Below are 66,973 nucleotides of genomic sequence, written 5' to 3'. Positions count from 1 at the left end.
AGCTGTCCCCACAAGCAGCCAAGCATTCTGACATGGCCCCCGCTATAGTCACTAGGATACCCCCCAGCCTCCCAAGTCGTGGAGACAGGGACAGGCCCACTCTGACACCCCCCCCCCGCCCCGCTGCAGTCAGCGTGTGGAGAGCCAGGGGGCTAATGGACTCACAGCTGTAGGCAGTGGGTGCCAGCCCCCCCGCCTCATGAATATTCATCAGCTGGGGCGCTCTTGAACCTGTGGGGAGTCGGAGGTCCCAGGCAGCTGGGCACCCCCTTCTGTGCCAGGAGGCCCTCAGGTGAGGGGGGGCTCAGCCAAGCCCCAGCAGTCCTCAGAGCCCACCCCCAGTTCCACACATAAACACATGAATCTGTGAACATGGACCCCCAGACACACAAACAACAGTCCTACAAAATCAAAACCACACCCAACAACACAGCCATCCACCACACACACACACCCCAGACATGCAAATACAGGCACACACACAATCACATGAACTCACAACCACACACAATCACACCCAAACCACAGACACAAAACACACACACACACACACACAACATGCAAACACAGAGGTACACACTCAGTCACACGACCACAAACACACAGATACACCATCACACCCAAACTACATAGACACTATCACGCACAGGCATGAAAACACACACGCATACACATGGGCGTACAGTCACCTCCAAACCTCAAGCTACTTCTCATGAAACACCCACATAAGTGTGCAAACATGGACCCACACGTTCATACATGCCGTTCCACTGACTCTCAGATGCAAACTCACACACAACCACCCCCAAAAAGCAACTTCATGGACTATCTCTGTGTCTCCCTCACTTTCTCTTGCTCTCTCTCTCTCACACACGCACACACACACACGCACGCACGCACCCACCACAATCTCACTCTGCCCACCCCTGCCGTTTTAGAGAACGGGAAACTGAGGCACTGAGTCCCTGAAGGCCCGGTGAAGGACGGTCCCTCTTAACTCCAGGCAGAGGCTGCGGCCGGGCGCCCCCTGCTGGTCCGGCCCCTTCAAGAGCGCGCGGGGCGGCGGCGCGCGGGGCGGGCACGCGCCTGACGTAACCATGGCATCCTCTTGGCACGCGCGGCCCGCGCGCGGGGAGGGCGGGGCGGGCGCGTTGCCATGGCGCCGACGGGCCGCGTGAATGGGGCATTGTTCGTCGCGGCGCCCGGGCCAGGCTGTCCAGGACCCACCCGGACCCACCCGGGCCGGCAGAGACCGGGAGACCGGGTGGAGAAAGACAGAGATGGGGAGAGATGGAAAGGCAGGGAGAGACAAGAGGTAGGAAGAGACAGACAGAGCCGTAGATGGGAAAAGAAAAACGCTTAGAAGACAAGGGGGAGAGACAGCTGCGGAGAGACAGAGATAGGAGAGACCTGCGAGATGGAGAGAAATGCACAAACGAGGAAAGCCGGACAGAGTCGAGGAGGGCCAAGGAGAGGCAGAGCAGGGGATGGAGATGGAAGACGAAGGCTGGGTGGGAAACAGAGGCCCGCTGTGCCCGGCGGCGCAGCGCCTGGCAACGGGAGGAGGCAGAAGACCAGGACCCCCAGACAAAGTCGGAGAGGCTGAGAGGTGGGAGGAGACCCAGCCAGATGGAGGGTCAGGGGGACCCAGGAAGGAAATGAAGGGAAAGCTCCGAGGGTCTCTGGTCCCACCCACCTCAGTCCCTTCTCCACTCCCCTTATTTTTCTTTCCACTCCCGTTTCCATGACTCGCCTCCCCCTGCTTGACACTCTCAGAAAGCAAACCTCTGTCCTACACATCTTCGCACACCCACTACAAGACACCATCAACACAGAGATCCAGTCCTTGGGGACACTGCCCAGATGCTCTGAGACAACTTCACAGACACAGCGACGCTTACGGATCCATCCACAGACACCCAGAGACACTCACAGTCACGGTTACAGTCAGGCACACCCACGACAGGGACTACTTCCCCACACCAGAGCCCCATAGATGCATCATCACACAAGGACCCTGCCAGACATGTGGTCGTGGTCACACACAGCCACACATCACCACACAGGCTCACACTCATGGGAACACTGTCATACGTACCCATCCCAGACACAGAGTGCTCTCTCTCATCTGCCCATGTCTCCCTACATTCAGTGACACCTCCTTGGACGCACATGCCCTCCCCCTGGTCTGACCCACGGACTGGCTTCCTGTCCCCTGGTCCAGATTGGGGGTCTGTGGGGCTGCAGGGTCCAGTTCTCCATGTTTCACATCAGACACCTGTCGGCGGTGGAGATTGGGAAGGGAACAGAAGGAAGTGAAGCCCCACCTCACTCTGCCTCAAAGGGCTGGGTCAAGCCAGGCCAGGGTGTTTCCCTAACTTCTGCCTGTCTGGGTCAACTTGGCCCAAACCTGGACCAAGGGTGTCCCCTGGTGGCCATATGTGGTCCCTGCACCCATCACGTGGGGAGATGGTGGGCGGCCCAGTGGCCCAGCCTGAATAGAAGGGCAGAGAGGACAGGCCCAGGCTTAGCACAGAGCCTGGAGACCGAAAGCCAGGGTCAGAAGCGAGAACCCAGACCCAGAATTCAGAGTTTGAAATCCAGATCCCAGAATTCAGAATCAGAGCTCAGAATCCAGAATCTGAATCTAGACTCCCAGATACCAAGATCTAGATTCCAGATCCCAGAACTCGGGTCCCAGAATTTAAAATCCAGGTCCAAATGCCCAGGATCTAGAATCCAAACATCTACATCCCATCTGCCAGAATCTAAAACTAAGGACCCAGAATCCAGATCCAAGAACCCAGAGCCCAAAACCCTCCTCAGAGCCAGCCCCTTACCTTCCCCAAGCCTCCCACGTTAGACCCTGGGCAGCAGGGGTTGGTCCCAGCGGCCGCCCCTGTGTGTTTACACATACACACTTCAATAGGATATTGCAGACCCACACCCCAAAACATACAGCCTGTGACCATCACACGTACAACACCACACACTGCAGATACACATGGACAATCACACACACACACACACACACACACACTTACAGCCTGGCAACACAGCATCACCTTAAGAAACCCGGAACTGCCATACGCCCCTCTCCCAGCACACGGACCTATGTCCGTCTGTGCACCCACGCAGTCTCAGAGCTCCCCCACCCCGCCCGCACCCAGCCCACCAAGCTCACACACACAGCCACCATACCCGGAGATACACAAAAACCCAGGACACCCTGGGTTCTGTGCCCTGCATCCAGACACACTCACAGGACTGTGGGAGCTGGCACAGGCCTACACACATGCGCGCACACGCGCGCACACACACACGCGCACACACACACACACGCACTCCCCCAAGCATGGAGAAGCCCCGTGCCTTGGCAGCTATGCAGCCCCTGGGAACGGGACCCCCGGGACAGGGCTTGCCGTGCACCCCCGTGCCCACCCCAGCCCTCCCCTGCCTGGCCGGCTGGCGGGCTTTAATACAGATGCCAAACTCATAATTGTAACTGAGGGTGACAGGGTCACCTTGAGCCCCAGATGCTCGCGCGGTGACAGATGGCGTTGGCAAACCTGATTAGCGGCCCCCGTGCCAGCTCCTGTAGCACCTGCATCCCTTGCCCCTCCCCCGCTCCCCCAGCACTCATTACCCACCCATTACTGGGCCTGGGGGGCGGGGGTGGGGGCCGGCTGGCACTGCCCAGGAGGGGGCAGGGACTCCGGGGGCCCCCTGGCACCAAGGTTCCCAGCTGGCTCCCCGGCTGGCAGGAGGTGGGCACAGCTGAGGGGGGGGAGCAGGGGCCTCGTGCCTGCCAGAGAGAGAGGTGCCCATGGTGCCAGGGCTGAGCTGCCCACTCGGACTCGGCCTGGGGTTTGGCACAGAACCCTGGAGGGAGGAGGGAGAGTGGCGCCCCCTGTGGGCCCCTCGTGGCCCTCCCCCACCCAGGGCCCTTGGAGCAGGGCCTTGGGAGCTGGCAGCCTGGCCTGTTCCCACCCCTCTGTGCAGGCCTGTAGGGTCAGAGGTCACAGGCTCCCACGCCCTGCTGGCCCATCTGTTTCCTCGGGTCCCCTCCTTCTGCTCCCCTCACCTGGGGCCTTCCTTCCTGAGGCAGGAAGAGGGCTGAGAGGGGCCTGGCCGCCCCCCCCCGGCCCACGCTCCGGGGGGCATTTGGAGGCAACCCCAACAGCACCACATGTCCCCGCGTCTGTGCCAGACGGGCCCATCTGCTAGGGCCCCGGTTCCAGCCGCCCAAAGCCAGGCCGCCCTCCTGCGCTGCAGACCCTGTGCCCAGCTAAGGAGGGAGCACCCCTGATGCCCACACCCCAGCACAGGGCCACCCGCTCCCAGGGAACCTCAGTTGGAGGAACACACACACGCACATGCACACGCACAACTGGGCTCGGCCAACCGTTATGGTTCCTGTTTAATGCCACGCTATGCGTGGGGCTGGGTGGAGACGAGGGGGTGGGGCAAGAGGGGCAACTGGGATCACACAGGTCCTGCCCCTGATTTGGGGAGCCCACGTTTCCCCCACCCTGCAGCTTCATGGGCCTCCCTGCCTTCGTTTCTTGGGGTCCCGAGGATGGGGGTCATCCCTGTGTCTCCTGGTCTGTGTGAGACCATCTGTCCTCCCTGTAGCTGGGAGTGTGTCTTTCATTCTGCGAGGCGGGGGGGTCCAGCCTGGTGGTTAAAATTGGTTGCCACACTGCCTAGGATTCCAATGCCAGATCTGTCACTTATTGCCATGTGACCTGGAGCGGGAGACTTTGCCTCTTAGAGCCTCAGTTTCCTTCTCTGTGAATTGGGATGATACCAGCCCCTATCTCATTGGGCTGTTCTGAGGATGACATGAGGTAGTGCGTGTCAAACGCTTAGTGTGGGGCCGGGCAAACGGAGTGCTCCGTAAGTGTGTGCTATGATCCCCGTTGGGGATGCGTCTGGTGTCCCCGGGAACGGGGCAAGGACTCCGGAGCCCTGTCTGGTTGTCCCTGTGTCCCCGGTCTCTTGACCCAGTGCTTATGATCCAGGTCGGCGTCTTTCTGGGCACATCTCCCCCCAGCTCTCCAAGCTGTGTGCGTCTGTGTGTCTGTCCACCAAGCTCAGATCATGCCCTCGGGCTGCACTGACATCCTTCAACCAGCACAGTAGACATCTTCATCCGTCGACGGGAGGCTGGGCTGCTCGCCCGACACCACAGGACCACACGTGTCCGGCGCTTGCGAGTGGGCACACAGCCGTTGCAGAGGACGAGTGGGGTGGGGTCCGAGCTGGGAATGTAGAGGGAGGAACAGTAGCCAAAGCAGAGTTGATTGCGGAGGTGAACGGCCGTGCAGCCGGGCTGGGAGAGCACCTGGGGCAGGGAGATGGGTCAAGGGCAGTGGAATCTGGGGCCCGAATGGGGAGAATCATCTCCCATCCACTTCCACCCCCACTCGAGAGGCCCGGGTTCCGATCCTGAGCGCCATCTGCTGGCTGTGTGACTCGGAGCAAGCTACTCAACCTCTCTGGTCCTGTTTCCTCACCTGTGAAATCGTGGAAGTTCAGCCAGGAAAAAGAGAAATCAATCTAGCCCTTTCAACAAAGAGGACTGATATAGGGAAGGGCTGCTTCTCCCAAGCAGGAGACGAAGATGAGGTAGCCTGGGGATTGGCATCAGGGAATCTGCCGCCACCTCTAGGACTGAGGGTTGGCAGGAAGGGGTGGTTTACAGGAGCCGGGGAGGGGGGGGCGGTTAAACAGAAAGCCCTTAGCCCCTTGCCTAGCACACAGCGTCCAATAAAAGTTCCTCCTATGATCCCCTCCAACTAAGTGGCTCTACCAACTCACCCCCAGATCATGGCCCTTCTCTATTTAACCCCTGCATACCTGCCGCCCTGCCACGCCCACCCTCGTCAACCCCCTCCCCTCACTCTGCCCCAGCCACCCCAGCCTCTTCACTGCTCCTCCAATATGCCAGATGCAAGCCCACCTCTGGCCTGTTGCCTCTGCTGAGCCCGGCACCTGAGCTCCTCCCTCCCCCCACCCCTGAGCTCATCCCAACTCATTCCTTCCTCAGAAGCCCCCCAAAGGGAAATATCACCACCTGGTGGTCTCTATCCCAACGAGCCAATCTCTTTCTTCATGGGCTCCCAGTAATTTATAGTCTTGTCTCTTTGGATGTTCTTCTAGAATATAAGCTACCTGGAGACAGGGACGTTTTCTGCTTTGTTTATGGCCATAGGCTCAGCAGGCACATCATAACAAAAACTAATGCTTGCTGAGCCCTAACACCAGGCCGGGGCCCACACTGCTCACCTCCGACGAACTCACTCCTCCCACAGTGCTCCAAGCTGGAACATTATGATCCTCATTTACAGATGAGGAGACGGAGGCTCGGAGCAGTCCCTCACCTAAAGCCACACAGCTGCTGAAGGGGCTTCGAACCCTTAGAACGTCTTTGTGTCATCCCGGGGCAGCTGGGAGAGGGTACACAGCTGGATCCCAGGCCAGGGGTTCCCTCGGCTGGGTGCAGTGTGCATGGCAGCATGGAACAACTGGGGCAGGATTCAGGGCAAGGTAGCTGGTCCAAGGCCATGCAGTCACCCCAGTGTTACCTGGATTCAGCCAAAATTTGCTGAATGAATAACAAGTCAGGGGGTCTTGGGAACGGACACCTTGTAGGGCATGGCTCCAAACACGGTGCACGAATTTATGTCTATTGTTAAGTCTGTTTTTGCAAACATAGGAAATGAGGCTCAGAGAAGGGAAGCCACTTCCCCCGGGTCACACAGAAATCATCAGTTAAGGCATTAACTTGAAGCCAGGTACACCGAGCACCAAAGCTGGGGCTCTAGGCACATGCTCTGAGTTCCCACAGCTCTTATGGAGCACGGACTGAATGCCCATTACCCATACCTGTCTCATTCAACCACCCAATAGCCCTTAGGAGGCAAATACTATTATTCATTTATTCATTCAACAAACACTGAGGGCCTATCATGTTCCTGGTTCTGCTCACAGGCCTGGAGATCAGGATACAGAAGTGAACAAAGCATAATATAATCCCTGTCCTGGTGGAGCAGACATCCTAGTGAGGGAGACATGATAAATGTAATTACAAAATCAGTTATATATGTTAGGTGATGTGTTCTACAGCGAGAAATAAAGCAGGAAACGGGCAACAGGGTGGAAGGTCCTGCACTTTTAAGTGATGTTTAAGTAAAAACCTGAAGCAGGTGAGAGAAGGAGCCACAGAATGCTCGGGGAGTTGGGGGGAATGGTAGAGGCAAAAGGGAATAGCCAGTGCAAAGGCCCTGAGGTAGCTGTGACATTGGGTGTGTCCAGATAAAAAACCATGTGGCTGGTGTGGCAGGACTGAAGTGGGTGAGGGGGAGAGTGGGAAGAGGTGAGGTCGGGGAGGTGACAGGCAGAGAGTGCAGGGCCTTGTGGGCCTTGGGAAAGACATGGCTTTTGCTCCGAGTGAAGTGGGAGCCATGGAGGGTTCTGAGTGGAGGAGGGAGGGAATGGGACTCCGGTATTCACAGGTGCCCTCTGGCCATTAAATGGAAAAATAGACTTGGGTGAGAGACAGGATGGAGGTAAACTGCATGGTCGGGTAGGAGAGGCTTAAGCCCCATTTTATAAGACAGGAAACTGAGGCTAGGACACATTTAGATGGAGGATGCGAGGTTTGACCCCAGATCTGTGCAGGACCACAGTCTGTGCTCTCTGCCCATGCCAAAACTCCGCCCTCCCCTTCCCCCACCCATCCTCACCTGAGTGTATGGCACAGCCTTGCACATCTCCTGGGCCACTTCCTGCGGGTCCAATGGCAGAGACATGGTGGGGGCCACCTCCTGCCCATGGTGCAGGCTACCTCTCCCCAGCCGCCCAGTTTTCTGCAGACCCAAGAAGGCCTTCCAGCTGCTGAGGGCAGAGGATTGTACTTGGGAGCCTAGGGTCCCTCGGCCCAGAGCCCGGGTCTGATTGGTGGCAGCCCAGAGCTGAGATGGGGGACCCAGGAATCCAGGCCTCCCAGAGCCTGTGTGCAGCTGGGCCCCACTGAGCAGGCTCAGGAGAGCGATCAACTGGCCGAGGAACATCTGTCCGTCTGTCAGTCAGTCTGGGACTGGGCTCAGGGTCCTGGGCAGTCAACCCTGCTGTCTGATGAGGGGAGTCTCAGCCCTTCGGACCCGCTTTTAACGGCTTGCCCCCAAGCTGGGCAGCTCAGGAGGCACCTCTGCAAACCCACAGTGGGGAGGAAAATAAACTGAGGCCTGCTGAGTTCCCACCCCTCCCCCCAGCCTGGCGGGGGGGGCTGGGGGCTGGGTCTGTGGGTGGGTGGGCTGTGGGGACCAGGAAAGGCGTGACTCGAGGAGCTCAGGGGCACAATGCCTGGAGGCTCTGAGGGGCTTCTTCCCAGGTCAGGGGCACCATCCATCCAGTTTGCAAAACTAGACAATGCAGCCAGGCTTCTTGGGTTTCAGCCTCAGCATTGCAACATTAGAGCTGTGCAACCTCTGTCAACCCCCTTAACCACTCTGGGCCTCAGCCTCCTCTTCTGTTACGGAGATCTATGTAACGTGTTATCAACACTCCCTAGCTGGGCGGGTTGCTCTGAGGACCCCCGAGATAATTCACGTAAGCAGCTTAGAACAGAGGCTGATACAGTAGAACCACGAGTAAACTATGATTAACATCATTTTAGTTATTTTTTCTTTAGCCCCTATTAGAGGCCAGGCATAATTCTGAGCCCTGGAGATTCCGGAGGGCAAGACAGAAATGGGTCCTCACTGTGGATTTGAAACTGTAGTGCAGAAAACAGGCAAGACAAGAGGATTCCAGAGCCTTCCGTGTGAAGTTATTTAAATAGGATGTGCCTTACAGGTGTCAGGGCGGGGGCTTCTGCCCCCAGGGTGGTCAGAGAAGGCCTCCCTGAGGAGGTGACATTCTTGCAGAGCCTTGAGGTGGCGTTCGAGGCGGTGGGAACAGCCTGGTCGGGTGTGGAGGCTGGAGTGTTGGAAACACATAAAGAGGGTGGGAGCCGCGTCCCAGGCTTTGGAGCCCCGGGGATGCCTGGGGGGGTCCGAGCCGCGCCCTGGCACCTCCGTGGCCCGCATTTCGCACCCAGGCGAGGAGCGGCCGGCCGCGGGGGCCGTGAGAAGCGGCAGGGCCCGTTCTTCCCGCGCCCCGCGGAGCTGCGGAGGGCGATGGGGCGCGCTCGCCCTCTGGCGGCGGCTCTCGGGACTGCGCGGCGGCCGCGCCCAGGACGCCTACCTTCTGGATGCCCCACCTGGAGGTGCCAAGGGTGCTGCCCACTCACCCCGCTACATCTGGGCTCCTGAGCGTCCCCCAACCCGCCCTCTCGCTGTCCTCTAGACCCACCTGATGGCAGCTCCTGCCAGGTGCTAAGGCCCCAAACTTTGGAGCACCGCTAATCCCTCTCTTTCTCTGCCTGCCTCCCCCGCACCCCCGCTCCCCGATCTGATATGACAGCAAGTCCCGTCCGCTTCAGAGTCTACCTAGAATCCATCCACTTCTCACTCCTCTCAGTCCCCCACCCGGACACGGCCATTATGTCCCACTTGAACCAATACGGTCCCTCCACTCTGGTGCTCCAGCTCCCGCCGCCTCTCCCCGAAGGCTGGTCCCTCCACAGCAGCCAGAAGGCGACGTGAGCACTCGTGTCCAGGCACTTCTCTCTTCTGCTCAGAATCTTCCAGGGCTCCCACCTCACCCGGGGTAACAGCCCAAGTCCTCACTGCAGCCCATAGACGTCGTTCTGTCCTCTCCTATCACCGCTATCCCACCCTCAGCTTTCCCGCCCTCTCCCGCTTTCTCACTCCCTCCAGCCACACGGGGCCTCCTGGCTGTTCTCCAGACTCACCAGGCATAATCCCATAATACTACACAGTGGTACAGGGCTAAGGAAGCTCCTTTTTACCTGGAAAGATAACCAAGACAAATTAAGTTTTAAAAAAAAAATCAGAACTGGATGTCTATTATGTGCTGACCTTTTGGGGGAGAAGGATAAGAAGGTACAGCTATGCTTTACTTGCGTTTGCATTTGTATTTCCATGTTGAAAAGAACTGCAGGTTTTCCTTTTGGGGAGGGGCTTCACTTTAGAGTTTAAACATTGTTTTGGGGCGCCTGGGTGGCTCAGTTGGTTAGGCTTCCCACTCTTGATCTCAGCTCAGGTCTTGATCTCAGGGTCTTGAGTTCAAGCCCCACAGTGGGCTACATGCTGGGTGTGGAGCCTACTTAAAAAAAAAATTCTTTTGGGACACCTGGGTGGCTCAGTTGGTTAAGCGTCTGCCTTTGGCTCAGGTCATGATCCCAGGGTCCTGGAATCGAGCCCCATAGCTGGCTCCCGGCTCCTGGTTCGGCGGGGAGCCTGCTTCTCCCTCTGCCTCTGCTTCCCCCCCTGCTCATGCTCTCTCTCTATCTCTCTGTCTCAAATGAATAAATAAAATCTTTAAAAATTTTTGTTTTAAGTATACAAAATGAAACATAAGAAAAGAAAAAAAGTACAAATGAAAGCAATCTATACCATTGGTCTGCCCCCTTGCTTTTTAAGTGAACTATTCCAGGCATTCAAATAAGTATAGACAAAAAATATATAAGAAACACCCCTGTATTCATTACCACAATTAAAAAATTACAAATATGAGAGAAACTGGCTCTATACTTGTCCCTAATTCCTGGATTGGCCAATTTTAATTCCCATGCCTGTATTCATAGTTTTACTATTTATGCAATCATTCAGATACGCAAAGTTGTTGTTTTAAATGTAATATACATGGCATCATAATGTATATATCTTTTTAACTTTCATCTGTCTTCCACTTCATATTCCTTCCTTTCCACTCTGAAGAGTCTTCCGCTGCACATGTATCTCCCAAATTTATTTCTCCATTACCCAGTTTTTAACCATCACAATCAATCCTGCAAGGAACAATCTGGAACATGACTCTGCCCGTTAGAGTCATTTCTAATTGGGTAATCCATTCCCAGACCCTGCTCCAGATCAGTTACAGTGGAATCTCTGGGGATGGGATCCAGGCATTGGTGTTTTTAAAAACCACCTCAGGGCTGCTGTGAACCCCTAGGGTGTACGGTCATATACAGCAGGGGGTCTGATACTTCAGCAATGCATCCGCGTCACCTGGAAGGCTCACTGTAGAGTATCTGATTCTGAGATGGAGCCTGAGAACCTGCATCTCTAACAAGTTCCCTGGTGATGGTGCTGCTGGGCTGAGGACCAAACTCTGAGAACCATGATCTATAGAACACCTTTCTTTCTTTCTTTCTTTCTTTCTTTCTTTCTTTCTTTCTTTCTTTCTTCTTTCTTTCTTTCTTTCTTTCTTTCTTTCTTTCTTTCTTTCTTTCTTTCTTTCTTTTTTTAGAGAGCACAAGCAGAGGGGGAAGGGCAGAGGGAGAGGGACAAGCAGGCTCCCCAGTGATCAGGGAGCCCGACGTGGGGCTCAATCCCAGGACCCTGAGATTATGACCTGAGCCGAAGGCAGATGTTTAACCGATTGAGCCACCCAGGCTCCCCAAGAGCACCTTTATCCGTTTTTAACATCTGCTTAGTATTCCATCCTGTGGATATTTACTGGTTTCCTTAACCAGCTCTCTATTCTTGGACATTTATGTTATTTTCCATCTTGTTACTACCAAAAAAAAAAAAAATCCCTGCAATGGAATATCATTCAGCTGTAAAGAGGAATGAAGTACATATTAATTTGCTTGGGCTGCCATAACAGAGGACCACAGACTAGGGGGCTTAATAAACAGAAATTTATTTTCTCACAGTTCTGGAGCCTAGGAATCTGAGATCAAGGGGTCACCCTAGTTAGTTTTTTTTTCCTGAGGCCTCTCTCTTTGGCTTGTGGAAGAAATCTCCCTGTGTCTTCACATGATCCTCCTCCCGTGTGAGTCTGTGTTCAGATTTCCTTTTTTATAAGGATACCAGCATAGGGGTGCCTGGGTGGCTCAGTCGGTTAAGCTTCTGCCTTCGGCTCAGGTCATGATCCCGGGTCCTGGGATCGAGCTCCACGTGGGGCTCCTTGCTCAGCGGGGAGCCTGCTTCTCCCTCTGCCTGCCACTCCCCCTGCTTGTGCTCGCTTGCTCTCTCTCTCTGTCAAATAAATAAATAAAATCTTAAAAAAAAAAAAAAAAAAAAGGATACCAGCGTAAGGGATTGGGGCCCACCGTACTGACCTCATTTTAGTTACTTTTTTAGAGACCGTATTTCTAGACATGATCACATTCTGAGGTGCTGAGAGTTAGCACTTTAACATATGAATTGTGGGGGGGACACGAGTCAGTCCAACAAGGATTGATACATGTTACAGTATGGGTGAACATCGAAAACATGCTAAGTAAAAGAATCCAGACACGGGCGCCTGGGTGGCTCAGTTGGTTAAGCGACTGCCTTCGGCTCAGGTCATGATCCTGGAGTCCCGGGATCAAGTCCCGCATCGGGCTCCCTGCTCAGCAGGGAGTCTGCTTCTCCCTCTGACCCTCCCCACTCTCATGTGCTCTCTCTCATTCTCTCTCTCTCAAATAAATAAATAAAATCTTAAAAAAAAAAAAAAAAGAATCCAGACACAAATGGTCACAAATTACTCTGTTTTTATGAAATATCCAGAATTAGGCAAATCTGTAGAGACAGAAAGTAGGTTACTGGTTGCCAGGAACTGAGGGGAGGGGGTAAGGGGGAGTGACTGTTAACGGGGATGGAATTCCCTTTTGGGGTGATGGAAATGCTCCAGAACTAGAGTGTTGCTAGTCGCACAACACTATGAATGTGTTAAATTCCATTGGATTGTTCACTTTATTTTTTTAATAGTTTTTATTTATTTATTTATTTGAGAGAAAGAGTGCATGTGGGAGGGGGAGGGAGAGGGAGAGAGAACCCCAAACAAACTCTCCGCTGAACTTAGAGCCCAGCACGGGGCTCCAACTCATGACCCCAAGATCATGAAACCAAGAATCAGACGCCTGGGGCACCTGGGTGGCTCAGTCGTTAAGCGTCTGCCTTCTGCTCAGGTCATGATCCCAGGGTCCTGGGAAGGAGCCCCGCGTCGGGCTCCCTGCTCAGCAGGAAGCCTGTTTCTCCCTCTCCCACTCCCCCTGCTTGTGGTCCCTCTCTCGCTGTCTCTCTCTCTGTCAAATAAATAAATGAAATCTTAAAAAAATAAATAAAATGATTAATTTTAGGGGTCATGGGATGGAGCCCCATGTTAGCTCCAAGCTCAGCAAGGCGTCTGCTAAACTTTCTCTCTCCCTCTCCCCCTGCCCCTCCCTGTGCTCGCTCTCTCTCTCTCAAATAAATAAAAACAAATCTTTAAAATGATTAAGTTTATGTTATGTAAATTTTAATTCTAATTTAAATAAAATTTCAATTTGAGACCTGCCCTCAGAAGCCTCTCCACTCTATGCCCCCCACCCCCACTCCCACCCTACCCCACCCCAGTGCCATTTGGGTCCTGCCATGTGCAGAGCCCTGGCCAGTGGCTGGAACTCAGCTGAGGCTACTTTGACATCAAAGTGTCTACTCTTAGCTTCTGAACTGGTGTTTCTCAGAATGGATCCCAAATTTCCTGGTCTGGTAGGAAACTGTTGCCCATCAGCCCCATTACGGGAACTTACTTCTTTCGCCTCCGTTATAATTATTTGTGTGTCTCACCCATAAGACTGTGAGCTGTTTGAGGTCAAGGGCCAGCTCTACTTCATTACCTATCTCTTCAAAGGTTCAAAAAGTAGAAGAGGTGACTGCAGAGTTAAACATGAATGACAAGAAAGAGCCCACCATATAAAGATTCTGGAAGACAGTTCTAGACATAATAACAGCAAAGATAATGCAAAGGCCCTGAGACCAGTGCAGGTCCGGGACCACATGGCCCCTTCTACCTCCTAATGGGTCTTCTTGCTTCTGCATGTCGCCCCACTCAATGTCTTTCCTTCTCAGCAGCCAGAGGAGAACCATAAATCATATCCATCTCTTCTCTGCTCAGAGACTTCCCATGGCTCCCCATTGCCCTTGGAATAAAACCGAACTCCTCACCATGGCCTATAATGCCTGCATGGCTGACCCCTGTTTATCACTGTGCAATGCACCTCCTTCCTCAATCCCCTCATTCACTTAGACCTCAACCACACTGGTCATGTGTCCCTCAGCAAACCCTGGGGAAAGACTTGTTGGGCACCCCAGGGAAACCTCCCAGTGGGCACAGGGGGACATGGATAGGGAGGCTCACTGCAGCATTATTTTTGCAATCAAGAAAAATTGGAACCAAATGTCCATCAAAACAGCCTGTTGGAATAGCTTATTCATAACACGAACAATATTGAGCAGAGATTTTTTTTGAAACTTTTTTTTTTAACTTTTATTTTTTACAACTAAGTGCAGTGAGAAATACAGTTTATACTGTGAACCAGAGGTGGCAGAATGTACTTTCCAAAGAGACCTCAACAGTATGCCCCATCCCACATACAATTCTTTGCATGTGACCTTGAAAATCCTTTGACTGGGGGCTCCTGGGTGGCTCAGTTGGTTAAGCGTCTGCCTTCGGCTCAGGTTATGATCTCAGGGTCCTGGGATGGCACCCAGCATCGGGCTCCCTGCTCAGCGGGGAGCCTGCTTCTCCCTCTCCCTCTGCTGCTCACTCTGCTTGTGCTCTCTCACTCTCTCTGTCAAATAAATAAATAAAATATAAAAAAATGTTTTTCTAAAAAAAGAAAGAAAATTCTCTGATTGCATGACAATCTTTGACCCCTTCCCTTGAACCTAGACAACCTTTATGACTGGCTCCACCAACAGCATAGAGCAGAAATGATGTCATGTGACTTCTGAGATTCAGTCATAAAAATGCCATGCACTTCAGCCTTGGGCACTAGGGACCCAGCTACCATGTTGTGAGGAAGCTCAAATTGGCTTACATGGAGAAACCACTTTGTAGAGGATATTCAGCCAATAGCCCAGCTGAGACTTCAGCCAGCATCAATGACGAGACCTGAATGAAGGGAGATGCCTTCTAATGATCCTGGTAGCCAGGCATCAATTCATTCAACTTCAAATTCTTCCCAGCTGAGGCCGCAGAAAGCAAGGAGCAGAGACAAGCCATCCCCACTGTGCTCTGCCCAAATTCCTTTTTTTGTGTGTGTGCAAAGTTGTATTTAAATTCTAGTTAGTTAACATACAGTGCAATATTGGCTCAGGAGTAGAACTCAGTGGTTCATCACTTACATACAACACCCAGTGCTCATCACAAGTGCCCTCCTTAATCCCCATCATCCATCTAGCCCATCCCCCTCACCTCCCTCCATCAACCCTCAATTTGTTCTCTATAGTTATGAGTTTCTTATGGTTTGTTTCCCGCTCTCTTTTCCTCCCCTCCCCAATGTTCATCTGTTTTGTTTCTTCAATTCCATGTATGAGTGAAATCATAGGTATTTGTCCTTCTCTGACTGACTTATTTTGCTTAGCATAATACCCTCTAGCTCCATCCACATCACTGCAAATGGCAAGATTTCGTTATTTTTGATGGCTGAGTAATATTCTATTGTATATATACACACCACATCTTTTTTTTTTTTAAGATTTTTATTTATTTATTTGAGGGACAGACAGAGATAGCGAGAGAGAGAGCACATGAGCGGGGAGCAGAGGGAGAAGCAGGCTCCCCACTGAGCAGGGAGCCCCATGTGGGGCTCCATCCCAGGACCCTGGGATCATGATCTGAGCCGAAGGCAGACGCTTAACCAACTGAGCCATCCAGGTGCCCCACCCCACATCTTCTTTATCCGGTCATCATTAGGTGGACATTTAGGCTCTTTCCATAGTTTGGCTACTGTTGATAACCAAATTCTTGAACTACGCACTCTATGAGCATAATCAAAATGGTTGTTTGGGGCAAGGTTTGTTAGCATCATCTGCAACTGGAACACTAGTATATACAAACATGTATACGTGACAGAAATAAAAGTTTTATCAAAGGATACTTAACCCTTACTACATGTGATACAATCTGATATTTTTATTCTGTTCTATTTTTTCTATTAAAAAATAACCTCTGTACACCTGTGTTCATGGAAGCATTACTCACAACAGCCAAAAGGTGGAAGGAGCCCAGGTGTCCATCAGTGGACGAATGAATTAACAAAATTTGGTAAATACGTATGAGGGAATGTCATTCAGCCTTAAAAACGAAGGAAATTCTAACACATGCTACAAGGGGGACGTTATTGAGGACATTATACTAAGTGAAATAAGCCAGTCACAAAAGGGTAAATGCTGTATGATTCTCCTGATATGAAGTCCCTAGAGTCATCAAATTCATAGAGACAGAAATAGAATGGTGGGTGCCAGGGGCTGAGGGAGGGAGGAATGAGGAGTTAGTGTTTAACAGGGACAGTTTCTGTTTTGCAAGATGACAAAGTTCTAGAGCTGGTTGGTGGTAATGATTGAGCAACAGTGTGGATGTGCTTACCGCCACTGAATAGCACACTTTAAAATGATGATGGTGGTAAATTTTATGTTTTGTGTTTTGTCACAATTTTTTAAACAAATAATTTTTGAAATAAAAAGTTTTCTATGAGCCATTCTCCCCTTAATTGTAAACCTAGAAATAAACAAATAAATGCTAGTTGTAACCCACCTCATTGATTTCCTGAGTTAATAATGGGCCCCCGGGGGCGCCTGGGTGGCTCAGTCATTAAGCGTCTGCCTTCGGCTCAAGTCATGATCCCAGGGTCCTGGGATCGAGCTCCGCATCGGGCTCTCTGCTCAGTGGAGAGCCTGCTTCTCCCTCTCCCACTCCCCCTGCTTGTGTTCCCTCTCTGGCTGTGTCTCTCTCTGTCAAATAAATGGATGGAATCTTTAAAAAAGAAAAAAGAAGTAACATTAGGAATGCCTGGGTGGCTCAGTTGGTTAAGCATCTGCCTTCAGCTCAGGTCATGATCCCAGAGTCCTGGGATCAAGTCCCACATCGGGCTCCCTGGTCAGTGCAGAGCCTGCTTCTCCCTCTGCCCCTCCCCCTACTCGTGCTCCCTTGCTCTCTCTGACAAATAAATAAAATCTTAAAAAAAAGAGATAACATTAAATACAGTCCACTTGGCGAAAAGCAAACAGAACAAGAATGTCCAGCTCAGTGACCTATTACCAAGTGACCCTCATCCCCCCCCACATGACCACTACCCAGATGCCCCCTCATCCCCACCAGAGGTGTCCCATCTTGATTTCCAGAATAATCTTTATCCTTTACTGCTAAAGGTGTGCATCCATAATGACACCAGGATTTTTCCACTTTACATAAAAAGGACAATTTGTGTAAACTTTACGCAGTGAAAAACATTCCCTTATGAAAAGGAATCTCTTGGGCCCTGCCTCCTTCGTTGCAGATGAGGTCCCTGGGAATCACCCACGCTGAGATTACACCCAGCTGTAATTTCTGCTCTTGCATTCCTGTGTAGTATTGGTGTTGGTTGAAACATCAAAACTGAGGTCTCCATTCTCCTGTGAATGGACTCGGTGCCGGCTGTTTCCAGCTTGGGATTGACATAAATGATGTATATGCCACGGTTCTAAATTACGAACATTCTTCTCCAGGCTTCCTAGTTCACCCAGCAAACCGCAATTCGTGTGTGTGTGTGTGTGCGTGTGTGTGTGATAAAATGTATATAACATAAATCATACCATTTTAATCATTTTCAAGTGTACTGTTCAGTGCTATTAAGCACATTCACATTGTTGTGCAACCATTATCACCATGTGTCTCCAGAACTTTTTCATCTTCTCAAACAGGAACTCTGTCCCCATTAAAAGCTAACTCCCATTCTTTGTCTCCTCTGTCCCTGCCAACCACCATTCTACTTTCTGTCTCTATGAATTTGGCTACTCCAAAGACCCCATATAAATGGAATCACATGATATATGTTCTTTTGTGACTGGCTTATTTCACTCAGCATAATGTCTTCCAGGTTCATCCATGTTGTAGCATGAGACAGAATTTCCTTCCTTTTTAAGGTTGAAACCCTGTTTTTTAAAAAATACTGTTTAATTGCTACACCTTGATCAAACATTTTAAACATTTTTAAATATGAAAAATTAAATGAAAAGGCATAAAGTAACAAAATGTTTACAATAAAATTTAAAATAAAATTTCTACATAAATACCTTAAATAATCATACAACTTTAAATATTGTAAGTAGAAATTTAAATATTTAAAATTGTCTAGGTAAGGTTTTTATATAATTCTTTAAAATAAAAATCTTGAGATATTAAAAATCTAATTTAAAAGCATAAAATAAAGCATAAAAAATATTTAATGTTATGAACAATACTCAAGTATTTAAAATGAAATTTAAATATTTTAACGAACGTCTGTAAAAGATTCTAAATATTTAAAATATAAAGTAATATGTAAAAATAAAATAAAATATAAAGTAATATGTAGATTAAACTTCAAACTGAAGTAATATTTAAATTTTTAAATAAATGGTTGTTTAAAATTTAGACATTTAAATTATGGAAATAAAAAATCAAATGCTACTTTAAATGTATAAAATTAAATTTTACTGAGATTTTAATAAATACCTGCTAAAATAAAATTTTAAATTATACTTGAAGATGTATAAAACATTTATTAGCCCCTTCTCTCCCCTGCCCGGAACTGCGGCAGCAGGGACGCCCCTCGCCCCGCCCAGGCTGCCATCGGACCTCGCGCGCAGGCAGTGCTGTGGCCAGCCCGGCCGGCCCGCGAGGACCCCGCACAGCCAAGATGGCGGTGCCCGTGCGGCGGGCGCGCAGCCTGCTCGAGCTGCCGGCGATCCTGGGCCGGGGCCCCCGTGACTACCGGGCGCCGCCGCCCCCACGCCGCTCGCCAGGGCCCTGGTGGCCGGACCCGGACGACCCGCTGACCCCGCGCTGGCAGCTGGGGCCGCGCTACGCGGCCAAGCAGTTCGCGCGGCACGGCGCCGCCTCCGGGGTGGCCGCCGGTTCGCTATGGCCGTCGCGGGAGCAGCTGCGCGAACTGGAGGCTGAGGAGCGCGAATGGTGCCCGAGCCTGGCGGCCATGCAGGAGTCGCTGCGGGTGCAGCAGCTGGCAGAGGAGCAGAAGCGTCAGGCCAGGTGTGTGCGGTCGGGTAGGCGCGGGGCTGTGGGCTGAGGACCTCCAGTGCGCGAGGCCTTGTCCCAGGTGCTGAGCACGTAGCAGAGAACAAGATAATCTCAGATGGCGGCAGTGGACCATTAGGAAGATAAAATTGGGTGGAAAATGTGTGTGCCAGAGAACGACTTTGGTTTGTGAGACTTCGAACCTAATGTGGGCAGACTAGGTGGTGGGCTGTGGGTGGAACCTAAGGACTTGATCCTTGAGAGACCTGAATGACCAGACATAGCCACGGGGAGATCTTAGGGAGTGTTCCTGGTAGAAGGAACCGCTGGTGCAAAGACCCTGAGGTAGGAATATGCTTTAAGGAACTACCAGGAGGTCAATGTGGCTGGGGAAGAGTGGGAGGTGATGGGGCCTGGAGTCAAGGGCAGAGGTCGGACTTGGAGACAGGTCTGAAGGATAGACTTGGGAGAATGCAAGACCAGGAACAGCAGGATGGTGCCACTTCCTGGAGGGCAGGCACGTTGGGGGAGGCCAAACGTTTTCCTGCTTTTCATTGTTCTGGTCCTCACAATAACTCTAGGAGGAAGAGGAGATCACCCTCATTTTAAAGAGACGAAAACCCGAAGCCTGAGAGTTTGTGGAGTCACTTGTCCAGTCACCCAGGCAGTAAACTGGAGCTAGAATGTGAACCCCAGTCTCTGTCCCATCCTAGCTGGATAACCCTGCCATGGGGTAGATCTTTCAGCTTGACGTTTCTAATCCTTAAAATGGGGCTGTGACTGGCACCTACAAACTTACAGGATTGGAGGGAAAGGTCCAATCCATTTCTTGCCTTTACAACTGGGCCTGGCATACAGTAGGTGCTCAGTGATGTCTGCAGGATGAAAGAGTGTGCTGTGGGAATGGCCATATGGTGTGCAGCTCTTGGATGGCTCAGTGAAATGCTGAGTTGACTTGGGGTCTCCTCCTAAGGGGGTTAGCTCTCTTGTGCTCAAGGTCACACACAAGTTAATTCATCTCTCCTGTTACTTCACTTGTCTGGGACTTTTCCTGACAGTTTTAATGACCACCCTAAGTCTTCCCAGTTTTTCATCTCCACTGGGGGAGTTGGGGGAGTTGTAATGTGGGCAGACTAGGTGCTGGGCTGTGGGTGGACGGGTGCTCCTCTTCTGGCTGCGTGTTGCTGTCTTCATCCCTCTACCCTCCCCTGCAGGGAGCAGCTCATTGCAGAGAGAATGGCCAAGATGCCACAGATGATTGAGAACTGGCGGCGGCAGCAGCAGGAGCGCAGGGAACAGGAGCAGGCAGACAAGGAGCGGCGGGCCCGGCTGCAGGCTGAGGCCCAGGAACGCCTGGGCTACCATGTGGACCCGAGGAGTGCCCGCTTCCAGGAGCTGCTGCAGGACCTGGAGAAGCAGCAGCGCAAACGCCTCAAGGAGGAGAAACAAAGACAGAAGAAGGAGGCCCGAGCTGCTGCACTGGCTGCTGCTGCAACCCCAGACTCGGCAGCCTCCGTGGCACCCAGGTCCTGAGCTAGCTTCTCCCAATAAAATCTGCTGCCCGACAGCCCTGGCCCTGCACAGTTGTGTGTGTCCGCGCTCATCACACCCCTTCCGGGGCCCCCCAACACCTGGGGCCAGGGAATCCCCCACCCATCCTTCCTGGCTCTGCTCACTCAGGGACTCTAGGCCACGCCGACTCACTGGGGCTTCAGGGGGAGGAAGGGGGATGCAATGGGGAAATAATGGAGGAGCAGATGGCAGAGGAGAAGAAGGCTTCTGTTTACCAACATTAATCTCCGGTAATTAGCCGATTACTAGGGGGGGAAATGTAGCCAAAACAGACTGTGGTGGTGATGGTGGGGGGCAGGGAGAAGCAGCCCTTCCAAAGCTAAGTTGGGGCTGGGGCCCACTGCCTGGGAATGAGATAGCCTCAAGGGGGGGTGTGGAGACACTGGGAGCCCCAATCTGCCGAGGCTGACAGACCACTCTGCCCCCTTCTCAGCACGGCCATGTCACCTGTGCCCAACTAGCCCCCAGACACAGACAAGCTGGAGCAGGAAGCCCCAGTAGGCACACACCACAGGACTGGCTTTTAAAACTTTATTCACTTCAAAACCTTTATCAGAGACACGGTTCTGTCCTTGGGGCGGGGGGTGGGGTGGGGTGGGGGGGTGGCCTTGACCTCCAGAGCAGCTCTGGTGTTACCCCCTCCCCAGGCAGGAGAAACCAGGCCTCCTCTCCAGCGAAGGGATGCAGGCCAGACTGGGGAGGGGGGCGGTCCTTGAGCCTCTGAGTGCTTACCCCAGATGGAAAGGTTGGGGCACTCCAATGGAGGATCAAGGTTTGGGGCTCCAGCTTCCCCTCACCCTGGAAGAAGGCGGGGGGAGGTCTCAGGGGCTCTTCGGGGGAGGGGGAAGCAAGCAGCCGCCTCTCCATCTGGCTGCAGGGAGCTGGGACAGAGGCCAAGAGGGGCCCATCTGTCGCCTCCAGTCCTGCCAGTTTCTTAGAGCAGGCAGGGCTGGGGCGGGGGATGGGGGACAGCTGTCTGGCCTAGGTCTTCTCAGGCCAAGATGGGAATGGGGGCCACTTGAGGAGGGTGGGAAATCGGGGTGGTTTTTTTTTTAAGGTTTTTTATTTTTTTCCACTTCTTAAATAAACATGAATATATATATATTTTTTTCTTTTATAAAACTTTTGTGGAGTTGGGGGGTGGGGAGGTTGGGGGGTCGCCTGGCCTCCCTGCATCACTCGTCATCAAAGTTCTGACTCAGAAGGAAGTTGGCAGCCAAGTTCTCGTTTTTTTCACAAGCGAAGTAGGCCTGGATCACCAAGCTCTCTGGGAAGCCCAAGGCTTTCAACTGCAGGAAGATGGATGGGTATCAGCAGGGCCTCAGGGCCCTGCCCATCAGGGAGGTCACCCCTCAGCCAGGCCTCTTACCCTCTCTATAGCTTCTTTCTCCTGTGGTGTCACCTGGATGTAGTTCATCTGCGGAGCCTCCTCACCTATGGCGCCCACCTCACCCTCCACATCAGAGATGTCTGCCAGCTCCCCGGGGGGCTCATTGAGCATCTGGATGAACTGCTCCTGGTGCCGACTAATTTGCTGTGGGAGACAGGAAGGGACTGTGACCCACAGCCCTTGATGCCCACCCACCCCACCCCCACCAGGTCCCTATCACAGCCTTGCTTTTTCATTCCCTCAGCACATAGTTAGAGGGTGCCCATTCTGGCCAAACAGCAACACAGTAGTGGATACAGGCCCTGTCCTGGTAGAGCTGATGTTCCAGGGCAGGGCGACAGGCTATAAACAAATAAATGGGTAATTATTTACAATAGAAATAGTGGGCCTCGCATACAGTAGGGCAAACACTGGACTAGAAAAAATCCTGCAGGCCAGGAAAGAGGGGCCTGTGATCTGCAGGATGGGAAGGGAAGTTCCCTCCAGATAGAACAGTAAGTGCAAAGGCCTGGAGATAAAAATGCACCTGACAAATCCCAGAAAACAGAAGATCCGTGTGGCAGGAACAAAGTAAACAACAGAAGGGGGACAAAACAAAGAGAGGAAGGCAAAGACCAGACCTGCTTTCTTCTATTGCCTTCTAGTATGAAAAGACACCACAGTGATAGTTAAATAAAGCAAGACGTGATCCAGTGTACATTTTAAAAAGACTAATTTATCTGGGTGTTGCACATCTGGGGTTCTACAACTCTCTACAACTCTACTTTTACGTACGTCTGACTTTAACTTCACCTCAAAAAGTGGTTTCTCAGGAACCTGGCTCCTGGTGGAGAATGGACAATGGGGGCTATGCAGAGGCCAAAGCCTGGGGGGGTGGCTGCCAGGGAACTGGGTGGGAGTTGAGGTGGCAGCCACAGGGGTTGAGTGCAGGGCTGGGCTGAGTGAGATGTTCTGGCAAGACAGGTGATGGACGACCCCAGCAGGTGCACAGGGCCTGAGGCTCAAGCAACCCCAGGCTGGTCTTTGCAGGGATGGGGAGGGCTGAGGAGGATCTGCTCGGAAGCCTTAAGACACCTACAAAGCATTTTCATGCTTGTGTCAAGTCAGCCATGGATAAGTGTGGCATTTGGAGGTTCAGGTTGGTTACATCAATCTGGGGGGGAACATCATCACTCAAGGTGATACAGAGGGAACACTAAACAGAGAAAAGGAGTGAAGGTGTGCAGCCTGAGCCCTGTAACACCAGAGAAGATAAGCAGGACGCAGCACAAGAGACTGAGAAGTGCAGCAGCAGTGGACGCCAGGCCCTAAACCAGGAGAGGCAGGCCTTTACAGAGGATCCAGAAAACCCTGTCACACCCAGGAGCCACTGCCCCTCTGCACAGGAACCTTCAAGGGCAGGATGGAGCCTTGCTGAGCACCGTGGTCCCAGAGCCAACTGGGACACACTGGTCCTGGGTGGTGCCATGCAACCCCGTGGACACTGAGGATGCACTAACTGTACGTGAGGCCAAGCCAGAGCCGAAAGACCCAGAAGGCAGAGCAAAGGACCCAGAGGCTAGAGGCAGACACACACAATACCAGCTGCCAAGACTACTCCAGACCTCTGGCATCTTCCTCTGTGGGACAATGACACCACCACCCACACCTCATGAGGTGTTTGAGAAAATGACATGAAACCAGGCAGAGCATTAGACTGTATAGAGCAGCAGGAGGTTGTCATTAGCCCTGCTTTCCAAATACAGAGGGACTCCCACATACCACACTGGGCCAGGCTAGCTTTCTGGGGCCCTGGCTCCCTCCATCCCCAGGGTCGCACCTGCAAAAGCTGAGGATTCTCTTGGCCCAGCTGCTGGAGCAGGGCAGGCAACAGTGCCGGGTTCTGCTGAATCACCTGCCGCATGTTCTGGAACTGGGGCTGGTCCCGCAGGAACTCCAGGGGGTTCTCTCCTGCTGGCAGGAGAAAGGTGTGTATTCAGACACCATGCTGGACTCCCAGAAGCTTGGGGTGGGGGAGTCCCAACACTTTGACAGCAGACACCCCACATGCACATCTCCCAATCCACTCACCTCCTTCTGTGGCTGGCTGCTCCGACACCTGGCTCTCCTGGACAGAACTATGTTCTGGCTCGGGGCTCCCAGGAATTCCCTGTCAGGGGTCCTATTTAGTTCTAATGCACAGACTGCCCGCTGCCTCCCTTTTGCATGCTCAGCCCTGGCAGAAGACGGGTGAGGCCTCGGCCCTGCCCTCCACAGACCCACCCCACCACTCATGTCCAGGCTCCTCCAGGAAGGCTTTCCTGGCTGGAACCACAACCCAAACACTCCTGAGGGCAGGTTTTGCCTCCCTGACCACCCATCAGGGCACGTAAGCCCATGTACTCCCTTGAGGCCTCCCCAGGAGGGAGCAGCCCCACCTCACCGTGAGTAGATACTCCACGGCTCGGTGGGGGTTGTTGTAGCTGGCTCTCAGGGCGGCCACGACCCGCTCCCGCTCATATCCCATGGACATAATCTCTGTCAGCATCGTCTCATACTCAGAACCAGTCACTGTGGAGGGAGCAGCAAGGCCTGGGTCACCAAGGAGGGGGAAGGGTAGCTCCCAGGCCCTCCCACACCCACACAAGGCCCAGCTGCTGGCTGGGGCACCCAACTGCTTCTGCCCTGGGGACCACCCACCCACCTAGCGTGGATGCCGCGTCTTCCTCTCGCCCGCTGCTACCTGAAGAGGGAACAGAGCTGCAAATTCAAGAGAGAGAAATCGGACCCTGGCTTCTGGCGGCTTGCCCTCCCCCAAGTATGCAGGAACATGTATGTGTTGGAAGGTGCTGGGAGGACAGGGCCCAAGCTGGGGCTTCTGCTCCCTGGCCTTACCCTGACACGGACTCCGGGGATGTCGTGGGGACTGATTCCTCCGATGGGCTCTTGTCCTCTCTGGCAGTAGGTGGGGGATGCGACATGCCTGAGGCAGGGGCCGGAGGAAAGGATGTGGAGGACTCCGGGGCAGCAGTGGGTGAGGCTTCTGGGGGTACTGAGGTGCCTGGGCTGGTTTTGGCCTGTGACACCCAGAAAAAGGAGCAGGCATCAATACCCCTATCTAGCCCCAACACCCCATCTCAGCCCCGCCCTATTCACAGCTAATCTCTCCTGGGCACACTGGCTCTTTGTCAGCTCCCCAGCTAATTCACCCACCCTCCCAACCAGCACCCTTCACCCACCTTGGTCACCATAACGACCACAAAGTTCTTCTCATCAATGCGATAGTCCCTGATGGGCACGTCATCACTCAGGATCTTGCCAGCATAAATAAGTTTCTGTCCAGCCACGGGGAAGGCATCACGACCCTTCTCAGCTTCTATCTTTTCCTTCAGCACCTTCACCTGGAAGGAGATGAACACTCATTGCAAACCTCAAGATTCTTTTTTTGGGGGGGGGGGGCGCTACAAGCTTCAATGGCAGAGAAGCTAAGCTTCATAATCAACCACGCCAGATTCAAATTTGTTTGCTCATCCTACCATTCAACAGAGTGTTTACTGAACACTTCACGCCAGGCGTTACTCTAGCTACTGAGCATATAACAAGGAACAAAACTCAACACAAGTCCCTGCTTCCGCGGAGGTAACACTAACGAAAAGAAAAGAGAAAACGAATATAACTTCAGATAATTAAAATATGATGAAAAATTAAACAGAATAAAAGGGAGATAAGATTCTTCATTCCACACTGCTGACAGTGCTTGGTTTTTGCCAAAGGCATCTTATACGGACAATACTAACCTAAGTGTATACGTATCACTTTTAAAGCCTCACCACTGCATAAAGTAGAGATCAATAGCCCTGTTTTATATTTGAGAAAACAGAAACACAGAGAGATTAAGTAGTTTGCCCAAATTCAAATATTTGGACTGACCGAAAAATATGAGTGCATCCTCTTCTACAACACATAAAGAGTTCAGTGTCTCCTTCATGAGATAGTTGTGCAAAGGGTGCCAAACACATAGACATTCAATATGTCTGTTACGTCATAAGCCTCTTTTCAGCTAAAAACGCAGCGCAATGTTTAGACTATGCGTTCTCACATGAGGCAAAACCAAATTTGAATCCCCGTTCTGCCATTACTTGCTTTCTGTGACTGTAGCAAAGTTCCCTAATTCCTAAATTTCCACATCTGTAAAATGGAGTACAAGAATCAAGAATGCTCAAGTGGTAAGTCTGTTTTGCATCTTTAGTAAGATAACAATCGCTCAGCATCTGGTAAAAAACAAACCGCCAGCACACACAGACCACTGAAACTCAGGTCGTTTATTATCATTATCACCGTCACTGCCGTCACCACTCGGCATCTCCTGGTCACTACTCCCAAATTCGGCCACCAACGTCCTGAGGAGACGCCTGCAAAGCTGGGAACTCGTAGTCCCCGTCCCGGAGAGCGTGGCCCGGCCGGGAATCTGAACCTGCGGCTCCCGCGACCCGCGAGGGCGCTGATATTGGAGCTGGGGCCTGATGGGTGCCCCGGGGGTGGGGCCTCGTCCGGACACCGGCCCATAAGCGCCATCAGCACGAGTCGCCGGGGGCTGAGCCGAGAACCGAACGGAGGTTCGGGAAAGTCAGGCAGGCTGGAAGGGGTGGGCAGAGCCCTGCCCGCGCCGTCCTCCCCGCCCCTCCTGTCGGGATCCCGTCCTCCCCGCCCCCACCCCCCCACCCCCCCCACCCCCGGCACCCGTCGTTCCCACCCCCGGGCTCCGGTCCAGCTCCCACCGTCTCGTCAGGCTCCATGCGGATTTTGAAGGTCTGCTGCTGCAGCGTTTTGAGCGTGATGGTGACGGCCATGGCGGGGCCGGAGCGACGCGGCGGCCCCGGGATCCTCACACAACATGCAACTCACGCCGCCGCCATCTTAGCGCCCAGCCGCGCCGCGAGGCGACCGCTTCCGGGGCAGGCGGTGCGCGCGCCGACCACCAGGCACGTGACCTGCGCGCGCCACCTTAGCCTTGGTGGGCATGCGCAAGAGGGAGGCCTTTGACCAGGCATGCGCAGACTAAACTAGTCGCCCGGAGGCAGCTTCTCCTTCAACACGTGTACACATCACGTGGCTTCCTGAGTGACGCCATGCCCGTTAGCGGTGACGTCGTACGGCCACAAAATGGCTCCGACATGCCCCCTTTCATGCCCTTAAGAGTTTCTGTTGATTACATTGAACAAAATTTTTCATGTACTTGTAGATATTTGTATTTTTTGGTTTCATTTTTTTTGTTTACCAAATGAGTTTTGTTCTGGTGTGGCCACTCTCATGGGAACCCTTACTCAAGATTGGAAAAGATACTCAAAAGGTCACCAACAATTAATTAAAAAAATGAAAATTCTAAAAACCACATTTGGCCGTGGAAGGAGGGCTAGGGGGCCAACTTGCGACCTCATTCATTCCTGAGGGAGAACTGGATTTCTGGAATGAACGTAGAGTAGTAGCTCCTGGGTGTCCCACCTCTCTGCTGCTCCTACCCCAACCACTGTGTTCACCCCACTATCCCCAGTCTGACCCCAGAAGTATTTAAGGAAACGGTCACCCTTCAAGGCCTCCCTACATTGAATACAGAATTCTCTCCATAAACTTCCCTGGATGCACCAATTCAATTGGAGGCTACCCAGAGGGGTGGAACTGGGCCACAGGACACAGGTGGGAAGCATGAAGGCCCATCCACAAAACAAGGAATTGAAGGATTAGTTGGCCAAAGATGAAGATGGTGCTTTGGGGGACTGGATGGAGGCAAGGCTGAGAGTATCTCCCAGTTACTGGGTGGTGGTCCTCCCATCCTGAACTGACCATTACCTGCCTCCAAACCTGCTCTTTAGTTTCCATTCAAGCACTCAACTCAAGCCCAGAACCAGGCAGTTACCTGACACCTCACCCATTGCCCAACTGTAACCAGGGTCCTGTTGTTTCCCTTCAGCGCAGGCAGAGCCTAGACGTTTCCACCACAGGCCAGGCTGTTGAGGGCTTCTTGCCTCTCTCCTGCAACAAGGGATATGAGCTCCAGACCACCTACTGAACTTCAGGGGCAGCCTCATGGACCCCAAGAGATGGGCTAAGCCTCAGGGGCCCTAGACCTTGTTGGTCTATCATCTCTGCACCCTCCTTGGGGCCATCTCTTTCCCTCTAAGAATTCAAAGACCACCAACAGTGCTATTTACCATCTCTGTGCCTATGTTATTATAGAAGGAATAGCTTCTAATACGGACTAGTATTAAAAAAAGTTTAGGGGCACCTGGGTGGCTCAGTCGTTAAATGTCTGCCTTTAGCTTGGGTCATGATCCCGGAGTTCTGGGATCGAGCCCCGCATCGGGCTCCCTGCTCGGCAGGAGGCCTGCTTCTCCCTCTCACATTCCCCCTGCTTGTGTTCCCTGCTCACAGTCTCTGTCAAATAATATCTTAAAAAAAAAAAATGGAAACGTTTAAAATGGTCCAATCGTTCTATGTAATCTTGCTCATTAACAGTTAAGAGGTAGATATGGTTGAGTGTAAAATGGATGGCATGAAATGGTGCCACCGTGTGGGTTCAGAGCCCTGCCCTACTCCTTAAATTCAGGAGCTCAACCTCCTCATCAAACTGAACAGGAACTAGAAACAAAACTCACCAGTTTGGTGCAAAGACTCAATGAGTTAATATAAAGAGTATTTGTAATGGCACTTAGAACCATCACTCTTCTCTCACTGGTTTGAGGTTGTGGGGGTAAACAACAGGCCCTGGAACCTTATGAGACATTCAACCAACACTTTAGCCGCTGGAAAATGAGCCTTACTCGAGAGTCACCTCCCCCAGAAGGAGACACAGGAGGAAGACACAAAACTTAATTTAATAGAAATTTCGTTTGTAGTTCTTACATTCTCAGTGTGAGCCAAGCTGGAACCCACTGCCCCACCCAGAAGTGGCCCAGTCCTGGGAGCAGGGGAAAAAGGGAGGTGGTGGGTGGGGGTCAGAGCTCAGGCCCTAGGAGCCCTCTTCTTCCTCAGTGCTGGGGGCTGGGGATGCCACCCTCTTCTCCGGCCCCCCTCTGGGATCCAGGAAGGAAAGCAGATGGAATCTTGGGCCTGGGGCTTCTCTTCCACACTCCCCTGCCCCCTCAGGTTGGAGGGGAACTAAGGGATCTGGGGAGAAAAAGGGACAGAGGAAGGCAAAGATGTCAATCAAGAAAGAGGTGGTCAGGAATAAGGACTAAAAGAGAATCAAAGACAAAACACCAGTTTAGAAAAAAAAAAAAAAAAAAGGAGGGGAGGAAACAAAACCAAAATCCACCCCAAATCAGAACCCGCCTGGAAAAAAATGAAAAGTTCTCCAGTCTCATAGAGACATTATTTGGCGCAGCCGGCTCTGCGGCGGGAGCGCTCAGGCCTCAGTCCAGCCCTAGAGGCAGTGGCATGGCCCCTACAGCTCATCCTTGGCCTGGCCAGCGGCAGCATCTTCCTCCTCCTCTTCCTCCTTGTCATCCTCGTCCTCCTCATCTTCGTCCTTGTCTTCCTCATCGTCCTTGTCTGCCTCCTCCTCTTCCTTGCGCTTCTTGTCCTCCTCCTCCTCCTTTAGCCTCTGCTCCTCGTCCTGCTTGTCCTTCATCTGCTTTTCGGCCGCCTGCACACAGACCACACACCTCAGGGACTGGCCCCCACCCACCACACCTGCCTACCCACCAAGCCCAGGACCAGACCCTGGTCCCACCTTTGTGACACCCCAGGTCTCGTTTCCAAACTCCTCTGCATATGCCTCATCGTTGGTGATGAGGAAGTTGTCAAAGATGGTGCCAGACTTGACCTGGGGGCAGGAGGATGGATGGAGAGGTGGTCAGAGTGGACATCAGATGTCCCTGGCCTTGGACAAGCCCCCCCCCCAATGTTCCCATGACAACTACACAATGCCCTTTGATTTCTTCATCTGTAAAATAGGGTCTCTCTCGGTCTCTTCAAATATTTTCCTAGTACCCACTACATGCGAGGCACCATTCTAGGCAGAAAATGTTTATCAGTGAATAAAACTAAAATTAGGTTCCTCCGAAATGGAATTTTTTTTTTTAATTTTTTCTAGTAGTTACATTATTTTTTTTTTTTTTCCAGTAGGCTCTACTCCCAATGTGGGGCTTGAACTCATGCCTGTGAGATCAAAATTTGCATACTCTACCGAGTCAAACAAGTACCCCTAAAACTAATTTTCTAACAAGGTTATCTAACCAACTTCTAGCTGTTAAGGGCAGTTAAATACGTTTGTTTGCATAAAGGAACTTATTAGAAAAGTATCTGGCACATAATAAGCAAAACCTCAAAGTGGGTGCTGGGAGAACTCCATGAACACAGACCAGGAAATTCTTCAGGAAAAGCACCAGTTTGGGCTCAGATCTGCCTGGGGTTGAATGCTACTACCCCTTTCTCTTCCTAGATGACCCTGAACATTTGAAGTACTCCAGGAATCCCCTCTATGTCTCACCTGCCAGAGATCTAAGCCCAGAACAGCAAAGTTTTCATAGGCATAGATGTTGCTATCAGGGGAGTACTCAGGGTTGTCAATCTCTGGGTGGATCCAAGTGCCCTTGTAATCTGGGTTGTCGATCTGCCGGGGCTTCCACTCGCCCTGCAGAAGGGGAAGGGAACCAGTAGTTGAGTGGAGGTCAGTGTGCTCCCCACTGTGCACCCCCCACCCTGCTCAGAGCCCCAGGCTCACCTTGTACTCAGGGTTCTGAATCACAGGTGGTTCCCACTCTCCATCCATCTCTTCATCCCAGTCCTCTGGCTTTTTGGCATCGGGGTCAGGGATGTGCTCAGGCTTGTCCCAGTCCTGAGGGTACACAAAAAGGTCAGGCAACCCAGCTGTCCTTCTGCACCCTCCATGTGGGGAGCCTCTGCCCAAGCACCAACCTCAGGCTTAGAGTCTGTGGGGTCATCAATCTTGGCCCGCTCATCCCAGTCTTCAGGCTTCGAAGCATCAGGATCCTTTATCTTCTTGGGAGGGAGGAAGTCCCAATCATCCTCCAAGGAGCCTGATTCCACCTGGCTGTTGTCAATCTTCACCTCATAGGTGTTATCCGGCCGGACAATCAGGGTATACAGATGTGTGAATTCATCATCCTGAAGAGGGTGGGAGATGAGTGGCCCCACCCACCAGGCTGGCCTCTGAGACTCCCCTATCAGCCATTTGTCACCACCCCCAGTCACACCTTGCAACGAATGTCCTTGTTGATCAGCACGTTCTTGCCCTTGTAGTTGAAGATGACGTGAACCTTCTTGGTGCCGGGGCCACAGATATCGGGGCCTAGGTGAAAAGCAGATTCAGTTAGAGCAAGAAGCTGCCTGCCATTGCAAAGCTCCCCTTCACAAAGGAAGACTTGGTTCTTTTTTTTTTTTTTTTTTTTTAAGATTTTATTTATTTATTTGAGAGAGAGAGAATGAGAGACAGACAGCATGAGAGGGAGGAGGGTCAGAGGGAGAAGCAGACTCCCCGCTGAGCAGGGAGCCCGATGCGGGACTCGATCCTGGGACTCCAGGATCATGACCTGAGCCGAAGGCAGTCGCTCAACCAACTGAGCCACCCAGGCGCCCAGGAAGACTTGGTTCTTAAATTCAAGTCTGTAAAGGGTCACAGGACAGGAATCAGACCCCAATTGGTTCTAAGGAGCTAAAGGTGGACCCTTTTAAAAAGGAAAAAAAAAACCAAAAAAACAAAAACCAGCTCTAGAATTTAATGCCCTCACTGGTAATATCAGGAAATAGCTACAGAAAATCCCATAAACTAACAGTTTCAGACCAACAATAACAATGCAACGTTCTCAGCCTTCCTTGCAAAGACAAGCCTTAACTACATAAGTACTTTTTGTGTTCTCAAAACTACCTGTCCGGGGTTTTAAGGAACCCCTGAGATTTCAGTCTCCCTCTAACGAATCAAAGGTCAGCACCAGGGCGGGGCCCCTCACCGAACATGATGTTGTATTCAGAGTCTCCATGCATGTCGGTCTGGTCCAGACCATCTGGAAAGAGCTTCACGTAGCCACCCCCACAGTCGATGTTTTGCTCGTGTTTCACGGTGAACTGCACCACCAGTGTCTGGCCCTTGTTGCTGAAGGGCTCAAATCTGGCCGACAAAGCGTAAAAGCGGGCATCCTGGCTTGTCTGCAGCCCTAGCAGGAGACCACAGTGAGGTCATGGCTCAGCCCCAACCTCCGGGGCTCCTAAGCATTGGAGACACAGAGGACTGCCCCTTCCTCCCCCCTGCCCTGCTGGTGGGGATACCCAGGCTGTGTATGTACAGGGCTTCCTCCAGGAAGTCCTCCTGAATCCGAACACCCACCCGCCTCAGGCCCTTACCTTTATCCTTCTCCTGGTCACCGTAGAACTTGCCGGAACTGAGGACAAATTTACCAAAATCTGACTTGTGTTTGGATTCGATCCAGCGGTCGGTCCACCCGTCTAGGGGATCAAAGGGGCAGGTCAGTGCGGCCGTACTGATCTCTCCCCACCGAATTATCTGCCAGTGGCCTCAAATTGCTGAGGACTGGGAAACAGATACCCCTTGACTGACCCCACCCCATCCTCTAGTTTGACACCTTCGATGGCTTAAGGGCTCCTCCAGCGAATCCTAACTCCTGCCGCAGGAGTCCGCTGCACCCTCGACGCTCCCCAGGGACATGGAAGGGAGGCTCGCCTGCGGCTCTCGTCCCCAGAGGCCATCATATTGGTCCTCTAAGCAGAAATTACAGGGGGACAACGCAGATCTAGGCTGAGGGGCCGCCCTCATCGTTGGGACGGCCTCGAGACGGGACCACGCCTTACCTCCGTCCAGAAACTGCTCCTTGAAGTAGATGGCGGGTTCGGCAGCGGCCAGGCCGAGAAGGCCGAGCAGCAGCGGCACGGGTAGCAGCATGGCGGGCCGAGGGGGCGGCGGCGCGCGGGCCCTTTAAACCTCTCCTCCAGCGGCGGCTCTGCAGTAGGGACAGACGCTACTGCCGGCCGCGCCCTTTTATACCCTACCGCCCCTCAAACCAACCTGGCCCGGCCTCTTGTCCCGCCCTCTGCACCTTATCATTGGCCTGCGGCCACGGCCCTGACTTTCCATTGGACCCTTGTGGTCTGAGCAGGTTAGGCTGTGCCTCGGAACGCAGGGTTCCCAGATGGCCGATTTCTATTGGCCACACAACTGGCCAATGAAGGTCGACCACGCGTTGTGGGGGCCGCCCACCGGTGCGGTGGGGGCCTCGAGCCACTCTGCCCAGGTCATGTGACCAGACCCCGACCCAACCCCGCCCTAGCCCGCGCGCTTAGCTCCTGGTCTGGGCGTTTAAAGAACGCGCGCGAGTGCCGGTATCACCGCGCAGGGCCTGGACCCTGCCCGAGCTCGCCCTCTTTCATTCCTCTGCCGGGAGGTATGGGCAAGGTTTTCCTAACCACTTTCTACTCTGCAGCTGGGGAGCCCCCACTCCGACGCGCTCGCTCTCGCTCTCCCCCGCCCCAGGCCAGGGTGGGGCAAAGGGCACCAGAGCTCAGGGGCTGGGGCCCTGGATCTTCACGTCACCCCAGTGCCACAGCCTTGCAGGCTAGCGAGTAAAGTGCTCGCTCTCTCCTCTCTGGCCCTTAGTGGTCCCTAGTTCCCTGACAGCCTGTCAGACTGCTGCTGTGTGACTGGGGCAAGTCACTTAGCCTCTGAAGTCACAGGAGCCCCTGAGAGGCTAGGAGGAGCAACCGTGGCTAGGTGCCGCCCTACAGAACCGCTTTCAAAGCTGTTGGGGTTGTCCTGGGACAGAGAGTAGGAAGCCTAGAAGGCTAGAAGATGTGACTACTGGCTGTGGCTCCTAGAGTCTGGTAGGGTTGTTCCTCTAACTGCAGCCTCTCCTTTAAACCTCCCGCAGCCGGTAAAGGGGTCGCTGCCTGTGGTCTCCCACAAACGGCCTGGCTTTTGCAACTAAACGGCTGAAGAGGAGAGGAGGGGGGTTCCGTTGGAGAAGTGAAAAACGAGACAGATGGTGGGGAAGATAAAGTCTAAGGGAGATGGGCAGGACCCCTGAGTCTAGAGTCTTCTGAAGCCAGAGGCACGTGACTGACAGTGACTGACACCATCTCCCTGCCCACCCCCCCCCTCAGCTGCAGGAAGCAGGAAGCAGGTCTGGGGGTTTCCCAAATTCTAAGCAAACAGGCCCTGGACCTGTAACATGGAAATGAACTCGGGAAAGGGAGAATCCTGGCAAAAGACTGGGGGAAGGGGTGCTTCCCTGATAGTAGTGGGGACTCAGAAAAAGGAATGGGGAGTCTTGGAGAAGTTGGGGTTCTGCCCCAGACATATCCAGTATCACCCAACCTGCACTCCCTCATGAGGAGCCCCAATTTGGGGTGATCACTCCTGGCCTGCCACTGACCCTCCATTCCACCATAATGTCACGCACACGTGAGCTTGGTGCTTCCTGCCTGAGGGTAGACACTGTCTTACTCACTTCACCATCCCCCAGTGTCTCTTGTAGCACCTGGCACAAAAGAGGCTTAAAACCTACTTGCTGTGTGACAGAAAGAAGGAAAGACTCTTGGAGGAATTAAATAAACTAAGACAAGGGAAGTGTTTTGAAGCTAAGAAGGGACTTGGAGATCCACATACTGAATTTTTATAAGGACCTCACTGTAGGGTCAGGATCGGGTGATCTTAGTAACCCCACTTTTCAGGCTTACATAATTGTGATGGTTAAATGAGTAAAGGTGTTCTGCTTACGATAGTGCTTGTCACATGGTCCACACTCAATTTAGTATTAGCGAGTATGCGTATGTGTGTGGGCAGTATTTCACTTAAATCTCACAATGACCTGGGCTTATATCATCTCTCTCCAGGCAAGGAAACAGGCACAGAAAGATTAAGCGACTTGGCTAAGTGGCATAAATGGGATTAGAATCTACTTGCACTGTCTAATCTCCACTGGCCACATGTGACTATTGACCATTTGAAATGTAGCTGGTCCCAACTGAGATGGGTCATAAGTGTAAAATACGCATCAGATTTTGGAGACTTACTATAAAAAAAGAACATAAAATATTCCATTAGTAATTTTATAATATTGAAATGATAATTTGGACATATTAGGTTTGGTAGATTCTTCAAATTTATTTCATCCATTTTGTTTTTAACATTGCCACTAGAAAATTTAAAATTAGATTTGTGTCTTGCATTATATTTCTACAGGCCAGTACTGATTAGGGTCTCCATTATTGCCCTCACATTGATCTTCTCAGAGCATGCAGGGATTGGGAGTGGGATCTGAAGTGTTTATAGTTTCTGACACCATCTCTACCAACTGCTTGTAGAACCGTGGGGAAGTCATATCACCCTCTGAGCTTCCATTTTCACAACCGTGAAAGGGGGATTATATTAATATTTACATCAAAGTTTTGGAGAAAATGAAGTAACACACCCAAAGCACTTAGTACTGGGCAGAGGACACGAGATGTCCATACAGGTTAGCTGCTATCTTGACTATATTATTAGGTGAGCCCCTCTCCCCTTTATAAATAGGGATGGTCCCTATCTAGCCTCCCTTTAAAAACTTAAAAGTCATTGGTATCAGCGTAATGACTATCTCTGGAGCCCACCACCTACAGCCCTCCTGCAGGCCAAGAGCGAATCCCACAAGGGCAGAGGGCTCCTAGGCTCAGAGAGAGGGAAGTCCAAGGTCACACCGCCTACTTGCTGGAAGTGGGGCTAGATGAAAGTTAAAACACCGCTGCGATTCTGTCCTTGGGGGTCTTCCATTTGGCGTCTCTGGTCAACCAGACACAACTAGTCTAGCTAGGGCGGAGGCGGGCACTGAGTCTCTCCCACCCTCTAAGTTTCAATCGCCACACTGAAGATGGCGTCATCCTGAGCCTCGCCACAGGTCCGCCACACTCAAGATGGCGACACTCTCCCGGCGCCGGTTCCGGTTCCGGTTGTTTAGGCCCCGGCGGGACACGCCGAGCACGCTGGCAGCAGCCATGGCGGACGGCCCGGTGGCGGAGGTGCTGCTCCGGCAGCTAGAGGCGGCCGATGGCGGCCTGGACAGCGCGGACCTGGCAGCTAAGCTGGGCGTGGACCACCAGGCCGTTGTGGGCGCGGTGAAGAGCCTGCAAGCGCTGGGCGAGGTGAGTCCGATCCGTGATGCCGGGCCTCCTCGCTTTTGCACCTGAAGTCCCCTTGTCCGAAGGCCCTGCCTGCTGAAGAACCCTTCGGGTGTCCAGCCTGGGGTGCACAGGCAGGGACTCGGCAGCAAGTGAGAGCCCAGAAGCACTGACGTTCTGCGCTCAGTGAATGTCCATTGAGACATGGTAGGCATCAGGGAGGGCACGATGGTGGACAAGGGAGACCCGGTTGCTGCCCTCAAGAAGGAGGTTGCGGTCTAATGAGGGAGATACTCAGGTGACTCTCAGAGCGATAGAGGAGGTACAGGGAACCCAGAGGTGACAGCTGGCCCAGGCTTGGGAGTCAAGGAGAACGTCCTGGAAGAGGTGACGGCTGAGTCGGGCCTCTGCGCTGAGGAGGAAAGCTCCAGGGAACAATGGCAGGAACGGGAAACAGGTGTAGAAAGGCATTAGTAGAGCCAAAATTTGCAAGGCCTTGTAGGTCTTTATCTCACGGGGGTACTGGAGAGCCATGGCAGGAGCTGGAGGCAGTCAGATGTGTGTCCTTTCTGCATCACTTTGGGAAAGGATTGGCAGGGGCAGGACTGGCGGTGAGGGGAGGAAGGCAGAGGTTGGCACATCCCCAAGCTAGAGGGCCTGGTGTCTAGTTGTAGGGAGGCGGGTGGAATGGAGAGAGGATTCAGGAGAGGGAATGAAAGGAGATTTCATGGCAAGGCAGGGAGAGCAGGGATGAAGCCCAGCCTTTTTGACTTGGACAAGTAAAAGGTGATAGAGTCATAGGAGGAAGATTCGGAGAGGCCTATGGGCCACCCAGGAGGCTGGATCCTCGGGGCTACAAATCAGAAAACATAACTGGGCTGCATATTCATCAAGCTCATGTTCTGTGCCCCACTTTGGTCTCGGCTTTATTCATTATCTAGTCCTTGTCATTACCCCGGGATGGTAGCACTGATATGTCCGTTTTGCAGACTGGACACCTTCTGAGCACTGGTCAGTAACTTGATCAGTGTCACTAGAAGGAACAGGCAAACGTGGATTTGAAATTAAGCGTTCAGGCTGCAGAGCCTGAGGTCATCAGTGCAGAGAGGGCCTTGGGTGTGGGGTGTCAGTACCTTGGTTGATGTGAAATTGACTTGTGTTGGTCACAGAAGGTTAAATAGTGGCTATTTATTGTGGCTCGGCCTAACACAGTGATGGTAACGAAACAGTCTATGTCCTTTCCATATGTTAATTCAGTAATTACTCAAGAAAACTTCTTGGGGTAGAGCCCATCACACCTTTCTCTTACTGATAAGAAAACTTGTTCAGGGAAGTTAAGCAACTTTGCCAAGTTCACACAGGGAGTGAGGAGCAGAGCTGGGGATTAGAGTGGAGAGGGAGCTAAGTCCCGTGGGCCCCACCCAACCTTGCTCCTCTGTGCACGACCTGAACCCGTCCTCATCATGGAGCCTTGGATTCCTGTGTGTATTGGGGACCTGGAGGCCCTTTGCTGACACGCTGGGCACTGAGATGCAAACACGTTAAATGTGGAGACGAATCAGTTCACTTGGGGCCTTAAAATCTTTCTCAGGTTCAAAAGCAATAGAAAGAACTAATTTTCTGCTAGGTACCATTCTTAGTACTTTACTTCACCCTGGGAGATGTGAGTCGTCTCTGTCATTATCGTTGTGTCACAGAAGGGAAACTGAAGCTCGGCGAGGGGTACTCACTCAGCTGGGAAGTGGTGCAGCTCAGATGTAAAGCTGGCTTCAGGGACACCTGAGTGGCTCAGTCGTTAAATGTCTGCCTTCAGCTCGGGTCATGATCCCAGGGTCCTGGGATCGAGCTCTGCATCGGGCTCCCCACTCTGCGGGAGGCCTTCTTCTCCCTCTCCGACTCCCCCTGCTTGTGTTCCCTCTCACTGTATGTCTTTCTGTCAAATAAATAAATAAATAATCTTTAAAAAAAATAAAGCTGGCTTCAGGCGCTGTGCAACCCAAGTGCTGTGGTGAGGGCGTGCTTGGCTCTGAACCCTGTCTCTGCGGGTCTTCCCTCCCCCATTTCCCTGCAGATCATTGAGGCTGAGCTGCGCTCCACCAAGCGCTGGGAGCTTACTGCTGAGGGCGAGGAGATGGCCCGGGAGGGCAGCCATGAGGCCCGGGTGTTTCGCAGCATCCCCCAGGAGGGCCTGGCCCAGAGCGAGCTCATGGTAAGGTCCTAGGGGCGAGGCCTAGGGAAGCGATGGGGCAAAGGGGCCCTCATGCTCCGCTCACTGTGGCCTCACTCCCCCAGCGACTGCCCAGCGGCAAGGTGGGCTTCAGCAAGGCCATGTCCAACAAGTGGATCCGTGTGGACAAGAGTGCAGCCGATGGGCCCCGGGTGTTCCGAGTGGTGAGTCCCTGCAGGTGGGGGTGGCAGGCAAGCAGGGGGGCCCCCGGCCCTCTCAGTAGCCTCTCACACCCGTCGTCATGGCAGGTGGACAGCGTGGAGGACGAGGTGCATCGGCGGCTCCAGCTGGTCCAGGGTGGACAGGTTGAGAAGCTGGGTGAGAAGGAAAGGAGTGAGCTCAGGAAGAGGAAGCTGCTGACTGAAGTGTGAGTGGGTGCCCTCCCCTTCCGTCCCATATCACCCACTTGATCCTAGTGATTGGGGGGACGGAGTCACCCCGCCCAGACTGGGCCACAGTGCTGTCAGCGTCCTCCCAGCTCTGCTTTACCATGTTGTTGTCAAGAGCTCGTGCCAGGCTCATGCCACCTCAGGGCCTTCGCTTATGCCGTGACTTCTGCCGAGAATGGTCTTCCCTTAAGCCAGGCTTGGGCATCAAACCTCTGCCTGTGTGTCACCTTAAAGAGGCCATTCTGACACCCCCCTCTCCCTTTGAGTTCCATAAAAGCTGCTCGCTTCTACTCTCCATACCAGTGCCGTGTTTATTTCCTTTACAGCTCTGATTTCAGGGTCTGAAATTTACTGAATGGCGGGACCTGGACAGGCCTAGGGCTCTTCTCTCACAGGGCTGATGTACCCTTTGAGCAGATACCAAGTGGCATAACGGTTATGAGGACACAGGCTGGAGGGGGGCTGCCCAGTCCAGGTCCTGGCTCTGGCACTTATCAGTTGTGTGACCTTGGCTAAGTCGCCTGATCTTTCTGGGCCTCAGTTTCCTCATCTGTAAAATGGCCTCTTTTTCACAAGGTAGTGGGATGATTTCAGTGGAATAGAGCCTGCCGGCATGGAATAAATCCTTAAGAGTCTACCTATTATTCTTGCTCAGCTGTATGCTTATTACCTTGAGTAGACCCTGGCACATAGTAGATTCTCATTAAGTATTTGTTAAACGAGTAAGTGAGCGACAGAGGGATGTGAGTGTGGGCTAAATAAGAGAATTTCAGGTGATGATGAATGTCAGGAGGAAAATAAAGCAGAGTGAGTTGGTGGCTGGTGTTGGGGTCAGCATCAGCTGGGAAATAGGGAAGCCTCTTGAAGGAGGTGACAGTGGCGTCCCCTCTCCCTCTCTGGCCGCAGGACCTTGAAGACCTACTGGGTGAGCAAAGGCAGTGCCTTCAGCACCAGCATCTCCAAGCAGGAGACAGAGCTGAGCCCAGAGATGATCTCCAGGTAGGGGGTGACCCCAGGAATGGGGCAGGTCGAGGAGGAAGGACAGCCCTCACCAGGCCCACGTACCTTGCATCCCCCAACAGCGGCTCCTGGCGGGACCGGCCCTTCAAGCCGTACAACTTCTTGGCCCATGGCGTCCTCCCAGACAGCGGCCACCTGCATCCTCTGCTCAAGGTCCGCACGCAGTTCCGGCAGATCTTCCTGGAGATGGGGTGAGCACGGGGCCGGGGGTGGGGCTGGCCCAGCCACTGGGCACAGGCAGGGCAGTCAGGCCGCATCTCCCTCCAGGTTCACAGAGATGCCGACTGACAACTTCATTGAGAGCTCCTTCTGGAACTTTGATGCACTTTTCCAGCCCCAGCAGCACCCGGCGCGTGACCAACACGACACCTTCTTCCTCCGAGGTAGGTGGAACTGGCCGCACCATCCAGAACTTTTTGGAGTGTCCTACTCAGTTTACAGAATAAACTCCATTCTCGGCGTGGCCAGCCGGGTCGGTGTGAGCTGGTCCCGGCGACCTCTGTGACCTCCTCCCATGTCCCCTCCTGCCCACTTCATGGCCCTTGCCTGTGCTGCCGGGCAGTTCTCTGCCAAGAACCATCCTCTCCCAGATCTTCAAGGCTGGCTCCTCCCAGATCGTCAAACCTCTGCCGACAGGTTACCTCACAGAGGCCACCTTGACATGCCCTTGCCCCCCTGAATTCTAAAAGTCCCTCATCTCTAGTCTTCAGCGTGGTTTCCGATTTTTCCTTTCATTTACTGTGTTTAGTACTGTCTGAAATTGAATGACTTTTCACAATGGTTGTTATTATCTAACACCCACCGCCCCCGCCCCGAGGCAGGGGAGGCCAGGGGTTGCCGGTTACCTGGCCTGGCCAGGAACAACGATGGCATTGTTATCATTGTCATGGCACCCAAAACTTACTAAGTTCTCACCGTACACCAGTCTCTGTTCTAATTCCCCTGCCGACTGTAGGAAGTAGCACTGTTCGCTCTCTTTTACAAAGGAGGATCCTGGGGCTCAGGGAAGGAACATCACTGGCCCTGGGTCACACAGGTTAAACGTGGTGGAGCTGGGATTTGGTGTCAAGCTTTTCAGGTGCACCAAAATTAATGTTTCTGGAAAGGGATCTTAAGAATTCACACATTCACGCAACAAATGGTTGCTAAGCCCTTCCGGTGTACCAAGGTCTTTGTTAAACATCTGGGTTACAGCCCTGAATGAAACATGAAGTCCTTGCCCTGGTGAGACCTGTGTCTGGTGGGATAGATATTTATTAAATCCTGAGTCGTATGCAAATGCAGTAATGCAAGATGGCAGTAAACACAGTGGAAACTGGCATGAAAGGGGAAGAGGCTGTCAACTTAAAATCAAGTCTTTGTTTACGTAAAGGCCAAAGGAGGTAAGGGAGAGAACCATATATGGGAAGGAAAGTTACAGGAGGGAAAGGCCTGTGCAAAGGCCCTGAGGCTGTAATGTGCCTGGTATGCTCACAGATAGCTGGGAGGCCCTGTGACTGGAGGGAGTGGACAACTAGGAACTGGCAGTGACAGGACAGGGTGGCCAAAGAGCTTTTTTTTTTTTTTTTTTTTTAATTTTTATTTATTTGACAGACAGCGAGAGAGGGAACACAAGCAGGGGGAGAGGGAGAGGGAGAAGCAGGCTTCCTGCAGAGCAGGGAGCCCAATGCAGTGCTCCATCCCAGGACCTTGGATCATAACCTGAGCCGAAGGCAGATGCTTAACGACTGAGCCACCCAGGCGCCCCCAAAGAGAGCTTTGTCTCCACCTCCCGCCCCCACACCCAGGGAGATGGAGGGTTCTGGGCAGAGGGAGGATGTGACTGACTTGGGTGTTCCTGGGCACCCCCTGGCTGCTGTGGGTGGCAAGGATGGGAGCTGCACATGTTGCTGTCCTCAGTGCAGTGGCTGTTTGAGAAATGCTCCTTCACTGACCAAATGATGCTCTGTTTTGCCCAGATCCAGCTGAGGCCCTGCAGCTCCCAATGGACTACGTCCATCGGGTCAAGCGGACCCACTCTCAGGGTGGCTACGGCTCACAGGGGTGAGGCAGGACTCGGACTTTGCAGTGTAAGGCGGGGGAGAAGGTTGGGGGGTCTGAAGGCCACAACGCGGACTTCCTATTTGTTCTCCTGAAGGTACAAGTACACGTGGAAGCTGGAGGAGGCCCGGAAAAACCTGCTGCGCACGCACACCACGTCGGCCAGCGCCCGTGCCCTCTACCGCTTGGCCCAGAAGGTGCAGCTCAGCCCAGGCAGTGGGGGAGGCAGGGGGCCGTCCTACTGACCTTCTGACCTCCTCCCGGGCCTGGCCCGCCTGTCACTCCCAGAAGCCCTTCACACCAGCCAAGTACTTCTCCATTGATCGCGTGTTCCGAAACGAGACCCTAGACGCCACACACCTGGCCGAGTTTCACCAGATTGAGGGCGTGGTGGCTGACCATGGCCTCACCCTAGGCCACCTCATGGGCATCCTGCGGGAGTTCTTCACCAAGCTGGGTAGGCAGGCAGGCTGCAGTGGGAGGTGCTAGCGGAGCCATGGGAGGATGCCATGCCTCCAGGCTTATCCTCCACCCCTCTGCTCACCCACCTCCCCTGCCCAGGTATCACCCAGCTGCGCTTCAAGCCGGCCTACAACCCCTACACGGAGCCCAGCATGGAGGTGTTCAGCTACCACCAAGGTCAGGGTGGAACCTGGCACTGGGATGGGGAGGGATGTCTCAGGCTGCCCACAGCTAAGCCTGGGTCCCTGTCACTGCCAAGCCCACTCCCAAGATCACTGCCAGACCCAGTGTCATCCACACAACCTGCCCTATCCTTCTCCCACCCCCATAGGCCTGAAGAAGTGGGTGGAAGTCGGGAATTCTGGGCTTTTCCGCCCTGAGATGCTGCTGCCCATGGGGCTCCCCGAAAACGTGTCAGTCATTGCTTGGGGCCTCTCCCTGGAGCGGTGAGTGCCTAAGCCACTTAGTATGTCTGGCTGTCACACAGGTGACTTGCTGGGCATGGGGGCCTGCAGACCTTCAGCCCCATCCGTCTGTTCTTCATTTGACAAGCCTTTTAGTGAGCGTCTGCTATATGCTCGGTCCTGTGCTAGGAGTAGGATAGCACACATCCCTGCCTCTGCGATGCTGGGCTCGTAGTGCAGTGAGAAAGATGGCAATTAGCAAGACAAATAAGTAAATTGAACAAATGAAGTTCAGAGTGTGTCTGCAGCCAGCAAATGCTATAGAGAGAACACAGTAGGGAGGGCTAAGGAGACAGGGCTGTCAGGGAAGGCTTCAAGGAGGAGGTAGTATCCGAGCAAAGACCGGAGGCAGGTGAAATCACGGGTAAGCTGGGGGCACATCTGCGGAAGGGTGTTCCAGGCAGCAGGAACACCCAGTGCAAAGACCCAGAGGTAAGCATGTATGTGATGTATTTGGAGAACATGGAGGAGGCCAATGTGGCTGGAGAGGGGGAGTAGGTAGAGTGGGAGGAGATGAGGGTGGGGAAGTGACAGGACAGATCACTCAGGACCTTGTGAGCCCCGGGAACAACCTGGGCTTTTAAGGAGGTGGGAACCATCAGAGAGGGCCTGATCAGAGGAGAGCGCAACCTGACTGAGTGTTAAAACTGTTTTCCTCCCTCCCCCCCCCCCCACCAAGCCCAACAATGATCAAATACGGCATCAACAACATCCGGGAGCTGGTGGGCCACAAGGTGAACCTGCAGATGGTGTATGATGGTCCCCTGTGCCGCCTGGACGCCGAACCGGGGCCCCCACAGACACAGGGCGCCGCGTGACATGGACCACCCTGGATAGCCTGCCTTCCCTGAGCCCCAGCTGTCCAGCCCTCTAGCATCCCTGCCAGTGACCCCCTTGTATTTATAAGGCCTCTGTGAGGCCATCCCCCTCACCCCCACCCCTCGTATCTCTTCCGTACCTGCCCCAAGGTCCCAGGGGCAGAGTAGCAAGTAGCAGGTTCGATCTATGAAGGTGGGCCCTAGGGAGCCCTGCAGGCCAGCTGCTGGCTAATAAAGTGGGCAGTTGTCCTCATATGGTGCCTTTCCTTAGGGATGGAGGAGTGCTAGAGCCCTGGGTATGAGGAGTGGTGGGTTAGGGGTCCTGGATCCTCGGGAGCTCCTGGCTTGCCTGAACCAACCCCTTGGGGAAGACTAGCTCCATCAAGCATTTACCCATCACCTGGTGGTGCCAGGCTCTCCTCTAGATGAACAGAAGTCCCCATCCCTGGGGAAGGGGCATATGGGAGGGGAAGGCCAAGGCAGGTGCCACAATTCCCCCTGGGAGCCAGGCATGGTGGGGTGACAGCGCGGGGGGACAGCTTTAATAAAACAAGTTTTTTTTTAAGCATTTCATTAAAGCTGCCCCGTTCCCCCTTTTTAAAAAAAAGAGCAATTTCTGGTTCACAGCAAAATTGAGTGGAAGGTATAGAAATTTCTCATATACCCTCTGCCCCCACGTCACATGCACAGCCTCCCCACCATCAACATCCCCACCAGAGGGGTGCATTTCTTACAATGAGTGAACTACATAGACACATCCTAATCGCCTCCACTTCATGGTTTACGTTGTGGTCCACGCTCTGTGTTGTACATTCTCTGGGTTTGGGCAAACGTGTGATGATGTGTGTCCGTTGTTCTGGTATCACAGTATTTTCGACGCCCTAAAAGTCCTTTGTGCTCCCACCCACTCATCCCTCCATCCTCTCCCTAAAAAGCCGCTCTTTTTTTAAAAAATGGTCTCCTGAGAATTTCACGGGAGCTCAGAGGAGGAAGATGAGTAGGATAGAGCTTCATGAACCCACGTTGAACATGAGTGGGATCTCTATTTCTGTGAAAATTTTAAAGCAACTCTCAGTCTCCATGTTGCTCACCCCATGTCTTCAGGGTCAGCGCACTTTTGGAAACGTAAACAGTTCTAGAACCATGAGGTCACCGTTATAGCCAGCACAGTCGGCAGCTGAGGCTGTGGGCTTCTCTAGGCCCTGGGTGTGGGGGCACCAATCTCCCAAGGGCTACTCGGTTGATTTTTTTTCTGTATTTCAAATTAAATAATTCAGTCATACAGAAAAATACTCGTTCTTGCAACAAATGTGCACCTCCTGAGTGCCAGCAGCGTGCAAGCTGAATGAAGACTCAGCAGTGGGCAAAGCTGACTCAGGTCCCTGCCCTTGGGAGCGGACCTGGGGGAAAGGGAGTATGCTGGAGACATAGATAAGTACAGAAATGGAGGGAGGGGTAAAGTCACAGAAAAGGGAAGGTGGGTGGGGAAGGTTAAGTGTATATAGCATAAACTAACACAACAAGCACTTAGGAATCCATCCCCAGTTGGATCAAATCTGAGCATGGACTATATTTGTTTTGGATCTTACGCATCTTAGATCTGTGACTAATGGTTTGAAGACCCTATGGGCTTGTCCTAGTTCCTTTTGGCAGCACCCCACTGAGATTGCTCCCTCCTGAATGTGGTGTTTTCTCTTTCTCATGTGTTTTTAAACTTTTGCTACTACATATTTTACTTCAGCAAGTTTGATTTTGCTTATTTTCAGAAGTTATACAGACCCTGCACCATAAAAAAAAAAATCGTCCATATTGTGTGTTGCTTTTGTTTCTTTTCAATGTGTATGTGTGCATGTGCGTGTACGCGTGTGCTTACCAGTGAATCTTTTGAGATTTTTCTCATAAATAATCTTCAAATCTGATGCTGCAGGAATGTACATTTTGTTTACATTGTGGCTTTGCCACAAGATACTAATGTTAGCTGCTGTTTATTAAACTCTGTGTTCTAGAAGTTTATCTCTGCAACCCTTACAATAGTCTGATGTTTTAGATTTTATTGCCTCAGTTACAGGCAAAAATGGATTTTGAGAATGAGTGGCAGTTTTATGCCCCGCCCCCAGCCCCTCTCGCTGGTAAGAGACCGGATTCAAACCACATTCTCCAGAATGTAGTGTCAACATGGGTGCTCCGGTCATTGTGTGACAGGCGACAAAGCCCTGCACAGGATTCCTGCTGCCTCTCCCACATGGACGCTGACCAGTGAATTGGAGCAAAACCCCAACCTCTTGCTTTGGCCCCCTGCCCAACTTTGATCCTTCACCCACAGCTATCCCCATTCCCTGTTCTCCCTCCCCACCAGGCCCGGCTTCTCCTTAAGCACACTAAGTTTGCTTCCACCTCAGGACTTTTGCACACGCCTATTCAAATCTTTTGCCCATTTTTAAGTTGGGTTGTCTTATTATTGAGTTGTACGTGTTCTTTGTAAATGCTGGCTGTAAGAAGGGGCGCCTGGGTGGCTCTGTTGGTTAAGCGACTGCCTTCGGCTCAGGTCATGATCCTGGAGTCCCGGGATCGAGTCCCGCGTCGGGCTCCCTGCTCGGCAGGGAGTCTGCTTCTCCCTCTGACCCTCCTCCCTCTCATGCTCTCTGTCTCTCATTCTCTCTCTCTCAAAATAAAAAAAAAAAAAAAAAAAAAAATGCTGGCTGTAAGTTCTCAGATACATGTTTAGCAATATTTTCTCCCAGTCTGTGGCTCCTCAGGTGACAATTATTATTGTTACTATTAAGGCATTATTGTTATTACTACTATTAGTAAGGGATATGGGCCCAACTCTAAAGGCCAGACCCGCCATGCTTTTAAGGAGCTACCAGTTTTAGAGCGCACAGGTAACTGATTCAAGGTGATACTGCATAAATTTTTTCACTGAAGACAACAGGTCATAATCAAGAACAGCAACGGCCAGGATTTTTTATTGCAAGGACTTCTTGGGGCTCAGCGCAGATGAACTGAAATCTAAGAATTAACGCAAAGACCGCTCGATTCCCCCAACCCACGTCTGGGCCGGGATCCTCCCACATGGGCACGCACACGCACATAGACCACCCCTTCCTCCGGGCGGCGCCGGCTGCGCGCGCAGCCTCTGGGACAGCCCAACCGCCGGTTAACGGCCAGCTCCGCCCCGCTGCGCGAGCAAGTTCTCAAAAAGAGGCGGGACCAGGAGCACGTGATGCAGCACGTGCGCGGGGGCCGTGCGAACCGGGGGGCGGGGCCAGCGCGTGCGCAGAGAGCTCGAAGGAGAAGGCGGGAAAAGACAGGATGGAGCGACAGGGAGTAAGCGACGCTTGTTTCTCTTCGCGAGGCGGGCGGCGGGTGGCGGGCGGACGGGCGGGGAACGGCCGCGATCTCGGGCTTCCCTGGTGGGCCCTAACCCAGCCGTTTGTCTCCTGCCATCGGGGCCACCCCTCGCCTGGCCGGGTCCCGATTTCCTGACTGACTGACCAGGCCCTGACTGACGGACGGGACTGTGTGACCGACACGCTGACAGCCCGGGCCAGAAGGACAGACTCCCACGCATGGCTCGTGGCAGGAGCAGGGTAGACAAAGGCTCCGATATCCATGCGCCTCACCCTTTTCTTCTTTTTCTCCTACCTCTTCTCCTTCCTCGGAGGACTCGAGCCGCCGCACATACCAGTTAGGAGCCCAGCACCCCTCCCGGCGCCTCTGCCCTCACCCCCAGCCCCTCCAGGTCTCCCCGCCTCTGTACTCCAGCGCTCCAGGCGCAGGCCCTCCCACCACACGTCCCCGACCTCATGGTGCCTGTCCCTGCCCCGTGCGCCTCTCCTGGGGGTCCCCGGCCTTTCGGAGCGGCACACGGAGGTGCCTGGGGCCGAAGGGGCGGTGGGAGGGTATCTGACCCCTTCTCGCCCTTCCCTCTCTGGCCTCTCAAGCGCTGGCTGTACTCACAGGTGGACATGCCCCACGTAGAATGCAAGGACCAGCAGCCGCAGCCGCTGGGGGAGAGCAAGGAGCGGCAGCAGTGCGAGGAGAGCCGCGAAGACGAAGCCGGTCGGGGGTCAGCTAGGTGAGGAAGCACCCTGCAGGACGGGTCCACACAGACCCCTGGGTCCTTCTCGTTCACCCGGTTCTTCCACGAGACGCTGCCAGTCTGCTGTGGGTGCATTTGCTCCACGTACTGGTCAGGCATCTGCCATGTGCGTGGCATGGTTCCAAGTACTAGGACGCAGCAGTGAGCTGACACTCTAGAGGAGGAGACAGACTGTAAACTCGGGAATATATAGTAGTCAGGAGATGCTAATGCAGTGTGGGGGCCGGTGGTGGGGGCAGGGGTGGAATAGGGAGAGAGCGCCAGTTTAGATCAGAGGGTTAGGGAAGCCTTCGTGGAGGAGGTGACGAGTGAACCATGAGGCAGAACTATGCTCTAGACAGAGGAACAGCACCTACAAAGTCTGGGAGGAGGACTGTGCTGGAGGAGCCAAAGAGGGTGATAGTAAGAGATACAGTCAGACAGGTAATGGGACTTCGGGTGTTAACTACCCATGAAAAGGTTTGGAATAGAGTGACATGGCAAGGACTATTGTTAATGAAGTTTTATTGGAATGTAGCCACGCTTGTCTATGGCTGCTTCTACAGTCAAGTTTTTGCAACTGAGACTACAGAACCCACAAAGCTGAAAAGATTTACTATCTGGCCCTTTATAGAAGTTTGAAGTCCTCTGGACTAAGGTTAAAAGCCTCCCTCTGGCTTCCATATAGAGAATAGATTGTTGAGGGCAGGAGTAGAAGCTGAGTACCAGTGAGGAGGCAATTGGAATCATCTAGGTGCAAGATGACTCCAATTTGGCCCATGGTGGATCTATTGAGGTGATGAGAAGTCAGATTCTGGATATATTTAAGAAGGTAGAACTGACAGAAATTGCTAATGGATTAGTTGTTGGAGTTGAAAGAGCAGCATCAAGGATGACAAAAAAAGTTTTTGTCTTGTACATTTATTTATTCACCAAATATATCTTGAGGGTCTGCTTTGGCCAGACCCTGATGAGGAGCATGCAGCAGTGAACAAATCAGAATTTCTGCTCTCTTGGAGCTTGCTTTCTTTCACTTAGCAGTATGCACTTAAGGTTCCTCTATATCTTTTCATGGCTCATTTCTTTTTAGTGCTGAAAATATTCCATTGGGGGTGCCTGGGTGGCTCAGTCGGTTAAGCGACTGCCTTCAGCTCAGGTCATGATCCTGGAGTCCCCGGATCGAGTCCCGCATCGGGCTCCCTGCTCAGCGGGAAGTCTGCTTCTCACTCTGACTCTCCTCCCTTTCGTGCTCTCTGTCTCTCATTCGCTCTCTCGCAAATAAATAAATAAAATCTTTAAAAAAAAAAAGAAAGAAAATATTCCATTGTCTGGATGTCCCACAGTTTGTTTATCCATTCACCTACTGAAGGACATCTTGGTTGCTTCCAAGTTTTGGCAGTTCTGAATAAAGCACTTTAACATTCTTGTGCAGGTCTTTGTGTGGACTCAAGTTTTCAGTTCCTTTGGGTAAATAGCAAGGAGCACCATGGCTTGATCATGTGATAAGAATATATTTAGTTTTGTAAGAAACTGCCAAACTGTCTTGCAAAGTGGCTGTGCCTGTCATCAATGAAAGAGAGTTCCTGTTGCTCCACATCCTTGTCAGCACTTGATGTTATCAGTGTTTTGGATTTTCACGATTTTAATAAGTGTGTAGTAGTATCTCATTGTTGTGTTGATTTGCAGTTTCCTGGAGAGATATGAAGTTACACATCATTTCATATGTCTATTTGTCATCTGTATGTCTTTTCTGGGGAGGTGTCCAGATTTTTTGCCCCTTCTTTAATCAGGTTGTTTGTTTCCATATTGTTTTTAAGAGTTCTTTGTATATTTTAAATACTTGTACTTTATCAGGCATGTGTTTCACAAAGATTTCCTCCCAGTTTGTGGCATATCCTTTCTTTCTGTTGACGGAGTGTTTTGCAGAGCAGAAGTTTTTAATTTTAATGAAGTCCAACTTATCGATTTTTCTGTTGATATTATATCTAAGATGGTCCTCTAGATTTTTTTCCTATGATATCTTCCAGGAGTTTGATAGCTTTGTGTTTGACATTTAGGTCTGTGCTACATTTTGAGTTAGTTTGTGTGAAAGTATGAGGTCTGTGTCTCATTCTTCTGTCCACGGCTGTCCAGTTATTTCAGCACCCTTTGTTGAAAAGACTCCTTTCTCCAGTCAATTTTCTTTGCTCTTTTGTCAAAGATCTGTTGACTATATACATGTGGGTCTATTTCTGGGCTCTCTATTCTGTTCCATTGATCTTTTATCTATTCCTATACCAGTACCACACCACCTGGATCACTGCAGCTTTATAGTAAGTCTTGAGGTCAAGGAACATCAGTCCTCCAACTTTGTTCTTCTACTTCAATATTGTGTTGGCTATTCTGGGTCTATTGCCAAGCTGATTTTCTAAAAAAGAGAGATAGACAATAATAATAACAATAAAATAATGTGATTTCAACTGGTGGCAAGTGCTGTGAAGAAACAAAATAGAGTACAGAGCAACTAGAGTGATAGGGAGTTTAGAGTAGTTAGAGAAGAGCTCTAAGGAGGTTACATGACAAGGAGCAGCCAGGAAGTCTCAGGGGGCCCAGATATGCTAGGCAGAGTAGAAGTCTCTGAGATATGAATAAGCTTGGTGTGATCACAAAACAGTCATAAGATCAGCATATCAGCATTTTGATTGGATGCAGAGGGATACCCTAAGTCCACGGGACAGATGCACTCATACCCTCCCAGTGCTTCCATTTGACCGAGAGGCAGATACTTACATGTACTGACACAGAAGAGATTGGGGTGCTGGGAAAACATTTCCCCTGGGGGCAGCCAGCCCCGAATGGGGAGCCAGAGACAGCGCCCTTGAAGAAGCAATGCTGAATCAAAAGGTAAGGGAGAATGGATGTTGAGTGGCCATGGGGGTGGGGGGAAGGGCTGAGAAGAGTTTATGGGAAGGTCCTCTGGCTCAGGGAGCTAAAGGCAGGCCAGTATGGCTGGGTGTGGTTGTGAGTGGAAGAGGAGCACTGGACGGCTTGGCAGAGGCCAGGTCACAGGGCGTTTTGTCAGCTATGGGCTTTATTAAGAGGACTTTTTTGGTAATAGCTTGGGATAGAATTCACATACTATACAATTCACCAACCTAAAATGTATAATTCAACTGTTCTTAGTACATTCAAAGAGCTGTGCAACCATCACCACAGTCAACTTTATAACATTTTCATCACTCCAAAAAGAAACCTTGCACCCCTAACCATCATCCCCCATGTCTGCATGGTGTCTGCCTCTTCCCCAGCCCCTGGTAACCACTACTTTCTGTCTCTATGCATTTGCTTCTGCTGGACATTTCATATAAGCAGAATCATACACTTATGTGGTCCTTTGTGACTGGCTTCTTTCACTGAGCATAATGTCTTCAGGGTTTATCCACATTGTAACATGTATCAGAACTCCATTACTCTATATGGCTGAATAATATTCCATATTATGGACGCACCACGTTTTACTTACCCATTCATTGGTTGATGGACATTTGAGTTGTTTGCGTTTTGGTTCTTGTGAGTAATGCTGCTGCGAATATCCATGTATGAATTTTGGCATAGACATACATTTTCATTTCTCTTGGGTAGATACCTAGGAGGCGAATCACTGTGTCAGAGAAGTGCCATGTTCTGGTTCCTGTTTTTATTTTTTTATTTTTTATTTTTTTTAAAGATTTTATTTATTTATTTATTTGAGACAGAGAGAATGAGATACAGAGAGCATGAGAGGGAGGAGGGTCAGGGGGAGAAGCAGACTCCCTGCCGAGCAGGGAGCCCGATGCGGGACTTGATCCCGGGACTCCAGGATCATGACCTGAGCCGAAGGCAGTCGCTTAACCAACTGAGCCACCCAGGCGCCCCCTGGTTCCTGTTTTTAAAAGACACTGGCTGCTTTGTGGAGAATGGGTGGGAGCGGGCATGAGTGGACATGGGGAGATCGGGTGGGAGGCTCCTGTGGGGGGGGTAGCATCTAGCAGAGCAGACGGAGAGAAACTTTTATGGGGGCGGGGATCATTTAGTGAGGCATGAGGAAGGGGATGAACCGAGGATCTCTCCCGGCTAGTGTGCTACCAAACGGAAAAGGCCGGTGTGTTAGGCATTGTGATTGGCAGCAGGGATACCCCTGCTGTGTTGTGCTGGAGCGGGCTCCTCCCAGCTCACAAGAGCCAGTTCTACACATCTCTTCCCAATATAGCATTTAGCCATTTTATGTTGGTAGCTTGAAATTGGCTATAGTGGGAGTTTGCACCATGGAAATTGGCAAACACTACAAATCAGGCCTTTTTTCTCCCCCACGGAGAGCCACTTGCTAAATGTTTACTAGCACACCTCTTTCTCCCCACTTTGGACTGGTTTCCAGCAAGTAATGGTTTCCGTGGCAGAGGCAAGAACATGAGTTCCATTTTGCCCTTATTGAGCTTGAGGTGACTGGAGACATGCATATGAACATGTCCAGCATACAGTTGGACTTGCTGACCTGGAACTCAGGGTGGGACAAGGGGCTGGAGATGGCACCGTGGGAGTCACTGTTTCAGTGGCAGCTGTGGGGTGAATGAGCTCACCTGGGGAAGGAGTGAGACAAGGCCAGGCTCAGGACAGGGCCCTGAGGACTCTAGGTATAAAGCCAGCTTCCCCCAACCTCCAGATTCCTCAGTTGTAAAGCAGACTACAAGGTGGAATGGTTTCTAGGTGTGTACTATCAATTGGAGACCAGAAAAAAGAAGGAAATGACTGCAGTCATTTGTTTGATATCATCTTCCTGCAAATAGGGTGTTCAGACCTGGATATAAGTGGCAAAGAGACATAGACAATTACATATTAAAGACTTCAAGGAGTTCCACTAGAGCTTTGGGCTGAAAAAACAGATGGATTAGAACCAGTGCAAGGGCCAATTAATAGATTCAGCAGCAGACACTCTGCGACATGATTAAAATGTGAACACATTTCGGGAAAGAAAAGCAGAGGGTGAGGAACGGGCTCAGTAGCTTTGATTCAAACCTTCCCCTTCCCCCTTCCTGGCTGTACTTCAGCAAAACCTCATTTCGCCCAAGCACCAGAGATTCTGTTGTGCTCCTCCTTGAATGTTTGATTAGCTTGTCTCCCTCCTGGGACTGCCGCCTGCGGTGGTCGTAAGTGGCTGGCGGCTTGTTTACTTGTATATCTGTTAGAGGCCACGGAGGGAGGGCCCCACCAGCGGGCGGCTCTGGCTCATACGCCTGCCAATCACAGCTTTACCTGGAGTGAACAGATGGTCTCTTCACTTAGACCCATTTCCTCACCGTACCCGGGCCCCCTGCCAGCATGGGCCCTGCTCAGAAACTATGTCCTAATCCTCGCAGCCGAATTAGGGACTCCTTAGAAGGATAGACTATAATAGATGAGCGTGGTGAAGTGTTCACAACCCCCACCCCAAAGCCCCCCTGCTGGACCCCTCCGTGGGGCCATACACACCCAGCCTGCTTTGTTGGGCCTACTTCCATTTGCTGGCCCCCATCCAGGGTTGGGCAACAGAAGCAGGTCTGGGAATGGAGGAAACCAGTGAAGAGGACATCGTGCATTTTGTTTATTGAAGTTAATTGGTGAATGCAGGCCCAGGGAAGCCTATGATTCATTAGCATCCTGATGAATATGCAGCTGCTGAGTATTAAGAAAAATGAAATGGAAAGAAAGAAATCCCCAAAGGAGAGGTTGGAAAAAATCAAGAAGCTCTCTGCAGACATCTGATGCAGGCCCTTGTACCACAACAAAATTTGAATGAGATGAATTCAAGTGATTTTTCACCATTTTCATAGCTGCCATGAAAACCATTCCAGCCTCATCCCTGGAGCCTGAGAAAGGAGCGACTTTGAACTGTTAGCAGCGCAAGCAGGTTGTTAGCAATTGCATAAAAAAGAAGCACCTGTTTTTATCATTGATTTTAAATTCAGATCCTTACACAGTTGGGACAAAGCAACTGTGGGTACAAGGAGGTTTGTGAGTGGGAATGTTACACATGGCTCTGGAAGAAGTTCATTCCTTTATATATTCAGTGAATATTTGTGCGCCTTTGGGATGCATAGAATGCCGTCCCCACCCTGAGCGTGCACAGTGTCCTGGAAGGAACCAATGTGTGTAAACCGTGGCAGTGTTGTGATTAGTAAGCAGAGGTGCTGTGGGGGTGCACTAGCAGAAACTCCGAATGGTGAAGTTGCAGGAAGGGAAAGTCATTTCAGGCAATGGCTAATGGGTTTGGTGATGTGAAATGTTCCAAATTGCTCAGAGTGGAGGGTGGAAAGGGAAGGTGGCAGCCAGGGCCCTGGAAGGCCTTGTGTGCTGTGCGAGGGAGTTTACTTGATCCTGTGGCAGGTGGGGGCTCTCAGGCTGTCAAGCAGGAGTAGGACATCAGATTGCAGTTTCGAAGGTCCCTAGAGACCAGGTGAGAAATGATAGGTGTGGAGTTGCAAGTGATTAGGTAGAGAGGAGATGATAGGTTTGGGAGAGATTAAGGGGGTGGAAGGGAGGATTTTCTGACATGATGTGGCGGACAGAGAGAAGCTGGACTCCAGGCTAACTGTTAAGTTTCTGGCATGGGAACCAGGTGGCTTTTGGTGTCATTCATAGAAGGGGAAGGAGTATGGCGATGTCGGTATGCCTATTTGGAGTTGGATATGCCTCTGGGACAGCCAAGTGGAGGAGAGGGCCTGGAGGTAGTCAGATACATTGTTGGGAGCTCAGGAGACAGGTATGGGCAGAGGATGAACTTGGGGGTTGTGGAAGGTGGATGGTATTGAAAGCCTTGCTAGTCATTCATTCATTCATTCCATGCCCCTTTATTACTCCTATCATGAGGCGTAGGTATTATGGACATGAAGATGAGTGACACATGGCCCAGTCCTCCCAGAGACTACATGGGGAGGCTGAGGTGCAGGCCCTTACACTGTAGGTGCTGTGTGCATGTAACTCAGCCAGGGAAGACTTTCTAGAAGAGGCAGGATATAGGCAGGAAAAAGGACTGGCTACAAGGGTGCCTTTGGGGAATGACAGGTTATACATTGTGAGGTGGTGGGTGGGGGTTTGCAGGAAAGGCCAGTAGGGAAGAGGTTTGGGGGTCCTGGCTTCAGAGCAAGGGTGTGAACGATGGGGTGAGCAATGGTGTGAAGAGAAGAGAGCAAGGCCAGCAACAGAGCCTGGGAACGCTGACCTGTTGGGAATGGCAGGGAAGGGTGGTCAGTAGCACCAGCTGCAGCCAGTAGGTCAAGGGAATTACGGTCTGCCAGGTGCAACTGGGGACCTTGGCAGGAGACGCTTCATTTGATAACTGGGGTAGGAACCAGTGGGCGGAGAAGAGAGTGAGAGGTGAGAAAATGTGCTCAGAAAGTGCTAGCAGCTCTTTCTAGAAGAGCTACATGTCTGTGAAGGGGAGGAAAGAAGGAGGAGGCTGGCTGAGGGATACCTCGTGTTTGAGGGGAGGGGTGTGTATATGTGTGCTGTTTTAAAATGTAAAACTGAGGATGACACGTCCCGGAATGGGTCAGCCCAAGGGAGAGGTCAAAGGTACGAGAAGAGGGTGAGGTACAGAGGGGAATGGGATTGGAAGCCCCACAGAGGCATGGAACCCTTTTCCTGCCTGCCAAATAGGGAGTTTGGAAAGAGGAAGGGTGGTTGTGGATCCATTTGTTGGGGGGGCACTGGAGGAAGTTATTGGGAGGTGAGGGGAGGCAAGTGTGCGGTCAGGGACAGGAGAATTATGAAGGTTTGGAATGGTAAGAATGAGAGAAGGAGGTGACCAGAGCACAGACAGGATGCCCAGTGACCTTGAGGACCTCCCAGAGGCTAGAGAGCTAGACTCTGCAGTGACCCTGTTCACAGGATCATTATTTCCTCCAGTGTCATTCAAGTTCCTAAGTTTGAGAAAAGATATGATGCTTGGTTATGGAGAGCCAGGGTGGGGTTTTGGTGTGGGTGTGACACAGGGGTGAAGGGAAGGGGGCTGAGGCCCCCAGCTGAAGACTGTAGTGATAGAGCCCCTGGTTTAGGCTGAACAGGAGGGCAGTCAGTGCTGAGGTCTCAAGGAAGTCAAACACCAGGTTTTCTTGAACCCATGTCCACAATTCCATTATCATCATGCAAAGCATGGCTGTCTTTTCAAGAGCCATCCACTTTGTGTTTTTTCACCGCATCCAAATGTTACAGAAGTCTGAAAGTTAAACTGTCAGTGTGTGGGGTGAGGGGGCCTGGCTGGCTCAGTCAGTAGAGCATGGGACTCTTGGTCTCGAGGTTGTGAGTTCGAGCCCCAAGTCAGGTGTAGAGATTACTTAAAAATAAAATCATAAAAAAAAGAAAGAAAAAAAGAAAATATGCGTCCCAGGTCTGAATTAATCTCCTTCTGCCTCACTTCCCTGTAGGAAAGCAGTAATTGCAAGCTAGGAGGCCATAAACTCCTTAGTGAACCTTTGTCCTGAATGCTCAGGAAGGCTTTAGTTTGTCTATTGTTTTCTAGCTGACGTAAGTCTTTGCTATAGATTATCTGTCTCAGAGACACACTTTCCCGTCTTGATAAATGCCTTGACCACACACACGTGTCTTGCCTTGGAGGCTGATGAACTTGCATGCTTTGTATGAGGCCAGAGGAGGGCGGAATAGATCAGATGGAAGGCGTCCTTCATTCATTCAACAAACAATGGAAGATTTACTATGTGGTGAGTGCTGGGAATTCAGAGATAAACAGGACACAGCCTTCTGGGGAGATAGGGATAGAATCTGTGACAAGCACATGCAGTGATAGAGACAGGCACAGGGTCATGGACAGCTTCTCAAGGGAGGCATTGGTGTGGGCTCGGTCTCAGAGGTCAAGTCAGAGAGCAAGCACAAAGCCACAGAGGTAGGAAGCGATCTGGCAAGGAGTACTCAAGGACCAGGACACAGCTGAAGTCTTGGGCCTGAGAACTTTCATGCAGGCAAGAACTCTGGCCACCCAGGCTCCTGTGCTCACGGGTTTTACTGTGCTTGTATCCTGAACCAAAAGGAAGAGCTTAGGCAGTCAGGAAACCACCAAGAAAAATAGTTTTATGGAGAAAGCATCCAAAAATCAAGATGTAATTTTCTGAATAATCAGTGCCTGGCTTGTGGTCTTGGCCAACTTTACGGTTGCTTGTGAACTGGTGTATACAGGAACTGTTCTGTTGGCACCTCTGAGTCGCAGCCATTAAGAGCTGGAAGGACCTCAGAGGGCAAAGAAACTGAGGACCCAGGGGCAGCAGGACATGGGCTGGGGAGTCAGGCCAGCTGGGTGCCACACCCAGCTCTATCACACATTGGCCAGTGACCCTGGGAGAGTGACACACCGACTCTGCGTCCTCAGCTATGAGGTAGGTAAAGATGATTGAGTGGACCAACTCCAAACCATGGTCAAGAGGATGCAGCAAGACAAGGTGTGCAGCTTAGCACCGTGCCTGACAGACAGAGTGCTTACAGATCAAATAAAGCAGAGATACAGAACAAAAAAAAAAAAAGAAAGAAGAAGGAAGGGAGGGAGGGAGGGAGGAAGATGTACCTTAAACATTTTATCTTAATTTAAAACACCAAGGGGTCTGCTAATAAGAGTGCAACTTTTTTTTTTGCATAAGTTTCATTCATATTGCATTACCCACAATTTCCACTTCTTTGTTTTTAAATATTTTATTTAAAGTAGGCTCTACACCTAACGTAATCTTTGCCCCAATCTATAGTTGTTGATACACTATAAAGAGTATAACTGACACTCATTTCAAAGCAACAAGTTGGTGTAATAACATGATAGTGGGCTTTGGAGTCCAGCAGATACCCCTGTTCTGGAACTTTAGGTGGATTTTGTTTGTACGTCTGGTTCTGTTTCCTCAGTTATAAAATGGAGATGCTGTCCCTGCCTTCTCAGGGCAGTGTGTGAATGAAATAAGCAAGCGTCGCCAACAGGAGACACACAACACTGGTTCCCCTCCCATCATAGAGCTAATTCAGATCAGCACTCTTGGGAGAGTTCGGTGTTGACCTCAGTTTCCTGTACTTTCAGAAGTCAGGTTTCTAGCCCCTCTATGGCCACCTCCAGTGCCAACCGCCGGCTGATGATGCTAGAAGGGAAGTCAGTATCCTACTTTTCCTCTCTGGAGTCAAGCATCGACATCCTGAAGAAGAGGGCCCAGGAGCTGATTGAAAACATCAACGAGAGCAGACAGAAGGACCACGCACTCATGACCAACTTCAGGGACAGCCTCAAGATCAAGGTGACAGATTCTCCCACACACTGCAAAGCCCCAGGGGTCAGGGGGAAGGAGTCCTATGTAAAGGGTGAAAAAGAAAGGGAATGAGCTGCTGCTGAGTGTCTTTGAGGCTCTAGGCCTGTTGCTCAGCAAGCTGCAAATAGTACCTCATTTCCCCCTTACAACAGTCCTGCCAAGAGATCAGACCTGTTTTATAGATGGTAAAGTAAGGTTTGGAAATAATTTGCCCAAATGAAAGAGCCAGGACGAGGAACAAGGGTCCATCTGCACCCGCAGCCCACCCCTCTTATTTCATGCCAGGGCTGATGGCCATGGGAGTAGGGGCTGAGGCATAGCCTGCATTGTCACACCCATTTGTCCTCCAGAAATTGGTTTGTGGGGCACCCGGCTGACTCAGTCGGTAGAGCATGCAACTCTTTTTTTTTTTTTTTTAAAGATTTATTTATTTATTTGAGAGAGCGAGAATGAGAGAGAGAGAGAGTACATGAGAGGGGGGAGGGTTAGAGGGAGAAGCAGGCTCCCTGCCGAGCAGAGAGCCCGATGCGGGACTCGATCCCGGGACTCCAGGATCATGACCTGAGCCGAAGGCAGTCGCTTAACCAACTGAGCCACCCAGGTGCCCCAGAGCATGCAACTCTTGATCTCAGGGTTGTGAGCTTGAGCCTCACGTGGGGTGTAGTAATTACTTAAAAACAAAAATCTTTCCAAAAAAAAAAAAAGAAAGTGGAATGGTTCGTGATGGGAGGGTAAGGTTCCCTTGACATGGCGGGGCCTTAAAGTGTCTACTAACAAAGCCAGATATTATGTTCAGGTCCAACATTAATGATTGTCCTGGGTGTTTCTTCAGAATGCATAATGAATCCTATGAGTAGGACAGCTTGTTGGTCACATATGGGACACATATTATGCATCTTTCAATGACAGGCTGACTTTTTTCCCTTCTCCCTCCTCCCATCCCTACCAGTACACACCTGGTACATCAGAGAAAACTTAGAAAGTAGAGAAGAGTATAACATAGCAGAAAAGATAGAAAACATTCCTATGATCTCAATACCCAGAGGCTACTTTGTCACATGTTTTCTTCTGGTTTCCATTGCGTATTTTCTTTCTAACCTGTCTGAGCCTGTACTATATACATAATTTTGTATCTTCCTTTTAAAAAAAAAAATCAAGGGGCACCTGGTTGGCTCAGCCATTAGGGTCCTGGGGTCCTGGGATCGAGCCCCGCATCGGGCTCCCTGCTCCGCGGGAAGCCTGCTTCTCCTTCTCCCACTCTCCCTGCTTGTGTTCCCTCTCTCGCTATCTCTCTCTCTGTCAAATAAATAAAATCTTTAAAAAAACAATAAAATAAATATATAAGCAATTTCACTTCCAGTCACTGGAATTGTTTTTACCATTTTTATAAAATAAATTGCAGGGGCGTCTGGGTGGCTCAGTCGTTAAGCATCTGCCTTCGGCTCAGGTCATGATCCCAGGGTCCTGGGATCGAGCCCCGCATCTGGCTCCCTGCTCAGCAGGAAGCCTGCTTCTCCCTCTCCCACTCCCCCTGCTTGTGTTCCCTCTCTCGCTGTGTCTCTGTCTGTCAAATAAATAAGTGAAATCTTTAAAAATAAATAAATAAAATAAAACAAGTTGCAGAAATCTTAGCAAGCCACTTAAAACATATGTCTTATGATGCCTCGTAAATAAAACATGCTCTATTTTTTAAAAGGTTTCAGACCTGACAGAAAAGCTAGAGGAGAGGATGTATCAGATTTATAATCACCATAACAAGATCATTCAGGACAAGCTCCAAGAGTTCACCCAGAAAATGACAAAGATCAGCAATTTGGAAACAGAGCTCAAACAAGTGTGCCACACCGTGGAGACAGTGTACAAAGACCTGTGCATCCAGCCTGAGGTATGACTAAATGCATGCATGTGGGTGCCACCTGAAGAAGGCTAAGACGAAAGTAAATGTCAACACAAACCAAGGATGTTAGCACCGTGCCCAGCCCTAAACCCCACAGGGGCCGCTATCACTGCAAAACCCTTGATGCTCTTGCCACCTCGCCTGTGGCCCCAGGCTCCCTCTGAGGCGGTGTGTCTGAGCTGAGAAGCTAGACAGTTGTTATTTCCCACCACTGTGTGGTCAGCTCTGTGGTGACAGGACAGAAAGGACAGTGTCTACAGCCCTAAGCCCCGGTCAGTGCCTATCCAGGGTTATTACAGCAGAGCCCAAGACTCTGACACAGGCCACACTACTTAAGGGAGAAATCCCTACCACATATCCAGTCACCTCACAGTCCCCACATTTTTCCTGTGACTGAAATGACTTTGTGGGTGGTTACAATTAAATGTGGCCCACACCTTGGGGTCAGACATGCAGACTTTATTATTCTCTCTTTCACACTCATTCTGCTCCAACATCCAGCGTAAGGCACTTACCCTCAAGATGGGAGGGTCAGAGGGCAAACAGGGAACTCTTGGTGTGTGGGGGATTTGCTCAGTCAGACACCAGAGGTTGTTTCCATGTCACTCTCCTTCCCTCTTCCTGCTCCCCTGTCAAGGGAAGCTTCTGTTCCAAGATAAGTGGAATCCATCCCCGTCCACGGTAAAAAGTGGGTTGAGAAACTTGGTACAGAGAGTCCCATCTCCTTTTTAAGGAACACATTTGAATGACTTCAAAGGGAAAATTTTGATAATTAAGAATCAGTGTCTCTCACTTCCCACTATAAAAATTGGCTCCATCTGCCACCTCCCTGAGTAAGCTCAGAGCACAGCATTTCCCTGGGAAGGAGCTTGAGACCATCTGGGCTCCCGGGTGAAGTATGTTCACTTGCTGGCCGTGAACGCCTGGATCCCTGTGATTGCCCTTCCAAGGATCAGAGCATGAATGTCATGAGTGCCTGGACAAGATAAATACAGAGTTGGTTTGGAGTCTGAACAGCTCACAACCTCCCTTTAAAGTCAATCTTCGTGTCCCTCCTCCCCCTAGGCTACTACTTTGGAAGAAGAACAGGCCCACAAAGATGGCGAATGCTGAGAGCTACCAGGAGAGAGTCCCCTCTTGGTGACAGCCACCAAGAGAAGGCTAAGAGGCCACCATTTGGGCCATGCCGAGAAAATTGTTTTTCACAGTTCTGTAATGCATCTTGGCCAAAAAAAAAAAAAAAAAAAAAAGCCCTAGAACCCCTGTGCTAGACCCAAAACTTCAAGTCCAGCCCTGGCAATGGGCCCAGCTTTGGTGCTCCCCACACTTGGCAGATTCACCCCACCCAACCCTGCACAGTTGGTTAAACGTTTGATTTTCAACCCGTTCACGCTTCTTTCCCACAGAGGTTGAGAAAGCTGATGAGCTCTGTGGAGATATGTCAGGCCCTTTCTTACCTACAGAAGTGATGGGAAAGCAAACATCAGATAAATTGCTCGTCCCAGCTGATCTCCCCCATCCTAAAGCCGCCACCCCACATCTCACTCTCAAGTCTGGGTAACATTTTACAAGCCTCAGTGCTCTCCTTTGCTCTTCCTCAGTTTAACGGGGTGGACGAGATTACTACCTCCCTTTTATGGAGCAAAATAATTATGTTTACTTCCCAAAGTGCAAATCTGACCCCATCCCTCCCCTGCATAAAACTCCCTGAAGGCCCCCCTCTGCTTGTCCTCAGGGTCATTCCCACACCAGTAGGATCCCCCCAACCCCAACCCTCCCTCTTGCTGTTTCTGGAATGTCCCATCCAGAATAGCACACAGAAGCTATTTCACTGTCTCTGCCCAGGCTGCTACACTTCCCTTCAGGCCTAACATGGTCCCACTTTCTCCCCAAGATGAGCACTTGTACCCCTTTACATCTCTCCCTATTTCTGCCTGGCTCACATAAGATTGTACTTTTTTTTTTTAATTGTCTTTTTCCATGTCTGTTTTCCCGTGAGGAAAGGGGTTTTGGGCCCCATGCAAGTTACAACCAGTCGCCAGGTGCAGACACCACAGCCTGACAATGATTTATCTTTTTTCTCTTAACATAAAATGGAGTGGTGATTCCTGTGTGTAGCTGCACTTTTGCTCCCTGGCACCCACCAGCTCACTAGGCATTGTGCCCCACTCCGGGGATGCCCGAGGAGATAGTAAAGCAATCTGGGGAGCACCCCTCCTCCCAATCACCATGGGGGAAAGGACTGAGAGCATTTCACTTCCCCAGTCCCTCTCTGAGCCACTGCAGATGAAGAACACGGGTGGGACTTGCCCCAGGTCACACTGCTAGTGATGACAGCTGGGAGCAGGACTCAGGCGTGCTGTCCCCACCCTTCTTCTCTAGACAGTGAGGCCACTGTGACACTCCTCCCCCCAGAGACCCAGCCCCTACCTTCATAGGTGTTCACAGCCTCCAGGTTCATGGCATGGCGGATCACGTGATACTCATCAGAAATCCCATTCCCCCCTAGTATGTCTCGGGCCTGGCGGGCGATATCCAGGGCCTTCCCACAGTTATTCCTCTTCAGCAGGGAGACCATTTCCGGAGTGGCCCTGGGAGTGGCAGAGACATGTCACACAAGTATGGGATCACAACTGACCCCAGGCATCCCTAAGCCCTGGGCAAACCCAGCCAGGGGAGAAAATTCCCCAAGTTATAGTCACAGCAGCAGACACTGAGCTCCCAGTAAGGGATAGGCAGGCAGTCCTGTCCCATCAAGGCCAAGAGGGAAAGAAGGGACAGGTCCCCAAGGGGCCACCAGGCACGAAAGACCTTTCTCCCCAGGACCAGCCACCACCATGTCCAGGAGGGGCACAGGGTCCCCTCCTTGCTGCCTGCCCCCAGCTCCCCCAACACACAGCCCCTACTTGTCTTGATCCTTCAAGCGGCCAAGCTGCAGGCAAGCGTGAAGGCCCAGCGTGATCTCAGTGAGCATGTCTGCCAGCTTCTTCTGAATCAGCTGGTTCCTGGCCAGTGGGGCGCCAAACTGGATCCTAAGTGGGCAAGTTCAGGGTAAGTGTGGACATGTTCACCCCCCCAGTCCAGGAAGCCTTCCCAGGCTGCCTCAGTCCTCACTGAGTTCACCCTCGCCCCGTCACTGCTCAGTATCACCAATGTCACCGAGCAGTCAGCCCCTCACTGCTCAAGGACTTCCCCGGCCATTTCACCGAGTGGGGAACTTAAGTCTGGTAGGCAGGGGAGGAGGAGTCACTGGTAGGGTAAGGGATGGAGCCCGTGCCCCCCCCACACCTCCCAAGAGATCTCATGGCAGCCCCACACACCTATCCAGGGTGTACTGCCGGGCCGTGTGCAAACAGAATTCAGCGGCTCCGAGCACGCCCCAGGCGATGCCAAACCGGGCATTGTTCAGGCAGCCGAAGGGCCCCTATAGGGTCAAAAGAGAGGCCTCAGCACCGCCCAGGAGCTGAGAGGCCCTGGGCAGAACTAACTTACGTTGGGGGAAGCCCCCTCCCCAGACGTGCAGTCACTATAATCCAGAGGGATTCAGGGCAGCTATTTTAATCACACAAGGTCCTGGCACCAAAGCTCATGCACACACAATTCTACCCAGCCCAGGATATGGGTTGGATGCCCAGATCTAGGGGATGATGTAAGGAGACAGAAAGATGCACATGTATCAAAGGATTAAACTGGTTCAGGCCTGTATGTGTCCTCGGCAGAGCCAGTATAAGCAAATAGTCACCCCAAAGGGGCAATTTCCAAACATCAGTGAGCCAGGCAGAAGCTCTCAGAATCACTTGTGTGTGGGCTCCGCAAGCACAGGGACTGGGTCCCCAGCATGGGGCCTGCCCAAAGAAGTTGAACCAGCAGGTGACCTGATACCAGTTCCCAAGGTGGCCGCTGCTCACCGCCAGACCAGATACATCAGGCAGCACATTCTCCTCCGGCACCTCCACGCTGTCCATGACGATCATGCCTGTGGACGAGGCCCGCAGGGAGAACTTGCCCTCAATCTTGGGGGCTGAGAGGCCCCCCATCCCCTTCTCCAGCAGGAAGCCCCGAATGCAGCTGTCTTCACACCGAGCCCATACTACAAACAGGTCGGCCACAGGTGAATTGGTGATCCTGGGGGGAGGGACAGGCAGTGAGGGTCTGGCCGCCTCCCTCCTGCCCCTGCCCACCTGCCTGAGACACCCAGACCCCTCACCAGGTCTTGGTCCCATTGAGGGTGTAGCTCCTGTTGGATGGGTTGTGGCAGGCTCTGGTCTCCATGCTGCCAGGGTCACTCCCATGGTTGGGCTCTGTGAGCCCAAAGCAGCCCAGGAGCTCCCCCTTGGCTGCAGGGACAAGACAGGGTCACAAGTCTGCCTGTCCCCCACTCATCTCCTCAAATGAAAATTGTCAGCCTCCCCATCAAGCCAGGCCAAAGGCAGACCCAACTCTGTCCCCATGGCACTCTCAGGTGGTGGTGGTGTGCAGGGACACTCCTCCCCCCGTCCACAGTAACAATGCCATGATGGGGAGGGGCCCCACAGGAGTCAGGAAAGAGAGAATCTGTCTTGAAGGCAGTGAAAAGGAGTTAAGCAGGAGGAGGAAGGGTGGAGAAGAGTGGTTCCAGTGAGGGTACAGATGTGCAAAGGCACAGTGGTACATTTGGAGAACGCCAAGTAGCTGAGTCTGGCTGAGGAGGAGCAGTCAAGAGAATGGCCAGAGATGAGGTGGAATGGTCAGCAGAGGCCTGCCTACTCATGGGGGGCCTTGTGGACCCAGTCAAGAAATTAAGACTTTAAACTTTGGGCTGGGGTGGGGGAACACAGCAAATCAGGAGGGAGATGGTGGTGGTAAGAAGAGGGCAGAGTCAAGAGAGACCTAGGAGGGGTCAGTCAGGATCAGAGGTAGGGGTGAGGCCCATGGTCTGGCAGGGGATTTGGGTGGCCATTGGGGCTATCCTTGAGGTAGGGACAGAAGGCAGGCTCTGGGGACAGTCCCATTCCTAAGTTCCAGACCACTGTGGCGGTCTTCCTTCCCCAGGCTCTACGGGCAACTGCTCACCCAGCCGGGGCAGGTACTTCTGCTGCTGCTCCTTGCTGCCATAGGCGTAGATGGGGTGCATGACAAGGGAAGACTGGACACTCATTGCTGACCTGTAGCCACTATCCACCCGCTCCAACTCTCGGGCTAGGAGCCCATAGGCCACAGATGAGACTCCAGCACAGCCATACCCTGGTCGGGGTGGGGAGAGGGGGAGGGAAGACAGGGCAATGGGAGACAAAGTCCTGCCCAGCTGGAACCAGTGTGATTCCTGGGGCCCAAGAGACAGAGCTATATAGGGGTGCCCAAGGAGGGGGCACCAAGCTGGCCCTAGTTTGAAGGTTTATTCATTTTTCCTCACAGCCACTTTCAGATGGAGGGATAACTAACAGCCTCGCTTTGCAGACTGGGAAACTCAGGCTCAGGGATAAGAAGGGGCTTTCCAGGACACAGTGGGGACTGCAGAGTGTGGAGTTAAATCTGCCCCTACCTTTGATGGTGGGACCCAGCACACCAAGCTCCCCCATTTCTGAGATGATCTCCCGGTGAAAAACTGGAAAAGACGGATGCCCAAACTCAGGCCCAGCCCTAGCCCAATGGAGCCCCCATCTCAGGGACAGAAGGGGCCCGGGACCCAGCTAAAGCAGGGAGAGCTGCTGTGCACAGTGGAGGGTGCCCACCCGCCCGCCGGAGCACCTTCGTTGCGATTGGCCAGCAGGATTCGGGGCATGAGGCGCTCCTGGCAATAGGTGCGGAAGGTGTCCCTGATGAGGATCTCATCCGCTGTCAGCTGCTCCTCCAGCACCAGCGGGTCTCTCCAGTCAAATTCAGGACGCGAGGCTGGGACAGGGAGCAGAGTGGGAGGGGGCTTGACTCGGCCCAGCCCACCCGACCACCGCACCCTCCTCTCCTGGAATCCTCAGCCCCACTCCGCCACTCCCAACTGGCTCCTGGTGGATGTGGGCAGTAAAGAGCACTGGCAAGACGGCACTTCTCCGGGAAGCCTCTGGCCCTGGCCACGCCCTGCCTCCCCTCCAGGGCAGCCCTCGGATTCTGGGACAGAGCCCACCCTGGGCAGACACTTGGACAAGGGCCACAGACGCCCGGCGCAAGGAGGGGTCCTTACACTTAGTCGCTCGGTTCTGTGTCTTCCCGCCCTTTTCTGCAAACACAGGACGGAAAAGTCACTCCGGAAAAGTCCCCCAAGCCTCCAGTTCCACCCTCCCCACCCTGCCCCCGACCCGGCACTGACCAGTCTGCGCCGCCGCCGAGCCCCACCCGCGCAGGAAGCTCAGGCCTGGTCCACGGCTCAACAGCCGCTCGGAGACCCTTCTCAAGGCCATCTGGGCAGCGGGCGGGCAAGCGGAGCAACCACGGCCAACCTGGAGGAGCAGGGGCGTCAGAGCGGAGTGGCTCCCACCGGCAGGCCCGGGCCCTGGCGCCACTCACCCCTCTCGCCCCTCTCGCGGGTGCTTACCTGGCGCCTCCCGGCTCACCGTACAGTCCACAGTAAGACTGGCAAAATCTTTTGACCTCTGGAGAGGGTGGGGGGGGCGGATGCCGAATGGGGCTTCTCATTGGTGTGTGCTAAGACCCGGCTCCTCCTCTGCTCTGCCTTTTAAAAGGGCCACGGCAGCCTTGCCTGTGGAGACGTGAGAGCCCAGGCCAAGGCATGTTAGAGGCTTTAAGAAGCAGAACAGGAAAGGGGCGGAAGGTGAGTGCGCCAAGCCAATTGGCCGGCTGTGTTCCTGTCCTGATTGGCCCTAGGAGGGGGCTTGGCCCACGCTTGATTGGTCAGTTGCAGGGGCCGTGTTCGGAGGAATTCTGGAGTTAAATGAGGAAACTGAGGCACAAGAAAAATGAGTCCTGGGAACCTGGAGGGCAGACCTTGATGTCTCCTCTAATGGCTGCTGTGGGGAGCAGGGGGAGAGGGGGGGGCTCCAGTGGGCGAACTCAGCCCAACCTAGCTGCTAGTCCATCCCAGGAAGCACATGTAGCCCTGAGCGACGGTGTGTGTGACTTGTAGTGATTTCCGTGCGCTGTTGCTTCTTGCACCTAGGTCTGTGATTGTGCGGGACTGACTATGTATCTGTATGTGGGT

The 66,973-nt window shown here is 52.1% G+C and overlaps 7 protein-coding genes across 9 annotated transcripts; 3 read left to right on the top strand and 4 right to left on the bottom strand.

Annotated features, from left to right (window-relative positions):
- Positions 1 to 5,101: 5,101 nt before the first annotated feature.
- On the bottom strand, positions 5,102 to 8,078 carry DAND5 (DAN domain BMP antagonist family member 5). The gene is made up of 2 exons (XM_006730560.2): positions 7,752 to 8,078; positions 5,102 to 5,347 (listed from the first exon to the last, which is right to left on the bottom strand). Exons 1-2 carry the CDS (start codon positions 8,076 to 8,078, stop codon positions 5,102 to 5,104), a joined length of 573 nt encoding a protein of 190 aa, XP_006730623.2.
- A 10,664-nt stretch (positions 8,079 to 18,742) lies between these two features.
- Positions 18,743 to 20,665, top strand: GADD45GIP1 (GADD45G interacting protein 1). The gene is made up of 2 exons (XM_006730559.3): positions 18,743 to 19,113; positions 20,313 to 20,665. Exons 1-2 carry the CDS (start codon positions 18,764 to 18,766, stop codon positions 20,629 to 20,631), a joined length of 669 nt encoding a protein of 222 aa, XP_006730622.1. The 5' UTR covers positions 18,743 to 18,763; the 3' UTR covers positions 20,632 to 20,665.
- A 526-nt stretch (positions 20,666 to 21,191) lies between these two features.
- On the bottom strand, positions 21,192 to 26,996 carry RAD23A (RAD23 nucleotide excision repair protein A). Of its 2 annotated transcripts, none has more exons than XM_006730556.2 (9): positions 26,818 to 26,996; positions 25,279 to 25,440; positions 24,935 to 25,116; positions 24,744 to 24,799; positions 24,483 to 24,610; positions 24,131 to 24,209; positions 23,880 to 24,013; positions 22,040 to 22,204; positions 21,192 to 21,959 (listed from the first exon to the last, which is right to left on the bottom strand). In XM_006730556.2, exons 1-9 carry the CDS (start codon positions 26,887 to 26,889, stop codon positions 21,846 to 21,848), a joined length of 1,092 nt encoding a protein of 363 aa, XP_006730619.1. In that variant the 5' UTR covers positions 26,890 to 26,996; the 3' UTR covers positions 21,192 to 21,845. The 2 variants fall into 2 exon arrangements, with proteins under 2 accessions (XP_006730619.1, XP_006730620.1); XM_006730557.2 differs by having other exon boundaries at positions 23,880 to 24,010.
- A 1,896-nt stretch (positions 26,997 to 28,892) lies between these two features.
- Positions 28,893 to 33,035, bottom strand: CALR (calreticulin). The gene is made up of 9 exons (XM_006730555.3): positions 32,864 to 33,035; positions 32,399 to 32,500; positions 32,008 to 32,211; positions 31,255 to 31,349; positions 30,956 to 31,165; positions 30,762 to 30,875; positions 30,528 to 30,671; positions 29,769 to 29,861; positions 28,893 to 29,681 (listed from the first exon to the last, which is right to left on the bottom strand). Exons 1-9 carry the CDS (start codon positions 32,952 to 32,954, stop codon positions 29,481 to 29,483), a joined length of 1,254 nt encoding a protein of 417 aa, XP_006730618.1. The 5' UTR covers positions 32,955 to 33,035; the 3' UTR covers positions 28,893 to 29,480.
- A 2,966-nt stretch (positions 33,036 to 36,001) lies between these two features.
- On the top strand, positions 36,002 to 46,273 carry FARSA (phenylalanyl-tRNA synthetase subunit alpha). Its single transcript, XM_006730554.3, has 13 exons — positions 36,002 to 36,184; positions 38,232 to 38,369; positions 38,453 to 38,551; positions 38,636 to 38,754; positions 39,683 to 39,775; positions 39,859 to 39,987; positions 40,064 to 40,179; positions 41,755 to 41,839; positions 41,934 to 42,033; positions 42,125 to 42,293; positions 42,398 to 42,475; positions 42,630 to 42,744; positions 43,442 to 46,273. Exons 1-13 carry the CDS (start codon positions 36,038 to 36,040, stop codon positions 43,578 to 43,580), a joined length of 1,527 nt encoding a protein of 508 aa, XP_006730617.1. The 5' UTR covers positions 36,002 to 36,037; the 3' UTR covers positions 43,581 to 46,273.
- A 597-nt stretch (positions 46,274 to 46,870) lies between these two features.
- Positions 46,871 to 61,939, top strand: SYCE2 (synaptonemal complex central element protein 2). The gene is made up of 5 exons (XM_081813457.1): positions 46,871 to 46,907; positions 47,543 to 47,658; positions 57,758 to 57,932; positions 59,641 to 59,829; positions 60,907 to 61,939. The coding sequence occupies exons 1-5, from the start codon at positions 46,893 to 46,895 to the stop codon at positions 60,952 to 60,954; spliced, it is 543 nt and encodes a 180-aa protein (XP_081669583.1). The 5' UTR covers positions 46,871 to 46,892; the 3' UTR covers positions 60,955 to 61,939.
- GCDH (glutaryl-CoA dehydrogenase) lies at positions 48,172 to 66,490 on the bottom strand. Of its 2 annotated transcripts, XM_081813444.1 has the most exons (13): positions 66,350 to 66,490; positions 66,125 to 66,254; positions 65,999 to 66,034; positions 65,569 to 65,712; positions 65,363 to 65,425; positions 64,894 to 65,064; positions 64,049 to 64,178; positions 63,750 to 63,966; positions 63,162 to 63,265; positions 62,748 to 62,873; positions 62,272 to 62,432; positions 51,164 to 51,286; positions 48,172 to 50,068 (listed from the first exon to the last, which is right to left on the bottom strand). In XM_081813444.1, the coding sequence occupies exons 2-12, from the start codon at positions 66,213 to 66,215 to the stop codon at positions 51,168 to 51,170; spliced, it is 1,362 nt and encodes a 453-aa protein (XP_081669570.1). In that variant the 5' UTR covers positions 66,216 to 66,254; positions 66,350 to 66,490; the 3' UTR covers positions 48,172 to 50,068; positions 51,164 to 51,167. The 2 variants fall into 2 exon arrangements, with proteins under 2 accessions (XP_081669570.1, XP_006730615.1); XM_006730552.3 differs by lacking the exons at positions 48,172 to 50,068; positions 51,164 to 51,286 and adding an exon at positions 60,286 to 60,817 and having other exon boundaries at positions 66,350 to 66,489.
- Positions 66,491 to 66,973: the final 483 nt, after the last annotated feature.

Source organism: Leptonychotes weddellii, chromosome 1 (assembly GCF_054177405.1).
Source record: "Leptonychotes weddellii isolate Sample4059 chromosome 1, ASM5417740v2, whole genome shotgun sequence".
In the NCBI taxonomy this organism is placed as follows: domain Eukaryota; kingdom Metazoa; phylum Chordata; class Mammalia; order Carnivora; family Phocidae; genus Leptonychotes; species Leptonychotes weddellii.
This window is presented reverse-complemented; position numbering and strand designations above follow the sequence as displayed.

Coding starts and splice junctions, on each gene's coding strand:
- DAND5 (XM_006730560.2), bottom strand. CDS start 8,078: ATGTTCCTCGGCCAGTTGATCGCTCTCCTGAGCCTGCTCAGTGGGGCC. Junction 5,348..7,751: donor AGGCTGTGCCATACACTCAG/GTGAGGATGGGT, acceptor TCCCTGCCCCAG/GTGCTCTCCCAGCCCGGCTG.
- GADD45GIP1 (XM_006730559.3), top strand. CDS start 18,764: ATGGCGGTGCCCGTGCGGCGGGCGCGCAGCCTGCTCGAGCTGCCGGCG. Junction 19,114..20,312: donor GAGCAGAAGCGTCAGGCCAG/GTGTGTGCGGTC, acceptor CCTCCCCTGCAG/GGAGCAGCTCATTGCAGAGA.
- RAD23A (XM_006730556.2), bottom strand. CDS start 26,889: ATGGCCGTCACCATCACGCTCAAAACGCTGCAGCAGCAGACCTTCAAA. Junction 24,800..24,934: donor TCCCCGGAGTCCGTGTCAGG/GTAAGGCCAGGG, acceptor TTGAATTTGCAG/CTCTGTTCCCTCTTCAGGTA. Junction 24,611..24,743: donor AGACGCGGCATCCACGCTAG/GTGGGTGGGTGG, acceptor CTCCCTCCACAG/TGACTGGTTCTGAGTATGAG.
- CALR (XM_006730555.3), bottom strand. CDS start 32,954: ATGCTGCTACCCGTGCCGCTGCTGCTCGGCCTTCTCGGCCTGGCCGCT. Junction 31,350..32,007: donor TGAATACAACATCATGTTCG/GTGAGGGGCCCC, acceptor CTTTTCACCTAG/GCCCCGATATCTGTGGCCCC. Junction 30,876..30,955: donor CCACAGACTCTAAGCCTGAG/GTTGGTGCTTGG, acceptor GTGTACCCTCAG/GACTGGGACAAGCCTGAGCA.
- FARSA (XM_006730554.3), top strand. CDS start 36,038: ATGGCGGACGGCCCGGTGGCGGAGGTGCTGCTCCGGCAGCTAGAGGCG. Junction 39,776..39,858: donor AGCCCAGAGATGATCTCCAG/GTAGGGGGTGAC, acceptor ATCCCCCAACAG/CGGCTCCTGGCGGGACCGGC. Junction 42,034..42,124: donor TCTACCGCTTGGCCCAGAAG/GTGCAGCTCAGC, acceptor TGTCACTCCCAG/AAGCCCTTCACACCAGCCAA.
- SYCE2 (XM_081813457.1), top strand. Junction 47,659..57,757: donor GCCGGTCGGGGGTCAGCTAG/GTGAGGAAGCAC, acceptor GGCCACCTCCAG/TGCCAACCGCCGGCTGATGA. Junction 57,933..59,640: donor GGGACAGCCTCAAGATCAAG/GTGACAGATTCT, acceptor ATTTTTTAAAAG/GTTTCAGACCTGACAGAAAA.
- GCDH (XM_081813444.1), bottom strand. CDS start 66,215: ATGGCCTTGAGAAGGGTCTCCGAGCGGCTGTTGAGCCGTGGACCAGGC. Junction 65,426..65,568: donor GCTGGCCAATCGCAACGAAG/GTGCTCCGGCGG, acceptor CGTCTTTTCCAG/TTTTTCACCGGGAGATCATC. Junction 62,433..62,747: donor CGCTTGAAGGATCAAGACAA/GTAGGGGCTGTG, acceptor TGCCACTCCCAG/GGCCACTCCGGAAATGGTCT.